The sequence below is a fragment of the Sorex araneus genome, chromosome X, assembly GCF_027595985.1.
Source record: "Sorex araneus isolate mSorAra2 chromosome X, mSorAra2.pri, whole genome shotgun sequence".
Taxonomy (NCBI): Eukaryota; Metazoa; Chordata; class Mammalia; order Eulipotyphla; family Soricidae; genus Sorex; species Sorex araneus.
The window spans coordinates 49,009,269-49,081,357 of record NC_073313.1 but is presented as its reverse complement, the minus strand read 5'-3'; the positions used below and the strand labels follow the sequence as shown (position 1 = coordinate 49,081,357).

Below are 72,089 nucleotides of genomic sequence, written 5' to 3'. Positions count from 1 at the left end.
GAAATGAAGAGAATATCAGGAAAGAATAAAATAGTTGACAAATATCTGTCAGCTACAAATGTGCAATTGTACACAAGGCAAGTATAGAATAAGACTGTTTAGATGTAAAGGCAGCATAGGTAAAAAAAATAGGTAATTGTCACTTTATACTTTATACTTACAAGGGCCTCTGCTGATTAGCTATGTGAAATACTCCCAGCTTCTTATCTTCATGTATCTATTGTGGTTTTTTACATATATAATTTTTATTTTAGTTTAGTTTTTGTTATTTTATAGCTGTCCATTGTTGAATGACATTTTTAAAATCTTTCTTTCTTTCTTTCTTTCTTTCTTTCTTTCTTTCTTTCTTTCTTTCTTTCTTTCTTTCTTTCTTTCTTTCTTTCTTTCTTTCTTTCTTTCTTTCTTTCTTTCTTTCTTTCTTTCTTTCTTTCTTTCTTTCTTTCTTTCTTTCTTTCTTTCTTTCTTTCTTTCTTTCTTTCTTTCTTTCTTTCTTTCTCTCTTTCTCTCTTTCTCACTTTCCTTTTTAATTGAATCACTGTGAGATAGACCCTTACACAGCTGTTCATGATTAGGTTTCAGTCTTATAGTATTCCAAACCCATACCTCCACCAGTATATATTTCCCAGCACCAGTGTCTCCAATTTACATACCATTACCCCACCCCACCCCAACCTGACACCATGTCAGGCACTTCTCTCTTGCTTTTTGTCTCTGTCTCTCTCTCTCTCTCCTTTCGGGCATTGTGGTTTGCAATAAAGATTTTGAAAGGTTGTCATGTTTATCCCTTTACCTACATTTAACACTCAGTTCTTGTCCAGCTTGAACATTTCCAGCTATTATTGTTATATTTGACCCTTCTCTATCTTACCTATTCATTGTACATATTGTATGTTAATGTCCCTGTCAACTTGTCAAAAATGTCAGCCGGGTGGTGGGTGAGCAGTATTATATTGAATAAGCAGCCAGCTTGGGAGACCACTGATGGCTGCCCAGGTGACCTAAAGCTTGGACAGCTGTGTATGTTTGTCTCCTTATGTGTTTGTCTTATTCTCTGTCACTGACTCCTGCTGGATAAGGGTGTTAATAAACACTAACTGGTATTAGCCAAATAATGTTTATGGTTTTGATGTACGAAGATACAGTACCTTCACCATCACCAAAGTACCCAAGACCCTTCAGCACTGTCCTTATGTCACTGCTAGTCCACATCTTTCTCCCTGACCCCCGACTTCCCACACTGCTTGGTAATCTGTTTTGTAACCCAAGAACTAGAGTTTGTCATCACTTGATGCTACCAATTCCCTTATTCTGTTTCTGTATGCCACAGATGAGTGAGATCATCTGGGGTTTGTTCTCCCCCCTGACTAATTTCACTTAACATGATACCCTCCAGTCCCATCCAGGTTGCAGGAATTGCAATATTTTATCTTTCTTTATTTCTTTATCTTTTGCAAAATTTTTATCTTTCTTTCAGGTTAGAAGTATTATGTATATAGCTTCTTCATCATGTGTTGTTCAACATTTGGGTGTTTTTCATATCCTGGTATTGTATTAAGTGCTCTAGTGAACATAGGTGTGCATATACAATTTTGAACTAATGAGATATTTTTCTTACTAATTCAAAATCTTGGTAAAATTCTAGAAAGGGCATTGCTATATTAAATGGTATTTGCCTGAGAGATAGTACAGGGGGCCAGGCATTTGCCTTCCATGCACATGACCCTGGTTTGATCTTCAGCACTGCATATGGCCTCCCTGAGCACCACCAGGAGTGACCTCTGAGAGGAGAGCCAGGAGTAGCCATGAGGCACTGCTCTGTATAGACCAAAATTAAATTATTACCTTTTAAAACTTCTTTCTTTTCTTTAAAGATCTGTAGTTTATAAAGTTACCAATAGTTGCATTTTAGGCATGTAAAATTTCAACACCAATACACTTCCAGTGTCAACTTCCTTCCACTAGTGTTCCCAAATTCCTTCCCCACCTCAACTTGCACCCCATCCCCTCCCCTCCTGCCAACTTGACAGGCACATTACAGAATTTCAGTGGTTGTAACTTATATCTCATGTTCTCAGTGTTGTTAAGTCTGTGTTTTGGATATATGGCTATACCAACTCACCCATATCACCAGTATAACTGAAGTCTTGATGCCTGCTCACCAATTTCTTCCTATTCCCTTTTACCCTTTGATTTCTTTCATTCTCTGACCTTCTCCTTTCTAACTACTGGGGTCAAGTGTGGTAGGATAACATAGCCTCAGATAGTTTAGGTTTATTGGGTTACTCCCATCACAGTGCTCCCATTCCTCTGTGTTTATTTGTAACTTCTTTCTTTGTGTTCTGTTGACTTGTAAATATTCTTTTTCTCTTCTCCTTGAGTTCTTTACATAGTTTATTCAGAGCCAAGTCCTTTTGTATGGGCACAGGAAGACTATAGCAAATCCTATGTTTTGTAACCTGGGAGTCATTTGAATCTGAATGATATTTTACTCCTGGGCATCTGTTCTCTGAACCTAAGCCTCAACTGCCCTTACTTCCTAGCACCCCCAAAAGCAGGGTCCGGAGGAGGGAAGAGATGGACCCAGAGCAAGTGGTGAGTTACGTGCTACCCTAGCATCTAGATGGGCCTGGCCAAAGTGCCTAATGCTTAACTATAAGTTAAGAGCTTGATCATGGACAAATGCTGTCATGATCCAGGAAGTAATAACTAGATTCAGACCCTGCTAGGTTTAGGAATGATTAATCTGGCCTGAGTGCTGTAGTCTGAGTCTGTGGCAAGATGTTCCCAGAAGAGCTGCCTTACTCTCTTACTTGTATCTTGGATCTCTTACTATGTGCATACAAAAATAACTAGTATTAAGATGTTGATGGAGTTTTTGGACTGAGGAAAAGAGAAAAATACCTTAAGAGGTATTTTGTCTGCTGGCAGTCAGGAAGGGCTTTGGAATGCCCTTAGGTGATGTTTCCTTTGAACCTGGCTCTTTTGTTGATTTTGCTACCAGACTACGTGTAGCCTAGAGGGCAAGGTGGAGAGAGACAAGTGTGTGTGTGTGTGTGGGGGGGGAGATGGAGAGCAAGGGAAGAAGCAGAGAGAGACAGGAGTGAATGGAATAAATGGTTACTATTCAGCAAAAAGCCTGGTCCTTGTTCTTCCTTCACCTGTCCTTGGCCAACAGCCGTCCAGATCCAGTCCACACACAGCGGCTCCAGAGCACCAAATGCGGGCAATGAGACAGCTGCCTGAAGAGCCTACGAACACACCCTTTGGCGTGCTTAGTTTCTTACAAAGGGTGATCTAGGCAGCCCCTTTTTACTACAGTATATTTTCTCATCTAGTATTCTATATACCACAGATAAATGAGACATCCTGTGTTTGTTTTTTTCTGGTTTAGTCCACTCAATATGTTATCTTCAAGTTCCAGCCACGTTGAAGTAAATTGCATGGTTTCATTGTTCCTTGCAACTGCAAGGAACAGTATTCCATTGTGTATATATACCACATCTTCATAATCCATTCATCTGTCATTGGACACTTACATTGATTTAATATCTTAGCTATTGTTCTGAGTGAAGCAATGAATAATGGTGTGCATACTTTATTGAATCACCGTGAGATAGTTACATGATGACTCTTAGTGTCTCTGTTACAAGCCATAATGCCCAAAAGTAGAGAGAAAGTGTGGGGCATATATCCTTTTGAGAGAGTGTTTTTATGTCCTGGGCAAAGGGTAGATGCTCCCGGACATAAAAAGTGGAATTGCTGGGTCTTATGGTAGTTCAATTCTAAGGTTATTGAGAACTTTCCATACTCTTCCTTAGGGGCTGCATTGAACAACATTCCCACCAGCAGTGGAAGAGAGTTCCTTCTTCACAACATCCCTGCCAGCATAGATTGCTCCTACTGCTTTTTGTATGTGCCATTCTCACTGATGTGAGATGGTATCTCATTGTCACCTTGATGTCTGCCTCAGCTTTTTTTTTTGGTCTTCTATTGACTTGCATGATTGTTTTCCATCCTTTTGTTCTAAGTCTGTATTTAATCTGATAATTTAGATGTGTTTCCTGTAGGCAGCAAATGGATGGATTTTCTTTCCTGATTCATCCAGCTACTCTATGCCTTTTGATATGGGAGTTTGGTTCATTGATACCCAGAAAAATGATTTACATAAAGGCTGTGTTTCCATTTGTGTGTGTGTATATGTGTGTGTATGTGTGTGTGTGAGTGATTCAGTTGCTTTTGCAAAACTCTATTTTTCTTTTAAGCAGCCTTGCAACAATTCTTGCAGGATTGGTTTAGCTTTTGTAAATGCTGACAGCTTTTGTTTTTTTAAAAGTTTTTTCCCCTCCCTCAAATTGAAATGATAGATTTGCTGGATAGTGGACTATAAACTGGAAGTTTTTTTTCAGTCAGAATTTTAATATGTCATTCCACTCTTTCCTGTCTTGTGAGATGTCATATGGAAGGTCTGTTGCGATCTTATGTTGTTTCCCTTATATTAGAGGGATTTCTTCTCTCTCTAAGTACCCTATCTTTTTCTTTTAGTTTTATTTTGTTTTAATTGCTATTTGCCTAGGTGTTTTTTTTTTGTTTGTTTGCGTCTATTTTGTTTGGTACTTTTTGAGCCTCTTGAATCATTGTAGGAAGCTCTCTCAAGATATCAGGAAAGGGGTTATGGTGCTACCAAAAGGTCACCCTGTACTTGTGGGGCAGGTGCACCAGCAGCCTAATGGTGCCTTCAGGCTTCCTGATACCCCCAAATTGCCACTATGCCTTTGACCAGACTCCAACAACTTGGGACCAAGTTTACCAAGAAACTAAATGGCCAAAAGTTAGTTATGTGGGAGCCATGCCCACAAATCACCTCTGGCTCAGCTATACAAGCTCATTTTTGTTTGACCTTATTTCAGAGACCCATAGATAAATCTCGAAAGAGATCAAAAACCACAGTTAATCTCAGACCCACGCATGGCTAAACAGACTGGGGTAAATCAGAGGGAGGTAGGTTGGCCCGCCCAAGCAGAGCCCCCAGCATCTGCTTGCTTCCACAATCCAAAATCGCCACCATACCCCCAGCGTGACTCCACCATCTCAGGACAGGCCTCATCAAGATATAATCTGTTGAGAATGGGAAAGGATATTTATGCAGTACCCATCGATAAAGGGTTGATAACAAGGATATACAATGCACTGGTTGAACTCCACAAGAAGAAAACTGCCAACCCGATCAAAAAATGGGGTGATGAAATGAACAGAAGCTTTCCTAAAGAAGAAATCCGAATGGCTCAGAGGCACATGAGAAAATGTTCCACATCACTAATCATCAGGGAGATGCAGATCAAAACAACCATGAGATATCATCTCACACCACAGAGACTGGCCCACATCCCAAAGAACAAAAGCAACCGGTGTTGGCGGGGATGCGGGGAGAAAGGGACTCTCCTTCACTGCTGGTGGGAATGCCGACTGGTTCAGCCCTTTTGGAAAACAATATGGACGATTCTCAAAAAATTAGAAATTGAGCTTCCATTTGACCCAGCAATACCACTCCTGGGAATATATCCCGGAGAGGCAAAACGGTATAGTAGAGATGGCATATGTATTTCTATGTTCATTGCAGCACTGTTTACAATAGCCAGAATCTGGAAAAAACCAGAGTGCCCCAAAACAGATGACTGGTTAAAGAAACTCTGGTACATCTACACAATGGAATACTATGTAGCTGTCAGAAAACATGAAGTCATGAAATTTGCATATAAATGGACCAACATGGAAAGTATCATGTTGAGTGAAATGAGTCAGAAAGAAAGAGACAGACATAGAAAGATTGCACTCATATGTGGAATATAATGTAACTGAGAAGTACAAGTTGGCAATGATGCAACTTCTGGCAGATATCTCTCTGGACTTAGTTACTAAAATACTAAATTACAGAAACCCAAAACTGAGAGGCCGCTAAGTGTGGTCACTCGACCTAATACCTCTTCATCCTCAGCAATGGAAAACAAATTATCTAATGCTTCCTTTTCAGCAGGTCTGACTTTAGGGTAGAGGCTCTCCAAACAATAATAGTGAGTTTTGTTGAAATATTGTATGCAATCAAAGTGAAAGTAAAGTGAAATTTATTAGTTACACAGGCGGGGTGGCTAAGGGTGGGGGGCTAGGGACATGGGGGGCTTAGGGGTGTGGGGGGGCGGGGTGGAGCTATACTGGGATTCTTGGTGGTGGAATATGAGCACTGGTGAAGGGATGGGTATTCGAGCATTGTATAACTGAGATTTAAACCTGAAAACTTTGTAACTTTCCACATGGTGACTCAATAAAAAATTTTTAAAAAAAGAAGATGAATATATTCAGATTTTCCCTTAATTTTTAAAAAAAATTTTAAAAAAGATATAATCTGTTGATAAGTCTGGTATGTGGGTTTTGGCACTGCAATCTCGAGGATTTCTCAGAGTTGGGAGGGGCTACCTTCTCCCATTTCCCAATACTCATGGAAGCACTGGAAGACACCCCCACGAACCAACTCCAGTGCCACCCTGTAAGCTTTACTACCAGCCTTGTTTCCAAAACCCATAAATAAATCTAGACATAGATCAAAGCTGCAGTTAAGCTTGGAGCTGCGCATGACTGAACAGACCAGAATAAATCAGAGGGGGGGTAGGTTGGCCTGTGCCTGCCCAAGCAGAGCCCCCAGCAGCCACTTGCTTCCACACCAAAATCATTGTCATATTCCTGGCCTGACTCCACTGTCTCAGGACGAACATAACCAAGATATAATCTGTTGAAAATTCTGGTATGCGGGTTTTGTGACTGAACTCTCCAGGATTTCTGGAAGTACCTCCCTGTACCTTCCTGTACTTCCAGAAGCCTCAGCAGTCACATCCACACCCCAAAGCTTCCACCCAATTGAAAAGGTCTTACCATCCCGATAAAAATACCAAATGCTCTGAACAAACACCATGATCTCTTAGCACCTGTATTACAAACCATAATGCATAAAAGGAAAAGGAGAGAGAGAGAGCAAGAAGGAAAGTGCCTTCAATAGAGGGAGGCTGGAGGTGGGGCATGGGGGATGAGGTATGGTGGTGGGAAAATGGGGGACATTGGTCATGGGAAATGTACACTGGTGGACGGATGGGTGCTGGATCATTGTATGACTAAAACTCAATTATGAACAGGTTTGTAATGGTCTATCTCATGTATATCCAATTAAATTTTTTTTAAAAAAGTAATGTGGAGTTCATTCCCAATTCAATCAGCTTAATCAATGGTTGAATAAATAGCAGTACTCCTACATTAAAAAAAAAGATATCAGGAAAGTTCTCAGTTATTATTTTGACCAGCTGTTCTTCCTCTTTACCTTTTTCTTTTCTTTCTGGTATTTCTATGATTCGAAGATTATTTCTCTTGTTATTATATATCAAGAATCTTAATTCTCTTCCAGTTGTTTATTTTTCTTTTATTTCTTTTATTTTTTCACTTTGTTATTGGTGATGGCTGGTATTTTGTCTTCAGTATCACTGTTATAGTCCTCTGCATGTTGAATTCTGCTATTGCGACTTGATATTGCAACTATTTTGAACTCTTTAAGAGTTTTATGGAATCTTTGATTCCCAGGATTAGGTCATCTTTAAGTTTTTGCATTTTTCTTCCAGTGATTGCTTTAGTTCCATTTCCAGTGTTTGGACCATTAATTTGAGTTTTTCATTGATGAGACTTGAAGGTTTATTTGACCTCCGTGATTTGCCAGGACTTCTGTTACTGTCTTCCAGAGCAGGTTAAATATTTTGTCTCACCATTGTTCTTAAAGATTCGTGGGTGCTACAAATTGAGTTTAAAATGCCAGTTATCTTGGGTCTGATCTAATTTGCTAATTGTCAGCAAACAGTGCTGTTTATATATTTAGTCTAATAATGTCAGTATCCTTAAGGTGTTACTTCATTGGTCATGCAGTTTATTGTCTAAAATATCTGTTTGTATAGAACGGTTAAAATAGACATATATGAGGAAATATATAAGGCCCACGAATTCTTGAATTTGGTGGGGATGAAGGGTCCATCATGTGGTTTTGGATTTGAGAGAGGTTTTAGAGGGGTTTCATTGATCTGGGGACCCAGAAGGGGTTGAAGATAGCTCAGAAGTCTAAAGGCAAGATAGAAGCTGGCACTCTTGATGCACCTGAATCTAAATTAATATCTTAAAGGGAATTTGCAATGTATGTTTTGATGTATATTAACCATTTGACTTCCGCACACACCTAAGTAGAGTCATTTCGTGCCAAATAGACCTACTGGAGTCTTTTGGGTGAACGATGTCTCCTAAAATTGTGACCAATTTTTTTGGGGCCAGAAAAAGAACTCATCAGGGATAGCTAATGCTTTGCCTGCTGGAGGCCTGGATTCGATCCCCTGAACCACATATGATCTGTCCCCTCACCAACACCACCAGGAGTGGCCCCGAGCACCAAGCTGGAAGTAGACCCTGAGCACCACAGGGTGTGACCCACAAACTAACAAATAATAAAAAAAATGATTAAGTAAGGCTATGGCCAACGAATCCAGAGGATAGACAGATGCGTTCTTGGTCTCTGTTAATAACTTAGGCACTTAGAAAAGTGAATTCTTGTTTGTGGGTGACAAGGTCAAACAGATCTTTGCTTTAACTTTTCCCCCACTGACTTATTATTAGTTTACAACATTGTGGAGTTTTGTTGTTTTATAAATGCCATATCATCACCAAAAAGACTCATGATCATTCCTCCTACCCCTCCTGCCCTTTCCCTCTGCTAGCCACCAAGGGATTCACCAAGTGGAGGAATTTGTTTTGTTGTTTTTCTTCAGTTATTTTGTTTCAGTTCTTTATATTATACTTATGAGTGAAGCCACTTGGTAGTAGTCTTACTTTCTTGTATCACTTAGCATAATCATATTAAGTTCAATCCATTTGTTCTAAAAGGCACAGTTTAATCATTTTAATGACAGAGTCCACTGTCCACTGTCCGCTGTCCTCCTGTTGTTCATTGATTTGTTCGAACAGGCACCAGTAACGTCTCCATTGTGAGACTTGTTGTTACTGTTTTTGGCATATCGAATACGCCACAGACGAGATACTCTCGGTAGTTTGCTGGGCTCTCCAAGAGGGACGGAGTTATTGAACCCAGGTTGCCTCCTGCAAGACAAATGCCTTACCCACTGTGCTATTGAGCCATCCAATGACAGAGCATTTAGTATTTAAATATTTATACATATCACAGGTTTTTTTGGGAGAGGGGCCTAAGGAGGAAGTGTGAGCATTGCCACATCCAGCTGTGCTCAGTGGCTACTTTTGCTTCTGGTGGTGCTAGGGGTCACCACATAGTGCCAGGGATTGAATCTAGATTGGCTGCATGCAAAGCAAACCCCTTAACCATTGTACCATGGCTCTAATCCAGCACATCTTCTTTACCCTGTCACCTGTTGGTGGGCATTTAGGTTAAGTCTACATTTTTCTCTATTGCAAATAGTGCTGCTATGAACATGAGCATGAAAGTATCTTTTTGGTATGGTGTTTCTGATCCTTTAGATGAGCACCTAGGAGTACTACTGCTAAATCATATGAAATGCCCATTTTATTTTATTTTTTGTGACTTTTGGATCTCACCCGGCAGCAAAGAGATTACTCCTAGCTCTTTGTTCAGGAGTTGATCCTGGTGGTCTTGGGGGATCATGCTGTGCCAAATTTGGAACCTGAGCTTCCTACATGCAAAACATGCACTGAATTATCTCCTTTCTGGTACCCATATAACTTTCATTTTCTTATTTTTTTAATTTTAATTTTTTTGGGGGGTCACACCTGGCAACGCACAAGGGTTACCTCCTGGCTTTGCACTCAGGAGTTATTCCTGGCAGTGCTCAGGGGACCATATGGGATGCTGGGAATCAAACCCGGGTCGGCCGCATGCAAGGCAAACACCCTACCCGCTGTGCTATTGCTCCAGCCCCAAACTTTTATTTATTTATTTTTTTAAATGACAAAGGATGACCATTTATTGATTTATTTTATCTCTACAAAACACATTAGTCATTCATCGTTTAAATATCTGACTTCATTAGAAACCGTCTTAACACTTTCTCCCTCCAGCCAGAAAAATACATTAAGTTATTTGCTTTAGGAAAAAAAAGAAAAAAAACTATGAACAGTGTTCTGGTTTCTTCTCACCCACCCATATGTACCTCAGTGATAGCCGTTTTCAAATCAGTAAGACAGTTTGCTGAAAACTGACACTCAAATGATTTTCCACTTAAAAGTGCTAATAAGCTATGAAACCTGCTTTCTCTATTTCTCTTTTCCATATTCATATCCTAATATACATACAACTGAAACCACCAATTTAAAAATCATTAGATAGTGCTGGACTGTCTACTCATTAGTTTAAATGAATGTAACTTACCTTTAGCATTATATTCAGAAAAATATTTAGACCTCAATGTCCCCAATAATTTGGAGTACTCACTAGATAACCACCCTAAAGTCACTTCTAACAGAAGTGATGCATTAATTACTTCAAAGAGGTTTCCAGAATTTGCTGTTAGAACCTAAGCATACATGGACAACACTGATATCAGTCATTGTTCACACTTTTTTACTCTTCAGGCAATCCTTTGCCCTTGGTCAGCTTTAACTAGGCCAGAGTCCAGCAGGAAAGTGCACGGTGCACCAGAATCACCCGCTCTTAAGTTGCTACCGTTTTCTCTTCTTTACTGAAAGGTTGTACTGAGCCAGGCTTTACCCAGGACAGGCCAGCAACGTGAACACTTTTACTGTGCTGCTCTTCAGGCTTCTTTTTTGGAGTCAGCATCTTTTCTCTGGCTTCATCATGTATAGAAGGATTCCATGGAGAAAAGCTCCATTTTGCAAATGCTCTCTTCACATCCAGCTCACCGGAGGTGGGATCGACTAGCGGATGAAAGACGGGAATATCAAACACCAAGCGGGGGCAGTCCCCATCTGGGTAGTTGTCAGGGATATAAACTGTAAACTTAAATACACCATCCTGGTAGAGGCCATGCCGTATGAATATGACTCCGAACCACATTAATGCAGAACGGTATGAAGGCTGCACATAGACGCCCGGTAACTTCTGCTTCACAACCAAGGTAAATTCTGCAAGCAGAGAGTACTCCAAGTAGAAGGGGCCGTAGGAAGCATGCGTGCCGTTTGTTGACTGTGCGGCTGGGGCGGGCGACGTCGGTTTAGTTATGGGCAAAGCATTTTTGGGAATAGAAGGCAGCTGTTTCTTCGGGGCAGTGCGCGGAGGGCTGGTTTTCACGTCCCCTGTTAATGTCTTCTCTTCGCCATCAGTCCTTTTGCGAACAGAGCTTGTAGACATGCTCCAGAAAGGGTTCATAACGTGTCCTCCAAAGAAATTTGGTAGTCTGTGTCATCAAACTCTTCTGTCGTCAGAATTCACTTTACCTGTTGACTTACATCCAGTAAGTTGCAACAGGGCTCTGCCAATCTGTCTTTAAAGGTGCCGATGATGCGGATGTAAATGGGCCATCAAACATGTGTGGGAGCTGTTCCTGTTTGGACCAAATGAAAACAGTGGATCCAGTGGTAGTCGCACCTGGCGGTCCTCTAAAAAGCACCTGCCAGCCGGCCTGACAGGGCACCTCCCCCGGGTGTCTTCAATGAAGGGGTCCGGGCTGCCGAGAGCGGTCGCGGCCCGACAGCATCTCCGGCCGCAGCTCCAGGACGGCCCCGGCTGCTTCCCCCAAACTTTTATTTTCTTTTTTGGGTCACACCTGGCAATGCTCAGGGGTTCCTCCTGGCTCTGCACTCAGGAGTAACTCTAAGTGTCCCAGAGTTCCTTCTCTGCACACTCTCCAATGCTTGTTTTCAGTCTTTGTGGTGTAGGCCATTCTCATGGGTGTGAGGTGATATCTTGTGATTTTGATTTGCATTTGCTAGTTTAAGTTGGGCTGGAGTGATAGCACAGAAGGTAGGGTGTTTGCCTTGCATGTGACTGACCTGAGTTTGATTCCTAGCAAGCTACCGAGAGTATCCTGCCCACACGGCGGCAGAGCCTGGCAAGTTACCCATGGCGTATTTGATATGCCAAAAGGAATAATCACAAGTCTCACAATGAAGATATTACTGGTGTACGCTCGAGCAAATCAACAAATAATGGGATGACAGTGCTACAGTGCTGGTGGGCTTGGGAGACCATATGGAATGCTGAGAAGTGAACCAGGGTTCACCGCATGCAGGGCAATCACCCTACCCACTATAATATCAATTCAGCCCCATTGTTGCTTTTTGTTTGTTTGTTTATTTGTTTTTGGGTCACATCCAGTGATGCTCATAGGTTACTCCTGGCTCTGCTTAGGGATCACTCCTGCCTGTGCTTAGGGGACAGTATGCGGTGCTGAGGACCAAACCTGGTTTGACTGTGTGTAAGGCAAGCACTCTACCGACTGTACTTTCACTCCCAGCCCCCACTCATTGCTGCTTTTTATATAATCCATTCTCACTGTATGAAATAGAAACTTATTGTAGTATTAATCTGTATTTATCCCTTATTGTTGATGCTGATCATCTTTTCTCTGACTGTTGGTCATGTGTACGTCTTTAGATAATTGTTAATTCAAACATTATTCATTTTTGATTGAGTTATTTGGTTTTTGTTGTTAGGTTGTATGAGTTCTTTATGTACCTTGGATATTACAATCAGATGTATAATGTACAAATATCTTCCCCTATTCAGTCAATTGTCTTTTCATCCTGTTTGTATCTTATTTTGCTGTACAAAGGCTTTTTAGTTTAGTATCACTCCAGTTGTTTGTCTTTACTTTTATTCCCCTTGCTATTGGGCTCTCGCTCAAAACATCACTAGTAGTAATGTCATAGATCATTTCAGTTATGCTATCTTCTGTGTACTTTATGGTTTGGAGTCATACATTAAGTTCCTTAATCCATTTTGAATTTATTCTTGTATTTGTGATTTGAGAATAACCCAGATTCATTCTTTTGCATATGGCTAACCAGTTTTCCAAACACCATTTCATTGAAGGTACTCTCCTTTCTCCATTGTATTACCTTAGTTCCTTTGTTATAAAATAAATGTTAATAAATATCTGGATTTGTTTTGGGACTTTCAATTTTATTTCTATGATGCATATGTTTATATTTTATTATAGTTTAGATAACGCAATCTTGGTAGTGTTAGCATTTATGGTACTTATATATAGAATTACTACACCACCACCACAGTGCCCAAGATTTTCCATGAACATCCTTTTATTACTTTCAGTGCTCCTTATCATTTCTCTATTTATTTTTATTACATGCCATGCAATATTAATTACTCTAAATTTGTAATGTAGTTTGTTTTTAATCAAAATAATTTTTTAAATTTTTATTTGGGGGTACGGTTTTGAATCATACCTAGTAGTGCTCAGAAGCTGCTCTTGGCTCTGTGTTCAGGAGTGATCCCTGGTCATGCCCAAGGAACCATATGTGGTATTATGGATTAAACTTGGGTTTTGTTGAAGTACCTTACCTCCTGTACTATTTCTCTGGCTACTGTAATGTAGTTTTAAGTCAGGTAAGATGTACCTCCATTGTTCTTCCTTCGAGTTTCTATAGCCATTCAAGGTCCTATATGATTCTATAGATATTTTATTGCTTTTGTCCAATTTCCTTAAGTGTCACTGGAATTTTTATTAGGGTCACATTAAATCTGATTTAGTTTTCTTAACATTAAAAATTTAACTATATTAATTCTCCCCATCCACATACATGGAATGTCTATTTTTTTTTTTTTTGCTTTTTGGGTCGCACCTGGCGATGCACAGGGATTACTCCTGGCTGTGCACTCAGGAACCACCCCTGGCAGTGCTCAGGGGACCACATGGGATGCTGGGATTCAAACCAGGGTCGGCTGTGTGCAAGGCAAACGCCCTACCCGCTGTGCTATCACTCCAGCCCCTGGAATGTCTATCTTAATGTCTTGTTAAAATGTCCTTTAACAGCATTTTGTTTTCGTTGCACAGATATTTCACCTTTTTGTTAAACTTATTCCTATTTTATTCTTTGAATGTAGTTGTAGATGGAATAGCTTCATGAATTTCTTCTACTTTTTAATTCTTTGCATATAGAAATCCAACAGTTTTTAAATATCTAAGCATTTTATTAAGAGTTTTTATAATAAGTGTGTACTGAATCTTTTCAAATGCTTTCTCCTGACCTAATGATACATGATTTTTCCCTTCCTTTTATTGATGTAGCATATTACACTGACTAATTGAATATATCCAGCCATCTTTGTGTGTCTTATAAAAAACACATTTAGTCATGATATATAATACTTTTTTTTTCTTTTTGGGTCACACCCGGCGATGCACAGGGGTTATTCCTGGCTCATGCACTCAGGAATTACTCCTGGCAGTGCTCAGGGGACCAGATGGGATGCTGGGACTTGAACCCGGGTCAGCCACCTGCAAGACAAATGCCCTACCCGCTATAATACTTTTTATGCATTGCTGAGTATGATTTGCTAATATTTTGGATCCTTTTATTTTGGTTTCAGGGAATGAACACAAGACCTCATACATGTAAAGCATGTGTTCTATCACTGAGCTTCAATCCTGAGCTTGCTGATATTTTTGGGAATATAAAAAAATTATTATTGCTGTTATGGAGACCTCATATTTAAGTTCTTGAGGGAACATGTATTTCTGGGGACTAAATTCATGAACTCACAAATTCAGGGCATGTGTTTGACCACTTAAGCCAAATTCTCAGTTATGTTGAAAATTTTGCATCTATGTTATCAGAAATATTTTTCTGTATTTTTGTATTTGTGTGTGATGTTCTTGTATCTTATGTTTTCCTTCTGTAAATTTTGTTTTAAGGCTTAGCTGTAGTTAAGATATAAAGTATAATATTTTGATTATGTAGATTGATCTTACATCAATCTTATTTATTTAAAAACGGGGGCCAGAAAGATAGTATAACAGAGAGGGCATTTTCCTTGTATGCAACTGACCTAGGCTTGTTCTCCATAATCCCATATGGTCCTCCAAGCATCGCCAGGAGTGATTTGAGAGCAGAGCCAGGAATAACCCCTAAGCATTTCTGGGTGTGGCCCAAAATCCAAAAAATGAGCAATTAAAAAGTTTTTTTTTTAAGTTTTTATATACGAGGCCGGAGTGATAGTACAGCAGGTAGGGCATTTGCCTTGCATGCGGCCGACCCAGGTTTGATCCCCGGCATCTCATATGGTCCCCCGCCAGGAGTAATTACTGAGTGCAGAGCAAGGAGTAACCCCTGAGCATAGCTGGGTGTGACCCAAAAAGCAAAAACAAAGTTTCTATGTACAAAGGTATGCATTTTAATGTGTCTTGGTATTTCTTTGGGGGATATATTTGGGGAGAGACTTATTGAACTTCTTGGTTCTGGGTCTATGCCTCCTTCCTCAAATTGAGGAAGTCCTCACTTATTATTTCTTCAACCAATAATGCTTCACCTTTCTTTACTCTCCCCCTGGAGCTCCTATGATATGAATATTCCCTCTAACGTTGTCCCATAAATCTCCTATGTTTACCTCATTTGAAGGAGATTCTTGCCTACACTCTGCAGTATTCAGGGATTACTCCTCACTCTATGCTCATAAGTTGCTTCCAATGGGTCTTTGGGGATCATATGGAATGAGGATTGAACTGCATGCAAGACAAGTGCCTTAACCCTCTGTACTCTTTCTCTGCATCTTTAGTAAAGTGGATAAGGTACTTGCCTTGCATGTGACTGACCAGTTTCAATCTCCAGCATCTCATATGTTCCTCAGGCACCTCCAGGAGTGATTCCTGAGTGCAGAGCCAGGAGTAAATCCTGAGTATTTCTGGATATGGCTCAAAACAGTAAAAACAAAAATCCCCTCTTGTTGGATAGTTTTTTTGTCTTATCCTCAAGCACCAACTTCCAACGTTCTGCTGCTGAGATTTTCTTGTGTTGTTGTTTTTTTGTTTTTTTTTGCTTTTTGGGTCACACCCAGCGATGCTCAGGGCTTACTCCTGGCTTTGCACTCAGGAATTACTCCTGGCAGTGCGTGGGGGACCATATTGGATTCCGGGGATCGAACCCGGGCTGGCCACATGCAAGGCAAACGCCCTACCCACTGTGCTATCTCTCCGGCCCCTTCTTGTGCTGTTTTAATTCAACTACTATAGTCTTAAGTTCGGTGATTTCTTATTATATTTTTTATCATATGCTGTGCTTGTTGAAGTTATATTAAATTGATTTGCTCAATCCAGTGAACATCCTTATGATTTGTTTAGTCTTCATCAGAGAGTTTAGAAAACTCTGCTGTACTTGAGGTCCATCCTGGGCTTTTGTCTTCATGCATCAATGCAGGTGAGTTCCTTCACTTCTTCACTGTGCCTGGTACTAGAACATGGTTAGGGGTAACATTCTGACTTCATGCAGACCTGGACAGTGGTCTGGAGTATATGATCACTAATTCAAAATGAAATTGTAACATTGAATTTGTGTTTCTTTGTATAAATGCTGGGCGTTTGCAATAATAAATGTGTTACAGCAACTACAATGCCAAATTCTAGTAGACCTGGACTGAGTCTCAGATCACAACCATTGGTGCCTAACAGGGTCTATTGTGTTTAACAGGTCTGGGCAGCAACATTAATGCCCAATACAAGTATAGCATAAAGCAATTTTGCATAGCTACCAGGGTATTAACATTTGTCAATGCCTGGTTGCAGCTATTAGTGCCAGGCTCAAGCAGACCATAGAAGTGTGCTATGGTTCAACATTGCAGTGCTTGACAAGTCCTGTGAGATATAGTTTGAGCAGGTCTGGGTTACAACCACATGTTAAAAATCATGGGTATAAAGGGCCAGTGAGATAGAGCAGAAGGTAAGGTGCTTGCCTTTCATTGTAGCCAAAATGGGTTCAATCCCTGGCACCACATATGAGTCCCTGAGTCCACTGGAAATGATAACTGAGCACAGAGCCAAGAGAAAGTCCTGAGCACAGTCAAGTATGATCCCCTCAAAAAAATCCTAGCTGGGTCTGGAGAGATATCACAGTGGGTAGAGCATTAGCTATGCACACGGCTGACCTGGGTTCAATCACTCACATCTCACATGGTCCCCCAAGCACTGCCAGGAATAATTCCCAAGTGAAGAGCCAGGAAGGAGTAAGCCATAAGTTTCATGAGTTGTGATCCTAAAACCAAAAGTGCATGGGATGTGTCAGATCACCAGTACCAGTTTTACTGTTATCATAAAGAACTGTAGTTGGTTTTAGAAACCTATTGGGAGGGGTCAGGCTTAAGAAAACTCTGGTATCTCAGTCACAGAGCTTGTCCTTTGGGACTAAATGGGGCCACAGCATGTGGTGAGAGACCTGGAAAGTACAATTTCTGACTTGAGACATTCATTCCGAGTGCCTGCTGTCGGTCAGGTGTGGGCTTACCAGAACTAGATTTCTTTAGCTAGATGCATGCCAAAGTCATTCAGTCCCCACTTGCTCCACGCTTAGTATAGAATAGAGAAGCCCAACCTCAGGAAATTGCATTCAGCATGGTTTTTGTTCAAAGAGGGATCTAAGGTACGCCTGAAGTGCAGTTTACCATTGGTTTAGTCCTCTGAATATTTTGTTTGGTATATTCTCTTGCCTCATGTTTCATTGTTGTAAGAATAGGATTATAAAGTTGGGATCTAAAGATACAAGGTTTTCAGCTTAACTCTCCTTTGCCAGGGCAAAATTTATCAACTGTCTCATAGCAAGGTTGCATTCTTCAGCTTTTGCTTGCCAATGCTGCACATTTTCCACAGTGGAGTCCCTCTTCTTGGGATTTCGGGGCTCCAGTGTTCTTTCTGGTGGGGACTCATGTAGGACTCTGCATTTAGTTCCTTGTATTTAATTTTTGGCATAGGTTTTGCAGTGATAACAGGAAAATGCATATTCTTCCTGTTCAGCCATTTGACTGTCGATTTCCTTTTTTTTTTTTTTTCATTTCATGGGCCACAGTTTTACTCTTCTCCTGTTTTGTTACCAGTGTATCATTTTAGTGTTTTGCTTCCTGTAGTAATCCTTGGGATTACTTTTTGTTTAGAGACACTTTGGCATTTCTAACAGAGCCAAACATTTTGAGCCAAACTTCCTGTAGTTGGGATAACTTTTTGTTTAGAGACACTTTGGCATTTCTAACAGAGCCAAACATTTCTAACAGTTTGATGGCGATGGACTGCATGTCACTTATCATCCTGTTGTTTTTCCATTTGCTCGAGCGGGTGCCAGTAACGTCTCCATTTGTCCCTGTCCCATGCTAGTGTAGCCCAATGATACCTGCTTGCTCCAGGAACAGGAAGAGCCTCAAACCGTTCATTCAGGGTTTTGACTAAGAAGTCTGACCATCTCGTTTGTGGGCTGTCACGCAGTCTTTTGACATCCCGTGGAATCCAGTCGGTAACAGCTCTAGTCCAGTGGTCATCTCTGAATCGCATTATGTGTCGGGCCCATCTGATTTTTGACGCCTTGGCAAATGAGACAGCATCCCTGATTCTTATTTATTTATTTATTTATATCAGTGAATCACCGTGAGACAAAGTTACAGACTTACAGGTTTTCATGCATATGTTTCAGTCATATAATGATTGAGTATCCATCCCTCCACCAGTGCCCATTTTCCACCACCAATGGTCCCAGCATCCCTCCCACCACCCCCACCCCATCCTCTCCACCCCAACTCACCTCTGTGGCGGGGCATTTCCATCTGCTCTCTCTCTCTTTTTGGGTGTTGTGGTTTACTACAGAGATATTAAGTAGGCATCATGTTCAGTCTATAGTCTATTTTCAGCCTTATCTCCCATCCCTAGTGGGCCTGCCTATCACCCTTTGCTTGGTGATCCCTTCTCTATCAGAGCTGCTTCTTCACTTAGCATGTGAGGTCAGCTTCCAAGCTGTGGAGTACTCTTCTTGGTACTTATCTCTACTATTTTTGGGTGTTAGTCTCCCATTCTGTTACTTTATATTCCACAAATGAGTGCAATGTTTTTATGTCTGTCCCTCTCTTTCTTTTTTTTTCTTTTTCAGGTTACTCCTGGCTCTGCACTCAGAATTTACCCCTGACAGTGCTCAGGGGACCATATGGGATGCTGGGAATTGAACCTGGGTTGGCCGTGTGCAAGGCAAACTCCCTACCCGCTGTACCATCTCTCCAGCCCCTGTCCCTCTCTTTCTAACTCATTTCACTTAACATGATACTCTACAATTTGATCCACCTATATGCAAATTTCATGACTTCATCTTTTCTAACAGCTGCATAGTATTCCATTGTGTAGATGTACCAAAGTTTCTTTAACTAGTCATCTGTTCTTGGGCACTTGGGTTTTTTTCAGATTCTGGCTATTGTGAACAGTGCTGCAATGAACAAACATATAGGTGCAGATGTCACTTTTATTTTACTTTTTTGCATCTCCAGGATATATTCCCAGAAGTGGTACTGCTGGGTCAAATGGGAGCTCAATTTCTAATTTTTTGAGAAGCGTCCATACTGTTTTCCAAAAGGGCTGAACCAGCTGGCATTCCCACCAGCAGTGAAGGAGAGTTCCTTTCTCCCCACATCTGCACCAACACCGGTCGCTTTTGTTCTTTTGGATGTGTGCCAGTCTCTGTGGTGTGAGATAGTATCTCATTGTTGTTTTGATCTGCATCTCCCTGATGATTAGTGATGAGGAGCACTTTTTCCTGATTCTTGTCCGTTGAAGGAGGTCAGAACTCCGGATTCCTTATCTCACTTGAGTGAAACGTGATACTCCAAGTATAGCTCTTTCGATTCCTCTTTGGGATACCCGAATAGCGTTCTTGTCCTGTTTTCGTAGGACCCATGTCTCTGAGGCATATGTTAGTGCAGGAAGAGCGGTGGAGTAGAAAAGATGTGCCCAGAGCCAGAGATTCTTTGTCCTCTTAACCACTTCTTCAACGCTCTTGAAGGCGTTCCACACTGCTCTCTTCTTACTGCGCAGTTCTGGCACCAAGTCGTTCCTCATGTTGAGTTCTTGACCCAGGTACATATAGCACTGCATTTGGAGATGTTTGTTCCATTGAGAGAAAATGCAATGTCAGGGACTAGTTCATTTTTCATGAACATTGTTTTGCTGAGATTCAGCTGCAGTCTGACCTTTCCACACTCATGGTGGAAGTCGCCCAGCATTTATGCCACTTTACTAATGTTTAGAGTTATTAGAACAATGTCATCAGCTAAATGGAGGTGGTGTAGTTGCTGACCGACTATCTTCACTTCCATTCCTTCCCATTCCAGTCGTTGCATGACATTCTCAAGGGTGGCACTGAAGAGTTTCGGTGAAATGGTATCATCCTGCCGAACCCCTCTTTTTACCTCAATTACCTTGTAGAATGGTGAGATCCTGGTGGTGAATCTGTAATACAGCTTGAGGAGGATCTTGATGTACTGAGTTTGAATGCCCTGTTTGGCTAGGGTTTAGATGACTTCTTCAGTCTCAACAGAATCAAAGGCCTTCTTTAAATCGATGAATGTTAGAACAACGTCTTGAACTCTCGGAAACTTCAATGAGCTTGGTCACTGTGTGGATATGGTCGATCATACTGAATCCTTTTTGGAACCCGTCTTGCTTTCATGGTTGTCCTTCCTCTAGTGTTCTGCCTATTATATTCAGGATGACTCGAGTGAACAACTTGTAGACGACGGACAACAGGCAGATTGGGCAATAGTTGCCGATGTCGTGGATGTCTCCCTTCTTGTACAACAGAATGGTTCTGCTGGTTTTCCAGTGTGAAGAGCCGAGCCAGTGTATTGAAGAGTACTGGCGGCAGATTCTTCAGGTGTTCGGGTCTGACCTTGTTGGACCGGGTGTTGTGCGCATCTTTACCAACAAAATGGCATGTTGGACTTCAGAAGAAAGGACGTTGGGAATGACATATCCATCCTGTGGAATTTGGTATGTGGGCAGGTGGACGTGGCTGTCAAAGAGATCCGAGTACAAGTCGTGGATAATACTCTGGACTGCATAATCTTATTTATCTCAAAAACTTTATCTTTTCTTCTATCCAAAAAGAATATTCTCTGTTAAAATTCCTTCCTTTCAGAATTTGGGTATTTTGTGCTATTCTCTTCTGTTTTGTATGGTTTCTCTAGAAAAGTCTGGATAATTTTATGGGAGTTCCCTTATATGTGATTCATTTTTTTCTTGCTACTTTTAGTATTGTCTTCAATAATATGACTCGGGTGTGTCTGCATCCATTTCATTTGGAATTTTTTGAGCTTCTTGTATTTGGATGAGTAGTTCCTTTCCCAAAGTAGAAAAGTTCTTGACTATTCATCAAATATGTTTGCTGCAATGCCTCTGTTTCCTTTTTTGGGCTCCTAGGTTTCAGATATTTTTAGTCTTGTGGTAATCCTATTAGGACCTCACACTATTTTCATATTTTAATTTCTTTTTCTATTTACTATTCTTTTGAGGTTTATATCACTGTTATTATGAAAGTGGATTCTACTGTTCTGGTGGGATTTTGAGAATTGTATAAAATATTTGAATCAAACCCAGAAGATTGAGAGTTAGAATTTATTGTACAGTAAATGGGTCTGGGTTCCCGAATGCTGAGACCTCTCCTTTTGTCTATGTATGACATCCCTCATCTTGTCCCTTGCCATCTTCTTGCCTCTAGTGTACAATAGCCTTGTCTTATCCCTAAACCATTCTCTATCTAGTATACGCTTTCCAAGTCTGAACTCTTATTACTGACTCTCAGACTGTACGTAAGTTACAGTCTTAATTTTGCTTAGTCTCTGGCCATGTCCATCTGCAAATGGGCAAGATCTCTGTACTCTGTCCCTGTCACTGAGATTTTGTTAGATTATACCCTAGAGTTCCCTGTTCTTTTAGTTTTACCTAGCTTCTAGCCAAAGCCACATGCATGTGGGTGCTATCTGGGTGTTTGAGCCCTACCTGATTCTGCAGTTTGTCTGGGTGTAGATGAGTATAGAGGGAAGAGGAGAGAGGTAGAAGGAAGGGGAGAGAAAGAGACTTGCTGGGGACTTCCTTTTCGTGTTTGGGGGCTATACCCAGTGGTTTTCAGGGCATACTCCTGGCTCTGTGCTCAAGGATCACTTCTGGAAGGCTTGGGGGACCATATGTGGTGCCGGAGGTGGAACCTGGTTTGCCACGTAAAAGGCAAGCACCCTAGTCATTGCATTATAGCTCCGGCCCCAACCTCCCTGTTTTCTTGGCTGCTTCTGCAATGCATATGTTCGCAGTCACTTTAAGTCATCACTTATACCTCTTCTATGGTCTAGTTCAGACCTGTGTGTTCTGCTTCCCAACTCTTCCAGAAGAGCCTGAGGATGTGGGTCAGTGGTAGGGCAACTGCCTTACATGTGTGAAGTCCTTGGTTTGATCCCTGGCACTGTTGACAAAAACCAAACCAAACCAACAGGCCAAAAATCTACTTCAGAGGGGGTGCAGAAAAGGAGAGAACAATATGGGAATTGCAGGTTTGGATAGTGGGCAAGTCACAGGCTCAGTAGTAGTCACAGACAGATCTATAAGTGTCATCCAAAAAATTTTAAATTAAAAATAGCCTTCAGGTTTGGAAAAATAGGTCAAGTTTAGAGTACTTACTTCGTATGTACAAGGCCTTGAGTTTGATTCTTAGTACGTTCATGTAAACACCTTTAGTTCAGGTTACGCTATGAGTGATCACACCTTAACAGATGTTTGCAGGCTCTTTGGGAAGCTTTCTCTCTCTCGATGCCCATGTTCAGTGCTGTTGAGCCGCTTTCCCACCGAAGACGGCTGTTGCCATGGGCAGACGAAGGAGAAACGAGGGCCAAGCTGATTTGTGATCAGTTGCTATTTATTATGTCTCTCATTTCTCCCAAACTCTTTCCACAACTCTCACAACTCTCTTCCCAACTCACCCTCAACTCTCTCCAACTCTCTGCCCACAACTCTGTCTTCCTCTTTCCCCGCAGCCACCACCTCAACCACCTCAACCCCCTCTTCTCTAACCACGCCTCACACCATGCCCCCCAAGCACAATCAACATGTTTATCAAGCCTTCCTGACCACCTGCAGTCCACGAGGGTAAAACAATACTTAAGGTGTGTTTCTCCTCTCAGTAGACCAATAACTTATTTAAGATCTTAATTCTACTTCCTAATATTTGCCATTCTGTATGGACACAGTAATAGACACAATTAGACTTGTAGGGCGACTCTTTTGGAGACATCTTGCCACAGATTCAGACTACAGTGCTCAGGCCGGATTAATCATCCCTAAACCCAGCAGGGTCTGAATCTAGTTATTACTTTTTGGATCATGACAGAATTTGCCCATGACCGTGCTCTTAACTTATAGTTAAGTATTATGGCACTTTGGCCTGGCCCATTTTGATGCTAGGGTAACTCACAGCTTGCTCTGGGTCCATCCAGTCCCTTGTTAGGATGCTGCTTTGGGGATCTAGGAAGTAAAGGCAGCTGAGGCTTAAGTTGAGAGAGTAAATGTCCAGGAGGCATTATCTGGAGTCAATTAACTCCCAAGTTACAGGCTTGTCTTTTGGGGGGGGGTCACACCTGGCAATGCACAGGGGTTACTCCTGGCTCTGAACTCAGAAGTTACTCCTGGCGGTGCTCAGGAAACCATATGAGATGCTGGGGATCGAACCCGGGTCGACCGCGTGCAAGGCAAACGCCCTACCCGCTGTGCTATTGCTCCAGACCCACAGACTTGTCTTTTTAACAGTTTTCCTGTGTTCATAAAAAAATTAATTGCTCCGAAGAAGTAACCATGCAAAGGACATTAAGGAGAAGAGAAAAACAATCTTTACAAGTCAGCAGAGTGTGATCATGAGATAAAGGTAATTGACAGGTCGGGGGAGCAATCAACAAACCCAAGCTCCTTGCGGCCAGGGAGGAAGGGCAAACCGATGTTATTCTACACTTCCAGGGGTGGTTTTGGTCCTCCATAGCAGGACCAGGCTGAGAATCACTGGGCGTGTCCCCTACTTAAAAGCTGCCTTCCTTAAAAATTGCCTTCCATTTAGATGGTTTAGGCTCTGAATCCAGATAAGAAACTGGAGGAAAGTCCCAGCTGCTAAATTCAATCCCAGTTTTATCAGATAGAATTGTTGGCCCTAGGTATGAATTGAACAGGTGCTCTACCTGGATACCCAAAGCCAGGTGTAGAGGGGACCTGAGACAATGAAGAGGACATAGGTGAACTCATGAAATCCTTAACAAGTTCCACAAACCACACCCACACTCTTGCCCAAACTCCAATTCTGTGTACCTGCTGCGTGTGTTTTGTTGTCAGACTATGTTGTCAGTCCCCACCATGGACTCAGCTGCATCATTCTCAGTTGTTTCCAATAGGGAGCAGAGCATCTACCCTTTGCCAGGCTCTTTGGCTTTTACTTGCTGGCTGCTCACCATCATTACTGGAGTCTTTCTGCTCTCCTAGGCCTTAGCTGTGGAAATCTGGTCCTCAGTAACTAGAGGAATGCCTCATCTATATCCTCTGACTATAACCTAAGTCACAGCCTCTACCTCTCACAAGTCATCATGTCCTGAGGTATCCCAATAATCTTAGATATCCCTAATCCCTCTGCTGCATCCTGCTGCCTCTCCCTGTGAAAGCATTGCCCCTTATGAATCTGAACCCTTATCTTTTTAGAAGAAAATTGGATTTTTAAATTTTATTTTTTGTTGATTTATGTATCTTTTAACTGAACATAGTGAGATACACAGTAACAAGATTCATGTTTGAGTTTCAGTCACACAATGTTCCAACACCTGTCCCTTCACCAGTCCACACTTCCCACCAGCAATGCCCCTAGTTTCCCTCCCCCTTCCCCACCACCTTCCTCTGTGGCTGTGACTTTTCTTCTCTGTATCTCTCTCTTTTGGCATTATGGCTTGCAATACAGATACTGAAAGGTTCTCATGCATAACCCTTTACCTAGTTTCAGCACTCAGTTCTTACCAGAGTGATCATTTCCAACTATTATTGTCATAGTGATCCCTTCTCAATCCTAACTGCCCTCTGCCCTCCACATACTTGTGGCAAGCTTCTAACCATGGACCAGTCCTCCTAGCCCTTTATTACTGTCCTTGGATACTAATCTCATGCTATGTTTTTTTATATTCCACAAATGAGTGCAGTCATTCTATGTCTGACCCTCTCCGTCTAAATAATTTCACTCAGCATGAACCTCTCCGTGTCTAACTATTTATAAGTGATTTCATAAGTTCATTTCACCCCACCCCTTTCTGGCTGCGTAGTATTCCATTGAGTAGATGTACCATAGTTTCTTTGCCCAGTTTTTTGTTCTTGGGCACTCAGGTTGTTTCCAGATTCTGACTATTGTGATTAATGCTGCAATGAACATAGATGTGCAGATGGCATTTCTGTTGTATGTTTTTGGGCTCCCAGGGTATATTCCCAGAAGTGGTATTTCTGAATCAAATGAGATCTCAATTTCTATTTTTTTTGAGAAATACCCATATTGTTTTTCAAAAAGGCTGGACAAGTTGGCATTTGCACCAACAATGAATGAGGTCCCTTTCTCCCCACATCCAAACCAGCACGGGTTGTTCTTGTTCTTTTTGATGTGCACAAATCTCTGTGTTGTGAGACAATATCTCATTGTTGTGCTGATTTGCATTTTCTGATTCGTAGTGATGTAGAGCACTCTTTCGAGTGCCTTTGGTTATTTGAATTTCTTCTTTAAGAAAGTTTCTGTTAATTTCCTTTTCCCAATTTTTGATAGATTTGGATGTCTTATTTTTGTGAAATTCTGCCAGTACCTTATATATCTTTAATATTAACCTTTTATCAGATGGGTATTGGGTAAATAGTCTTTCCCGTTCTGTGGGCTGCCTATGTATCTTGGTCACCATTTATTTTGAGGTGCAAGATCTTCTGAGTTTCATGTAGTCTCAATGTGCTTATCTTTGCTTCCACTTGCTTGGTCAGTGGTGTTTTGTCTTTGAAGAAGCCTGTAGCTTCTACGTCAGGGATGGTTCTGCCTATGTTTTCCTCCATGTACCTTATGGTTTCATATCTGATATTAAGGTCTTTCATCCATTTTGATCTGACTTTTGTGCCGCGCATTAGAAGTGGTATGAGTTTATTTCTTTGCATGTAGTTGCTGAGTTTCCCCAGCAACACTTGTTGAAGAGGCTTTCCTTGCTTCACTGCATATTTGTTGCCCCTTTATCAAAGATTAAGTGACCATATATTTAAAGATCTGTGTCAGGATATTCAACTCTATTCCATTGATGTGAGGGCCTGTATTTATTCCAGTACCATACTGTTTAAATTACTACCGCTTTGTAGTACAGTTTAAAGTATCTTCTTTTCCCCAAGAATTGCTTTAGCTGTTCGTGAGGGTTTATTTTTCCATATGAATTTCAGGAGTGTTTGATCTATTCTTTTTTTTCTTTTTTTGCTTTTTGGGTCACACCCGGCGATGCACAGGGATTACTCCTGGCTCTGCACTCAGGAATCACTCCTGGCAGTGCTCAACGGACTATATGGGATGCTGGGAATCGAACCTGGGTCAGCAGCGTGCAAGGCAAACGCCCTTCCCACTGTGCTATCACTCCAGCCCCATTTGATCTATTTCTTTGAAAAATGTCATGGGTGTCCTTATACTGAATCTGTATAATGCTTTGGGGAATATTGCCATTTTGACAATGTAATTCCTTCTAATACTTGAGCAGGGCATGTGTTTCCATTTCCTTGTGTCCTCTTTTATTTTATTTCTTGAAGTAAAAATAATGTTTTGTAGTTTTTGTTGTATAGGTCCTTTTCTTCTTAAACTGATTCTGAGATACTTGATTTTCTGAGGCATAATTATGAATGTAATTAAAAAAAATTTTTCTCTTTCATTATTGGCATATAGGAAAGCTATGGACTTTTGGATATTGATTTTGTAACCTGCCACTTTCCTACACAAATCTATTGTTTCTAGGAGATTCTTTTTTGTGGAGTCTTTAGCTTTCTAAGTAAATTATCATGAGTCTGAGCCTTTTTCAAAAAGGGCTCTATTTCACTTCATTAACCAGTTAGCTGAAAAGTTCTGGAGGAGGTGGGTCTTGAGTATTCAGTTGTCATATGCACTTGAAAAAGATGCGTATTCTGTTCTTGCTAGATGCAGTAGTCTATCAAGGGCAATTAGGTAAAAACTGATTGATAGGGCTTTTCACATATTCTATATCAGCACTTTTCAACCACTTTACACTTGTGGGCTGCCATATGCCCTTCATAGTTGACATATCTATTGCTGAGAAAAGTGAAAAATATGCAACTCTAATTGTGGCACTATTTCTTTTTCAAATCTGTCTGTTTTGTACCTCATGACTTTTGATATGCTGTTGTTACTAAATATTGACCTTTCCTCCTCTGATTTTTGGGTCACATTCAGCAGTGCTTAGGGAGTTCTCTCTCAGTGCTCAGGAGACCATGAGTTTCTAGGGGTCGAACTTTGGACTTTTGCATGCAAAGCCTGTATGCCAGCCCTTTGAGTCCTTTCTCTGGTCTGGTACATATACTTTCATTTTCATTTATAAAATGTAATCATTGTTAAATTACAAAGTTATTTATTATTGGGTTTCAGGCATATACAGTGTTTCAACACTGATCCCTTCACCAGTGTCCACTTCCCTCGACCAGTGCCCCTTCACCCCCATTTACCTCTCACCCATCAGTTTGCTTCCATTAAAAATGCTATTTTTAAAAAAACATAAGTTTTTGCCCTGCCAGGCTGTCTTCACTGGGGCACCTTGAAGGGGGGGTGGGTTTATTTTCCCTCCCTGCTCCACGCAGAAACCCGGCAACCAAAAACCTCCAAAACCCAACCATCGCCATGCTCAAGGCCACTCTTCACACGCTCAGATGAGCCTCACCCAAGAGGGGGATGAACCTCACCCAAGAGAGGATGAACCTCACCCAACAGGGGACCAACAGAAAAACCCAGATAAGTGGGAACCTGTGAGTGTAATCTCTAAGCCCACTCAGATCAGGACTGGGCCTCCTACCCCCAGTTCCCCAGTTTTCCAGTAATTTGTCAGTCATACCCACAAACCACCCCCCTCCCGTGCCATGTAATTTCATCAAAGGCCAAGACCCAAAGACTATAAACTAAAGCTCCTGGAAAAGAACGAAGCAGAATTTCCTGGAGATTATACCTCTTATAGTCTATCTCACTTACTTATCAAAAGTAGCACACATTTGTTCAGTATTAACATACTTGCTTGTATTCTTTTATCTATGGGCTTAAATGGCTCCAGAATGAAATACAACAATCTTCATACATTTCCCTTTTATTGTGGTGGGAAGGTGCTCGGTGTTGGGATTGGTGTTTGAATATTGTCTGTATTGAACAATTGTGAAGTACTTTTATGAAAATAAAATATATATAAAATAAAATAGAAAATATTTTATATTTTAATATACTGCACTGTGGCTTACAGTATTGTTGCTATAGGGTTCATACATAACACTTTACCACTTTCAGCACCACCTCCTCCTTTCAGTTGACCGCTTCCCTCCACCATAGTCATTGTCCCTTTCCTGTTCTATTCCTCAAGTGGCATATTTTTTCTTTGTTTCCATTGTACATATACTTTTAAGATTATTCTGCCATTTGCAAGAATTGATCACTCTTATCATTTTATAATGTCCTACGTAGTGCCAGAAAATCTTCCTCTGAGTTGTTCAAAATTAACGTAGTGATCCAGCTTTTTTTTTTTTTGGTTAGTGTATTTTTTTTTGCTTTTTGTGTCACACCCGACAATGTACAGAGGTTACTCCTGGCTCTGCACTCAAGAATTACTCCTGGTGGTTCTCAGGGGACCATATGGGATGCTGGGAATCGAATAAAATAAAATAAAATAGGTTGGCCTATTTTATTTGGGTTGGCCATGTGCAAGGCAAATGTTCTACCCGCTGTGGTTAGTACAATTTTTTGTGGTTATTTTTTGGGTTTTTTTTTGGTATATATTTTTTGGTATTTTTTGTGGTTATATTGTGGTTAGTATATATTTTGTGGTTAGTATATATTTTTTTCTCCAGCCCCAGCTAGTATATATTTTTTTTTTTTTTTTTTTTTTTTGGTTTTTTTTGGGTCACACCCGACGATGCACAGGGGTTATTCCTGGCTCTTCACTCAGGAATTACCCCTGGCGGTGCTCAGGGGACCCGACGATGCACAGGGGTTATTCCTGGCTCTTCACTCAGGAATTACCCCTGGCGGTGCTCAGGGGACCATATGGGATGCTGGGATCAGAACCCGGGTCGGCCGCGTGCAAGGCAAACGCCCTACCCGCTGTGCTATCGCTCCAGCCCCCCAGCTAGTATATATTTTTAAAGCAAGAAGTTTTTATTGAATAAAACTTACTTACTTACTTAGAAAGATGTGAGGGGAGAGAAAGAGAGAAAGTATGTGTTCAAGAGAGAACACGGATTTCTCCAGAATGGAAAAAGCAAAGAAAGATATAAATATTTATATAATATGCTATTAATATAAATATATGAATATAAATAAAGTATTTATATGAATAACACATAATTATATATTATATAAATATAATTATATAAGTATATAGAGATATCGAGACATAGTTATAGTGATATGTGTTCAAGGGAAAACATGAGCTTAAAGAGCAAGTTTTTCTTGGTTAGTATTTTATGATTTTAATTATTTTTATGGACTTAATGCTTTATAGAGTGGGTTTTTTTCAGGCTCATTGGTGCGTTTTATTATGTGATGGGGAAGTCTGGTAAAAAACTAGAAAATAACCATGGTGTAACAACGAAATTTAAAATGAAGTCAGATTTGTAACTTACATACGTGAATACAGGAACAAATTGACACAAAATATTAAACATTGTTCCCAACTCTGTTAATATAAGATTATCCTAATTTGGCTTACTAAGAAAATGAGAGTGTATGGTTAGGCTAATTTCTTAATAAAACTGAGGGACATCATGTTACTAGTCACACAGTGAATTTTAAAATGTAAGAGTTTTATATTAAAAACTGGATAAAGGTAAAATGACTTGATTGTAGTTGTAAAACTAGTTCATTTCCATTTAAATTCTGTTCTACAGTAGCAGCAAGAATAAATGTTAGCATAATACTGTTAAATCAAATCTCAATGCAAGAGAATCAACTGCATCTCTACTTTAAATCTTATCAACTCTCCAAATTTTCATACTAAAATATATTATTATATTAATAAAGTGATACAATATTATGCACTATACTGTGTAATAAATTAAAATATATGAATATTTATTTATATAAATATAAAGATATATAAGATACATTTATTTATATCACTGCATCACTGTCATTCCTTTGTTCATCAATTTGCTCGAGTAGGCGCTGGTAATGTCTCCATTCATCCCTGTTGTGTGCTAGTGTAGCCTGATGGCATATTGGGGCCTCTTTCAGGGTCAGGGGAATGAGGACCATCATTGTAACTGTTTTTGGCATATCGAGTACGCCACGGGTAGCTTGCCAGGCTCTGCCGTGTGGGAGGGATACTCTTGGTAGCTTGCCAGGCTTTCCGAGAGGGATGGAGGCTTTTGGAGTGGCCTCTTGTCGCCTTTACAGGTGTTCCCAGTCAGGCATATACATATATTTCGCTCTATGATTTGTTGCCTACTGTCTGAACCCCATCAAATATGGTGTGGTAATTATGGGAAATGAGTAGGGATTGTCCTATTATGTGTATAAATATAAAGAAATATTTAACACATAAACATAAGAGTTTTATAAAACTAAAAGTACATATGTCGATAAGAAGGGTTTTAATACTGGCAGGTTTGAAGATGTACAGTACAAAAATGTTCTACACAGATTTATAAACTAAAAGAAATAAAATAATACTATTAGGTAAAATCAGCTGCTGTTCTTAATAAACTGGGTCCATAGCAACTAACATTCGGAAACAAGGTGTGAGCCAAACAATAATGGCATGCCCATGTCAAAAATGCAATTACATTGATAAAGCAGACTAGAAAATGTTTCTTTCATTTCTGTACAGAAATTTTGAAACTCAATTAATGCAAAATTAATACTGAGGAATTAAAGGTGAAATGTTAGTGTTTCAGTTTCTCTGACAGAGTCAGTGGTTTCAAGAATTTTGGAATTTTGATATAAAAAATAAAATCAAAAACTTCTTATTATAGTAGGCCACATACTGAACATGTGGTTTTATATATTATTGTATTTGCATTTTCATTCATTTTATGAAGAGATTTTATTTTCACTTGAAGCTTAAGATTTATTAAAAATTGATCAAAATTTTCCTTATACTACTCCTCCTTCCATTTCTTATATTGTTAAAATGTTAGTGTGATACAGTTGTCACAATGCATTATTTTTAACCAAAGTCTATTGTTTTCATGAAGTTTCATTCTATGTTGTACAGTTCTATGGGTTTTGACAAAACATAAAAATCAAGCAGTACTACATATCATACAGAATTTTTTCACCACCCTCAAAATTCCTTGTCAGTCAAGAATAACATTAGAATAAAAAAATATTTTGGAAACAAAAGGGGACATATAGATGAAAAAGCTGTGGCTTTTTTCTCCCCATGCGAGAATGCAATAAAAGATTATTCTTTTAATTTCCAAACAAAACAAAAAACAGGATGCCGAGAAAGTCCTTCTCATCTCTGGCAGAGAAGCAGTGTGGCTCTGTTTTATGAATGACAGCTAATTAAGTTAAAATAATATAAAAGAAATTTGAAATTGGATTAGGAACTGTACCTTTTTCTGCTTTCCAGAACATAGGGTTGTATTCATTTTGGCTTTGAAATTCAGTGAACTCCACTTATGTGCGTATATTAATGGTAATGTATGGATAATCTATGCTATGTGGTTATCCCCCCAAAAAAACTTCTCACCTCTCACCTAGTTTTTCTAATAATTAGAAAGCTGATAAAAATTTTAAATGTTTTTAAAATACTAGGAACATTTAGCTTGTAAAGAATTAGAATATCAAATGTAATATTTCCTGTCATTTTTTGAGTGAAGCCAGTCAAGAGAATACAGAATGATTTTTTTCAGGTGGGCCTAAAGATGCACAGCAAGGTAGCAATAAAGGCCCAACATAATGTGGGCACTCATTCACACAATTGAGTTGGAGGAGGAATTAGAGGGAGTGAGAGGAAGGGGTGTTAGTGATCTTTGCGAGACTGAGATGGGTACACTGGTGTGGAGTGTGATGTTGGAATTATGTGCATGAGAAACTTATTTATAGTATTAGAAATCAGGAAATCTTAATAAAAATTTAAAATATAGTGTAAAAATTACATAGTAATACAAATTGAGCATTAAATAATTTAATATAGTTTAATTCACTTAATACATAAAATATAGGATTACTATATATGTAAACATTTATATCTTACCTGTCCTAGAGTACCATCCTTTTGGGGTGGCTTAGTTTTTATATTTAATGCGATATTCTACACATCCCTTTACTATTTTTTTATAACCCAAATTCTAAACATTCACTTTTACTAGTAATTATGTGGCTTCTGTTTTTGAAGACTTAAAAAATACCCAGAATTAAGTCCACTTCAATGTCCACTGATTTTTTAAAAATGACATGTGTGTGATGCTGGCAAGTCATATTGAAGCTCTATGATAATGTCTATCTTGATTTTACACTCTGCAGCTTCCTTTTGAATATGCTCTCTAGTTAAAGATTTGTGTAAAGAATATACTACATTTTTTTGCCATTTCCAAAGCAGTCTACAGAAAAACCCTATCAGTTCTTTTATTATTCTTGTTTCCAAAGGGAAGATTCATAATTACTGTATCAGATGAATTAGACATTCTTTTAGATAATGAGCACGTGTCACATTGAGTCATGTTAACTCAAACGCTTCCATATTCCTACTAAATATTTCCAGTATATCTTCATCTATGTAAAATCCAACATATAAACCCGCTTCTAACATTGCAGCTCAGATGCTAAGCACTCTACAACCACATCCTAGATCTGCAATCATCTTGTTTTCAATGTCCTCGAATGTATTCTGGATTGTATGGGACTGCAATCTGCAGTCGGGTAGGATGCTGTTCTATAAGTAGCTTGGGCTCTTTAGAATCCATCTACTTGTTGCAGGCGACTCCTCTAGCTCCTTAGGTTTTAATTTCTTCCTTTTTTCCTTCTAAGTGTGGCTTCGCTGGGCTCAGCGGTACTGGATCTGCAGAGAAATCTATTGAAAAGGCGTTTGCTCCCCGTCTTTCCTTTTACAGCGCCGCTGGCCGAGGGTAGGAGAGGGAATGCAAGAGACACAGCGGACTGAATCCTTCGCCAGCGGCGGGCGGCCGGGCGGGCTGAGTCTTTGGTGCCGAGATAAGCCGCGCGGTGCTTCCGAGCGGGGATATTCTGTGCGGAGCCCGGTGCCCGCGCGGAGTTCACGGCCGCGGTGCTCGGCTCTACACATCACGTTAGTCATGCACGTAAATACCCCTCTTGCTTTTTTTTACAGCTGGACAGTAATTTGTTCTGCTAATATGCAACTACTTATTCATCATAATACTGAAAAATGTTTGTCATTTCTAATCCATGGGTTTCATTATTTTTGCAATCAGTAGCCTTGATATTATGTTATTATGTGGCTTTGTATTTTTGTCAATTAATGTTTTAAAATTATTTGTATCTAACGGTATTTTGCGCCCATGAAAGCTACTACTATAAAAAGATAAAAGGTATGTTTCAAGAAATATTATCTAGCCTTTTTCCCTTAGAGGATATGGCTCTTGATAAATTGGTTTTCTGAGTTCCAGAGGAAAAAAATCTTTTTGAAGCAAGAATAAGTGTCTTTTGATTTGGTCAAAAACACAATGAGGGCTTTCTGTCATTCAAAATGTGAAGGGTAGGGGGGATGGAGAAATTACAGCGGGTAAGGAGTTTTTCTTTGCGCACAGCTGACCCGGGTTCCATGCCAGCATTCCATATAGTCCCTGAGCACAGACAGGAATAATTCTGAGTGCAGAGCCAGGACCATTGAGCACCCCGGGGCATGGCCCCCAAACAAACAAAACTCCAGGCAAACAAAATGTGAAGGGTACATCTGTAAGAGGGGCTGTTTGTTGTCCGCAGTTTCAACCAAACACAACATGAAGTGTGCTCGGCAACATGTCTCCCCCAGCAGAGGGCACTTTAAATATTCTGCTGCACTGCTCAGGGAGTAAACACAGAAGATAAAACAATGTTAACCCGGAATCAGGAGGGACCTTGCAGATTTCATTTTGAAAGTCACAAGAATATGCAGAAAGTTTTGGCTATACCGCAGGGTTTCATTTGAAAGTTATCTTAGTGTGTGACGTCAAAGGAAGGGGCCTTCGCCTCTGTCATACTGCTCTCCAGCTCCTTTCCTTCTTCCCACTTTGAGAAAGGTTCTGGTCTAAACCTTCTCAGAGCCCATACAGAATCCGTTTTCAAATCAGTTCGTAGAGTTTTCGTCTTCTGTTTTGTATTTGCCCTTTTGTTCGAAAGCCTGACAACTTAATTCAGAGGATCGCTTCCATCCTGCTCATTAAAGAGCAGAAATTAGCGAAGCTCTCAGATGTGTACTGGGAAGGAACTGGCCCTTAGAAACTGTATTGTTTCCGTCCTCCCGGGAGAAGTCTTGTAAATAGTGTGCCCCTCTTGGTTTTGGCAGGCTCGGTGCTTGAGGCTGTGCTGTGAAAGTAAACAAAGAAGCTTTCTCTTAGCTTTCTCCTACCTTTCTCTTAAATGAAGTTGTGCACATCTGTTTTCTTCAGAGAGGATAATCGCTGCATCTATTCTCATGCAGATCACAACTGCTAACTTCTTTAAGAGACTTCAGTTTGTTTTTTATTTAAATTTTAAAAACTTTGTTAAATTTTTATTTTAGTCACTGTGATTTACAACGTTCCAACTCCACATCATCCACCACTATTTCCTTCTACTATTGTCTCAAGGTCCATTCCCCTCCCCACCAAAAGCTCCTCCCAAACCCTATTAAGGTAAGTTCAGTTTTGTAGATAAGTTCACAAATTCTGTTGCTTTGAGCCATTTGTTATTCCCTTACTATTCTTTATATCCTACACATGAGAGGTATCAGTCTGCCCAGAATTTGCAGACAGGTCTAGCTAAAAAAAAAACAACTCACTACAAACTGACTTTCAAATGTCTACATTTTGGTTTTCAAAATGTAGACAACATAAACACTAATTCAAAAAGCACCAAATATACTGTTGTGCTAAGTCACTAGAGAACTAGTGGTCTACTCAGTTCAGACTTGGTCTGTTTTTTCATTAACTGCTGACCTCCAAAGATAAAGACAATATATAGAACAGAAAACAGGGATGATTTCTTCCATTTTTTCCTCCATCCACTGGATAGTTTCCTTTTCAGACCGCTTTTCAAATTCATATTCTGGTAAGGTCAACACTGACATGTTCATTGGGAAAGATCTCTTGAGTCGCTACGTGCTCTGTATACAAAATAGAATTATTTCCAGGGCTCTCTTGTCTGCTCCCCCTATCCACCTGTCTCTCTCTTCTCGCTGTGACTCTCTCCCCACCTCTCAGATATATCTAGGGCTGAGCAGTGCCTCTGTAAAGCAATTAAATCTTCGAGAAGATATAACAATCCTAGAAGTTTATGTGTCAAATAACAACAACTTGACAATCCCTTTTGGTAACTCCTGACATTTTAATTATCTCTCTCTTACTGTTTTGGATTTTCAAAAATATCATAGTTTTAATTATGCTTTATGTACCTTTTTCAATCAAGCTTTCAAATGTTATTTTTTTCTATGTGTTGTCACAGCTTAATAGCTCATTTTTATTGCTGAATAATTCTAGTGTAGTTTTACTCATTTGTTTATCCACTTACTTAATAACGCTTATCCGTCTATTAACAAGGGCATCTGTGCAGCTTCCAGTAAAGACCACTTTGAATAAAGCTTCTCTGAACATCTAAGTGCAGGTTTTTCTGTGGACATGAGCTTTCAATTCATTATGGTTCATTTCCTTTTGAGAATTGTTATTTTTTTTCTATGAACTCCTTTTCAGCGAGAGCTTGTTTCCATGGAAATTTCAAGTACTCTAAGTTATAGAGACATTGGAGAGTGCCACTGCTGGGACCCAGTGGTTTTACGAATGCACGGACAATTTCAGGTGAATTTTTTGACTGTTGGGTCTTATTTTATTCTTTAAATATCCACTTAAAATACTCATATATGCACATCTACATGTATAAGGTGTGGTTTCTAATTTTTGTATGTATCTAATCTTTATTAATTCTTTAATTAACCATTGGGGAACATTTTCATAGTTCTTTTTTATATATAATCAAGGATATCCTTTGTTACTTCCAAATTAAAATAGTTAGCTTATTTCTTCTCTGTAAATTTAAGATTGAAAATTCACTCTACATTCATGAACCAGAACTTCCCCCCACTAACAAATCCAGTTATCTGTAAATTATTTTTCTTCATTGTAAATCTCCTTTATTTTATAACATAGTAAATCTTTGCTGACCTTTATATTGACTGTGTATTAAATTATTTTTATTAAATATAGACCAATATTTCTCAGTATTTACAGTAGTGGTGGCACATGGGGCAGATTCATCCACATCAGCTCTTAATTGATAAGTTCACAGAAGTAAATGATAAATAAATTTTAATACAGTACTATAAAAGCATTAATATTTATAAATTTGGTGATTCACTTAATTTGTTTTTTCCCTGATATTCTATCAAGTTGATGACCAGATAGAGAACCACAAGGAAAAGCAAAACAAATCTTTGTGGCCAGCTGCATTCATAGAGAAGGAAACAATGAAGGATGAAAGTGGCCAAGAATTCCGAACATGTGAAAAAATCATTTTCTAAGCATGGATTTTATTCCTATAAGGGAAAGACTACTGAAATATTGACAGGGAAAATATTCAAAACCTTATGAATGCTATAAATGTGCACAAGCCAACCCTCATTGCTTACCAGAGTACTCACACAGGCAAGAAACCATATGAATGTTGCGGATGTGGGAAAACCTTTATCCAAAAAGCCCCATTGATAACACATCAGAGAATTCACACAGGAGAGAGTATTTATGAATGCAGTGACAGTGGGAAAGCATTTAGCAGAAAGTCAACTCTCATTAAACATCAAAGAATCCATACAGGAAAAAAAAACTTATGAAAGTAATGAATGTGGAAAAGCCTTCGGTGAGAAATCAACTCTCATTCGGGAGATAGCCCTACAAATACGGGAACTGTAGCAAAGCTTCAGTGGGAAATTTTATCATTAAATACCAGATATATGCAGGAGATAAAATCTAAGAAGAAATTTAGATATGAGTAACTTTGTTCATTAATTATGTATCGCTAAACTAAGCATCAGTGAATTTAAGAGTAGCCAAGTAAATCTAATGAGATAATATCTTTAGCCTTTATTAGATTTTTTTTAAAAAACTCAGATTTCAAGGCTAGAAAGACAGTCTAATGGGTAAGGCACTTGCTTTACTCTGCAGGAGAGATTCCTGAGCACAGAGCCAGGGATGAGCCCTGAGCACTGCCACATGTGGTATCAAAACCAAACCAAACCAACCAACCAACAAACAAAAATACCCCAAACAAAAATTCATATTTACAATATTTAATACAAGCAGTATCACTGTCACTGTCATCCCGTTGTTCATATATTTGCTCAAGCAGGCAGCAGCAACATCTCCATTGTGAGACTTGTTACTGTTTTTGGCATATCGAATACACCACGGGGAGCTTGCCATGCTCTGCCATGTGGGCGGGATACTCTCGGCAGCTAATGGGCTCTCTGAGAGGGATGGAGGAATCGAACCCGGGTCGGCTCTGTGAAAAGCAAACACCCTGCCCACTGTACAAGCAGTATACACAATAAAAAAATTTTACTCAGAAATACATTGTACATAAGAGAATGTCTGAATGTTTTAGATGAATACAAGGATCATGTTTATTATTAAACTTGAAAAGTCTTTGAAAGAACTTAAATGTCATTTACATCAGAGAACTTAGGTTTAGGAGACTATCGTTTTAAGAAGTTGGAGAATTCCACTTTTCTAGAAATTACATTATGAGAGAAATCTTATTCTAGATGTCATATTTTATAAAAAAGATTAAGCACTCAATTTAAAATAGTACACATATTTGCTAAGGAGTAAAGCATAAAATTTTTGGACGTATAAAATGTGTCAAATAATCAGTAGAATAAAGGAAAACTAAACTTTCATCATCCAAACTATCAGATTGATCTTAAATAATAATATTATATCTTATATCATATATTAGATAATATAAAGAGTAATATGAATCCATGAATAGATAATCCCTACACAAATTAGTGTGAGAAAAGATGAGATAGCAGAATCTCTAAAAGACCCAAGCAGAAGACCTCAAACAATTTTATCTGTCATATTCGCTGAAGAATCAGTAATAGCAATGGACAATTGGAGGTTTAGGATTTCCAGGAATGAGTAATAATGGTGGGAACTCAGAGGTTTAGGATTTCCAGGAAATATTCTATAATAGTATCAATTGAAATAATAAATGGAAGCAACTTGAATATCTAATTATAGGAGCTTGAGCACAGACACACCTTGGAGATACTGTGGGTTTGGTTGCAGACCACCACAGAATATCACAATAAACTGATTCAGGGATATTTTTCACAAGTGCTCATAAGTTATGTTTGCACTATACCAGTCCTAATGTTTGATAGCATTGTGATAAAAAATATATGTTTTAATTTTGAAATATTCCTAAAAGTACTAACCTCAGAACCTTGAGCAAGTTGTGATCTTTTTGCTGGTGGAAGGTTGCAGTAGTAATACCAAAGATCACTAATCACAGATATGAAAGCAGTTAAGATAAATATAACAGATTATAATGGAAAAGTTTGTAATATTACAAATAACCAAAATGTGAGAGACATGAAGTGAACATGTACCACTGGGAAAATGGCATCAATAAACTTTCATGATGCAGAGTTGCCACACACTGTCAACTTGTTTATAAAAAGCAGAAAAGCACACAAAATATCTGTAAAGCACAATAAAATGCAGTCAAATGAGGTAAACCTCTTTCTATACATTCATATGATGGGACGATATGCTAACATAAATTCTGTTGAGACTCTAAGACTGTATCATTTCTGTGTGATAAAGTGACATATAAAAAGGGTATGCACCATTATGATTTGAAATATTTTTATTTTGTGTGTGTTTGTTTTTGTTCCATATTTGGCAGTGCTCAGGGGCTCCTCCTGATAGTACTCAAGGGAACCATATGGTGCTAGTGAAAAAACCCAAGTCTCCCACAGGCAAAGCATGTTTGTAGCAGTAGGTTGATTCTATCGCTCCTCAGATTTCAACATGGTTATGGGAATTAGTATAATTCTGAAAATACCAATAGAAAGCAATTTTATTATTAAACATTAAAAACATGTGGCACCAGGGGTAGTATAGTGGTTAACGTGCTTGCCTTGCATGTGGATGACCCAGGTTTGATTCCTGACACTCTATATAGTTCCCTGAGCATCACTCAAAGTGATCTGTGAACATAAAGCAAGGAGAATATCCAGAATACTGCTAGGCATGACACAAAAACTACACATATACGTACACAATGAGTTTGTGTATATCCATTTTATGAATAATATGTCTATTTTATGTGTGAAGACACCGAGAAATGCAGAAAGATAATACATCCTATGATTTTTACTGGTTATAATGAAACTTTAGAATTGTTGACTTTTTAATTTCCTAATTTCAGTTTCAAGTTTATAGAAATTACCAGCAAGAATTATGTAAAGCATCTTTAACTACTCTGCTGACCAATTTTTTTCTATTCAGCCTTCCTGTTTTCAGTATATAATGCTACTGTGATAGTTTTTTGTTCTGCATAGATCACACCCTCTAGACGGACCTACACATATTTACTCTATTAATTTTTATGACTTTATCTGATGTCAATGTTAGAATGTATTGCATATCTTTGAGAATAAATTTCTTATTTTGGGGTGTGTTGCACACCACCTTATGAGGATCAGAGCTTACTCCTGGTGCTGTATGCTCAGAGATCTCTCCTGGTGGTCTTTGGGGACCAGGTGTGTTGCTGGGGATCAAATTGGTGGCCTTTGTTGACCAGTTGTGGTGCTGGGGATCAAATTGGGGTCATCTGTATACAAGACACCTTAACCCCTATACCATTTTACTGGCCTCTTTAACCTCATGTTAAGCACCTTAACCCCTGTACTATCTCACTGGGTGCTGAGAATAAGTTTCTTGTTTAAACTTGTGTAGTCATTATCCTGATGGAAATTAAAATATTATTATAGATCCTTTTGTACTTCATTTGCACCAAATCCTGTAACTGAATTTATAAAGCTACCAAATTTAATAGATGAAAAACATTACATCAATTCATCAAGTCTCACAAATAATAACAAAATTCAGACTCAAATCTGAACCAAATGAAAGGAAATCAGCTTGTGATTGTTATTAAGTAGCATTTTTGCATTTTCCTGTACTGCTTACCACCAGTTTCCAAAATTCACTGTGGTTATGTTTTAATATTGACTTTTACAGTAAAATTTTATTTTATAAAATAATTTCTGGGCCATGGAGAGATCTCAAAGGGCTAGGACACATGCCTTATGTAGGGAGCCTCTGGGTCAGTCCCCAAATTGTTTGGTCCCCCAAGCATGACTGGGAGTACTGAGCTGAGAACTAGCCCATGAACACTGGCAGGTGTAGCCATCAGTAGGAGGATGAAGGCTCTACCTCTGTATTTTACAGATGAAGAAACAATAGCTTACTCTAACTCACATTCCATGGCTTCGTGAAGCTATTTGTGTGCTTTACCACAATGTCCCTCATCCCTGCAGATCTCACCCAGTGGAGGAGAGGAAGGAATGACTAATGTAGTTATCTAATATCATGTATTTTTTAAAATTTGGGACCACACCTTGAGAAGCTCTACACTCAGGAATTAATCCTGGTGCTACTCAGCGTACCATATCATATACTGGGGATAGAACCTTGGTAAGATTCATACAAGGCAAGCACCCTAACTGCTATACTGTCTCTCCAGCCCAAATATCATATAGCTTTTATCTTCAATTTAAATGTTTATTAGCAATTAATAAGCAGGGACTGAGAAGTGTGTTCAAAGGGCTGGAGGAATTGCTAGATTGGAGAAAGTGAGTTTGGTTTCTGGTATTGCATGCCCCCACTAAGCTCCACTATGTATGCATAGTGACTCCCAGTAGTACTGGGCTTGAATATACCTGTATTCTTGGGCCAGAGCTCTATAGAATCAGACCTGTACAACTAGACAGAATTCCCCGGCATGGCTATGGACCCATTGAGTACTGTTGGAAATCCCCTCCCACACACCCACACACATCTCATTTGCAAAGCAAAGAGCAGATTTGTGTTGATCTCTTGCACTACATGGAACCCCAAACACTACTGGGATAAATCCTGAACACCAAGCAAGCAGTAGCCCTAAAGCTTCACCCAAAAGCAAAACCCATAAATTTTAGAACGCCGTTTTTCTATGTGAGCAGAAAACAATTGTTCTCATTTGCTGATTCTGTGTATGAGTTGAGGAAGGGGCTTGTTCCACGATGGTAGACTACAAGAAGAAAAAAATCCAGAAGAACTTTTGGAAGTTACAGAGGGCTTGGAAATTTGCACCTTGCTGGCTTTGTCCATAGGATATTTGATGACTTTGTGATGGTATGAAAGGTTAGATGGATGGGAAAGAACAGCAAAGTGAAATTTCTTGCAGTTTCTGTGTGCTTTGGAAACTTCCAATAGAAAAGAGAGCCTGCATAATCATGGCAAGGAAGCTTAAGAGCTCAACTCAATAAATATGAAAAGAAGAACTAAATCTCAATTAGTCTTTCAGACCTGCAGATAGAGAAATACCAAGATTCAGGCAAAAGTGCAGCAGGAATACATCTAAAGAACAGTGGTGACTGATAATGGATATTCTTCAACACTACTAACCAGCCTTCATTGATTTGAGATGATAAATCCCTGGCCAGGTACATTGAGCGTAAGGATGTTACTACAACAATCTAGAAAGCATATGTCTGTTCTGATCCCTTCACATGGAACCTAAGATCTTTTGTTTGGGTGACTAAACATTGAGGAAAGATTACCCAAATGTTCTTAGGGTTTTAAACAATTTTCTGAGTTGATATTAATATCTAGACATTCAAAAGCATCATCATGACTACATACCTACCCACTGGCATACACATTAGAGTCAAGGCTTACTGGGTTCAGGTTAAAAATGAAGTCTGATTCATTTCACTCAGCATGATACTTTCCATGTTGATCCACTTATATGCAAATTTCATGACTTCATGTTTTCTGACAGCTACGTAGTATTCCATTGTGTAGATATACCAGAGTTTCTTTAACCAATCATCTGTATTCGGGCACTCTGATTTTTTCCATATTGTGGCTATTGTAAAAAGTGCAGCAATGAACATGGAGATGCAGATGTCATCTCTTCTATACCTTTTTGCCTCTCTGGGATATATTCCCAGGAGTGGTATTGCTGGGTCAAATGGGAGCTCAATTTCTAACTTTTTGAGAATTGTCCATATTGTTTTCCAAGAGGGTTGAACCAGTCGGCATTCCCACCAGCAGTGAAGGAGAGTCCCTTTCTCCCCATCTTGACCTCATATCTCTTCATTCTCAGCAATGGAAAACAAATTATCAAATGCTTTCTTTTCAGCAGGTCGACTTTAAGGGGGAGAAACTCCAAATCAATAATAGTGAATTTTTTGTTGAAATACTGAATGTAATCAAAGTAAAGTGAAAGTAAAGTGAAATTTACCAGTTACACATGCAGGGTGGGGGGCTAGGGAGGTGGGGGGGAGGGGGAGAGGTATACTGTGATTCTTGGTGGTGGAATATGTGCACTGGTGAACGGATGGGTGTTCGAGCATTGTATAACTGAGACTTAAACCTGAAAGCTTTGTAATTTTCCACATGGTGATTCAATAAAAGAATAAAATAAAAGAAACAAACAAACAAAAAAAGAGATCAACATTGATCTATTATAAGATTAAAAAAATAAAATATGTGAATTCAAAAAAAATGAAGTCTGGTGTGGCTGGAGAGATTGTAAAGAAGTTAAGTTGCTTCCCTTGCACACGACTAACCTGGGTTTCATATCTGGCTCGCTGTATGATTCCCTGAGCTTGCCAGGAGTAATCTCTGAGTGCAGTACCTGGAGTAAGCCCTAAACACTGCTGGGGCTGACACAAAAACAAAAACATGAAGTTCAGGCTTAAATCAATTCACAGCTCAATGCACTGAGCATCAGTCCTACCCATTGATCATTTCCCCTATCTCCAACATTTAGAATTCATATACTTACTACTTGGACTAGTCTTCACAATGAGTCTTTGATATTTCTGGGCAGATTTTCTGTTTTGGGAAAAATCAAATGGAGTTCTCTTCCTTTAACTAATCTTCACTAACCAAGAAGGCAAGTGGAAAACAATATTGCCCCCTAGAGGTAATGGAGTTTAGAGTCACCAGTAAAGACAAAGGATAGAGGGTTTTTTTTTTTTTTAATTTTGTTTTTGTTTTCTCTCACAGGGGACCCTAGAAAGTGAAGCTCTCAGGATCACACTAATGCATATGCCACATACATCATGGATTAAGACCAGGCTCTCACACTTGCTGCAGGCACTTTCTAAGTTACTGAAATATCTTTCAGGCTCTTTCTCAATGTGAATGCTAAAAGCTGGACTGTCAGGATTGCCAGGTGCATGGGAGTGGCATCAGGATTTGAACTCACAAACTTGGGCTTGTTGGGCAAGTGATTTTATTTGTTTAGTTCTAATTTATTAGAGAAGAAGAAGAAGAGAAGAGGAAGAAGAAGAAGGAGAAGGAGAAGAAGAAGAAGAAGGAGAAGGAGAAGGAGAAGGAGAAGGAGGAGGAGGAGGAGGAGAAGAAGAATAAAGAAGAAGAAGGAGAAGGAGAAGGAGAAGGAGAAGGAGAAGGAGGAGGAAAAGAAGAAAAAGGAAAAGGAGGAGGAGGAGAAGGAAGAGGGGGGAGGAGGAGAAATAAAAGAAGAAGAAAGAAAAAGAGAAAGAAAGGAAGAAAGGAAGGAAGGAAGAAAGGAAGGAAAAAGGAAAGAGATAAAGAAAGAAAGAAAGAAAGAAAAAGAAAGAAAGAAAAGGAAAGAGAGAAGGAAAGAAAGAAAGAGAGAAAGAAAGAAAGAAGGAAAGAGAAAGAAATGGAAAGAGAGAAAGAAAGAAAGCGGCACATGCCAACTACAGTGCAAACAACTAATTTGTCTTCCATTTCTCACCTTTACAATCACCCTTGGCTATTGCTCAACAAATGAAGTATTACCTTGTAAATTTATATCTATTACATGTAACTCTTCTATCTAGTTAATACAGTAGGTAGTTAAGGTAGCCTTTGGTAGCTTCATATTTGCATTATATTTGTATGATTTTATTATCCTTGCTTGGAATTCTCAGAATGTCTTACTTATTTTTGTTTTAGGGACCACACTGGGCTCTGTGCTCAGGGATTACTCCTGAGAGTCTATTCGAACTATATGGGCTACCAGGGATCAAACTTGGGTCAGTCACATGCAGGGCAAGTGCCATACCTTCTGTGCTATCCGGTCCCTCTCAGTGCCTTGCCTTTGTTTATTATAATTATAATCTAACCTTATAGAATTGAAGGCATCAGTGGAGAAAAAGTCTCAGAGTGAGAATCAGATTCCTGAGATTTTGCAGTATGAATATGAGCTATGCAATCAACTATAATTGGCACATGACTTATCAACTTCAAGTGTATAATGTACTGACTTAATTTGGAAACATTGAAAATTGGAAGGGGCTGTGGAGATCAAGATAAGGTGTTTGCCTTGCACGTGGCTGACCTAGGTTAGATCTCTGGCACTGTTTATGGTCCCCTGAGCACCACTGGGAGTATTACCTTAACACAGAACCAGAAGTAAACCTTGAGCACTACGAACTATAGCCCCCAATCCCACTCCACACACAAAGGAACCTGAAACAGATAATTACACTAGTTTTGGGAAATCTCTACTAACTAGTTACTAAACCCTGTTAATGAACCTCATTTTATCATGCTGCTTCTATCTTTTTGTTGAATAGCTCACACTACTCCTTTAAGTTATCACCATGCATACTGTCCCTTTCACTATATGACTTCACAGTATATCATCAAGCGCTTGGGGTCTGTGGTAGAATTAATATATGGTATCATTGCTTGTCTTTTTTCTGTGCCCAGGGTCTCACACACATAATCTTTGTTTGCCATTTAGAGGACAAATCAGGAGTCTCATATAGGTGAGGTACATGCTATAACATGAAGCCACATACATCCCTGGTCCCTATGGAATATTTAGAAGTCCCTGCATTTGAGACACAGTACAGTCTATGAGGGTTTGAGAGCATAGCAATACATCTTCTGCAAATAATTATTCTTTGGATAAAAAATGTTTAGCTTGCTATTGACACTGTCAGTTCTTTCTGAATGCTCTTCCTCAAACATAATAACTATCTTTAATTCTAATGCAAGAGATGAGAATTCCATGTGGTTGATGTCATGTTTGTCGTTTTGGGGCAATATGAAGAGAAAAAAATGAAGGGAATCAGAAACTCTAGGGAAAAAACTAAGTAAAAAGTAAATAATTATATGAAATAATTAGCACTTATTAATTTTATTTTACATTTTCCATCCATATTATTCAGTTAAAGATAATGGCTTTATTTCACTTATTCCTTGATGGTTTGGGGTTTAGGCTACACCTGGTCATACTCAGACACTACTCTGACTCTACGCTCAGGGGTCATTCTGGCTGTTCCAAGGTTCAAACTGGGATTGGCTGTGTGCAAAGGTAAGTACCTTAACTCCCTGTGCTCTGGCTCTGACACTGAAGATCATAACTGCAAAAGGTTGCAACTCATTTATTTGTGGGCCTGCGTCTATTTTATTAATTTTATTAATTTTATGCAACATACTTGAAATTTATTCTGGATAAGAAATTTTAGTTCTATATGAGATTTCGTTTCTAACAGGCATTTATAGGAGAACCAAATTACCTTCAGTTAACTACTGAACTAATTCAAAGGTGGGGTACCAACCTTCTTAAAATATGATCTATATTTACTTTCCCCGATTTCCTAAAGCCTTTTAGTGGATTCCAGTAAAAGTCTAATAAGGGCTCATAAGTTATTTGTAACATCTGAAATTCAAATTGATCTTAGCACACAATTGTTCTGACTACTGTTTTGTACCTTACACATCTGGCTGCAGTGTGCCTCACTGGGCTAATTTCTCTTAGTTCTTCTTATCTCCAATATCTTGCCACTCAAGCCTCAATATGCTCAAGGTTCCTTCAAGTCACATATAGATAACAGCCACAGTTTCTTAGCACAAGTATTTTCTCAAAGTTGTTTACTTGAAGTCAATCAGAACATTTTCTAGTTTTTCTAGTCTAAGATGGAGTCATATAGCATAGTAATGGAATTGACAAATCTTCACCTTTGTCATAAATCTACTGGCTGTCTCAGTGGTCAAGTCTCAGTTCTGCCAGCTCTCTGGGAGTGGGAGGTAGAGGAATGTATGAAGGATAAATCACGTAGGTCACCTAGGGAGTATTGAATATAAGTGCTGACAAGAGGACAAGGAGTGGAAATATGAACATTTAGTAACACTCACAAATATGGCAGTGAATAGCTTATATTTGGGGTCAGAATTCAGTTTTGTCTTGTCTCTTGACCTGTAAAATTTGTTAACTGACCAGTTGTGTCAGGATTTGATATTTATGGAATAAAAACTATGGAGAGCATTTTTACTTTTGTCAGAAAAATCACATGATAACTAAAAATCACAGAATAGTTATGCTCAAAATGCAAAAGATATATGCATAATCAGACTCAGTCACATAGAAAATGCTATGTATTTGTGAAAATAGGGTCATCATAAGAGAATGATGTTACATATTTAAAAAATTAAGCTAAATGGGAAAATACATAGAAGACAATCAAATATGCACAGCTAATTAAATGATTAATTTTATTAGTATTTTCTGAAGACTACATTAAAATATTAAAAACCAATAATCCCAACAGCTAAGTGATAATTTGCTTAATAGTTTCTTCTTTTTTGGATTTTTGTTCTTTTTTTTTTAAATATATTTTTTAATGATTCACCGTGAGGTCTGATTTTGAGGTCTTTAATCCAGTTTGATCTGATTTTTGTACATGGTGTTAGGTAGAGATCTGAGCCCTTTTTCACATGTAGCTGTCCAGTTTTGCCAGCACCATTTGTTAAAGAGGTTTTCCTTGCTCCACTTCACATTTATTGCTCCCTTATCAAAGATTAGATGATCACATATTTAAGGGTGTTGGTAAGGATATTCAACCCTGTTCCACTGGTCTGTAGCTCTGCCTTTGTTTCAGTACCAAGTTGTTTTCTACTATCACTTTGTAGTAGAGTTTGAGGTTGGGGAAACTGATGCCTCCCATCTTCTTTTTCCCAAGAGTTGCTTTAGCTATTCGTGGGGTTTTGTTGTTCCATATGGATTTCAGGAGTGTATGATCCATTTATTTGAAGAATTTCGTGAGTATACTTATAGGGATCACATTGAATCTGTACAATGCTTTGGGTAGCATTGCCATTTGGACAATGTAAGTTCTCCCAATCCATGAACAGGGAATATATTACCACTTCCTCATGTCCTCTTTTATTTCGTGAAGTAACATTTTGTAGTTTTCTTTGTACAGGTCCTTTACCTCCTTAGTTAAGCTGATTCAGAGGTATTTGATTTTCTGAAGCATGATTGTGAACAGGATTTCTTTTTCAATGTCATTTTCTTCTCTCTCATCATTTGCGTATAGGAAAACCATGGACTTCTGGGTATTGATTTTATAACCTGCAATTTTAATATACAAGACTATTGTTTCTAGGAGTTTCTTGGTAGAGGCTTTAGGGTTCTCTAAATATAGCATAAAATCACCTTCGAATAGTGAGAGCTTGATTTCTTACTTTCCTATCTGGATGCCCTTAATATTTCTTTCTTTCCTAACCGCTAATGCAAGTACTTCCATATTATATTGAACAGAAGTGGAAAGAGTGGGAATCCTTGTCTCGTCCTTGATCTTAGATGGAAGGCTCTTAGTTTTTTCCCATTGAGGATAATGCTTGCCATAAGCTTGTGATAGATGGCTTTGACTTTATTGAGGGAAGTTCCTTCAATACGAGAGTTTTCATCATAAATGGGTGCTGGATCTTGTCAAATCCTTTCTCTGCATTTATTGATATGATCATATAGTTTTTATCTTTTCTTTTGTTGAGATGATGGATTATGTTGATTGATTTCCGTATGTTAAACTATCCTTGCATCCCCGAGATGAATCCCACTTGGTCGTGGTGTATAATCTTTTTGATGAGTTGTTGAATTCTATTTGCTAATATTACATTGAGGATCTTTGCATCCGTGTATCAGGGATATTGGCCTGTAGTTTTCTTTCTTTGTGGTGTCTTTGTTTGCTTTTGGTATTAGGGAGATATGAGCATCATAGAAACTGTTTGGGAGAGTTTCTTTTTCTTTAATTTCCTGAAAAAGCTTGAGATGAACTGGCAATAAGTCCTCTTTGAGTGTTTGGAAAAATTCGCTAGGAATCCATCTGGAACTGAGATTTTGTTTTTGGGAAGACTTTGATTACAGTTTCAATTTCCTTGATAGTAATACGTCTATTAAGATATTCCAGATCTTCTTGGTTCAGCCTTGGGAGATTATAGGAATTCAGGAATTTATCCATTTCTTCTAGGTTCTCTTGTTTTGTGGCATACAGACTTTCAAAGTAGTCTCTGATGATCTTTTGAATTTCTTTGGTTTCTGTTGTCATGTCCCCCTTTTCATTTCTGATTCAGATTATTAGGGTTCTCTCTCTCTACCTTTGTGAGTCTTGCTAGTCATTTATCAATCTTGATTATTTTCTCAAAGGACCAGCTCTTGGTTTCATTGATCTTTCAGATTGGTTTTTGGGTTTCCATGTCATTGATTTCTGCTCTAAGTTTTATTATTTCTTTCCTTCTGCCTGGTTTGGGTTCCTTTTATTGGTCCTTTTCTAAGATCTTGAACTGTGAAGTCAAGTTATTTATGTGGGCCCTTTCTTCCTTCCTGAGAAATGCTTGCAGAGCTATAAATTTTCCCCTTAACATGACTTTAGCTGCGTCCATTAGGTTCTGGTAACTCGTGTCTTCATTCTCATTTGTTTCCAGGTACCTTTTTATTTCTTTCTTAATTTCCTTCCTGACACACTCATTGTTCAACATTGAGTTGTTTAATTTCCAGGTGTTTGATTTGGTTATCTGCATCTCTGTGTGATTAACTTGTATCCTCAGTGCATCATAGTCTGAAAAGATATTTGACACAATGTCTCTCTTCCTGATTATGTTGAAATATGTTTTGTGGCCCAGCACTTGGTCTATTCTGGAAAATGTTCCGTGTGCACTGGAAAAGAATGTGTATTATTTTTTTGGGGGATCTAAAGTCTTGTATAGACCTATTAGCCCTCTCTCTTCTATTTCTTCCTCAAAGTCAATGTTTCCTTGCTGGGTTTTAATCTTTTTGATCTATCCAGAGATATAAGACAGTAGTTGAACTCTCCAACTACTATTGTGTTGCTAGCAATGTCCTCCTTAAATTCTGTTAGCAGTAGTTTTAAGTATTTATCTGGTCCCTCATTGGATGTGTATATGTTTAGTAGTGTGATTTCTTCCTGCTGTACATATTGCTTGGTTAATAAAAAATGGCCTTTTCTGTCCCTTCTAATCCTTTTCAACCTGAAATTTATGTTGTTGGATATTAGTAAGGCCATCCCAGCTTTTTTGAGGGAGTTGTTTGCTTGCAGGATTGTTATCTATACTTTGGCTTTGAATCTGTGTTTGCTCTGACTGTTCAGATGTGTTTCTTGTAGTAGCAGAATGTTGGGTTCAGTTTCTGAGTCAATTTTGCCACTCTGCCTCTTGATTGGTGCATTTAGACCATTGACTTCGAGAGAGATTATTCTCATGGGGTTTTGTGCCATCATTCTGTAGAGATTTGTTGTGCTTGTAAGGATTTTTCTTGTCTTATGGTAGCCACTTTAGTTCTTCTTTTAAATTTGCTTTTGAGTATATGAAGTTCCTGACCTGTTGTTTATCCATAAAATAGTGTATTGTTCCTTCAAGTCTGAGTGAGAGTTTAGCCAGATAAAGTATTCTTGGTGAAGCGTTAATTTTGTTGAGTTTTTTCACTATATCCCACCATTGTCTTTGGGTTTGGAGGTTTTCCTCTGATAGGTCTTCTGTAAATCAAAGGGGTGTTCCTTTGTATGTTATTTCCAACTTTGACCTTGCTGCTTGCAGTATCATGTCTTTATCAGTGGCATCCATCATTCTGACTATGATATGTCTTGGAGTCTTTTTATTAGGGTCTGTTTTAGGTGCACCCTTGGATCTGGATGCTTGCATTCTCTAGCTCTGGGAGCTTTTCAGCAATGATATCTTTTACTGTGGCTTTTTCATTGGGGTTACCTCCCTGTCCTTCTGGTACTCTGATGATTTTAATGTTGTTTTTCTTGGATTCATCCCCTAGGTCTCTGATTCGTCCTAGAGCTATTTTGAGGTCTTTCCCTGTTGTTTGTTATTGCCTGTAAACTTCCTGCAGCTCATTTTCAAGCTCACTGATTCTTTCTTTGGCTATAGCCATTCTACTGTTGAGGGCACCCACTGAGCTTTTTATTTCATTTATCGAATCCTTTATTTGTGACACTTCTGTTTGTAGCTTTCTAATTTCTGCTCTCATTTCTTCCTATGGTTTCTTGGCTGTCTGTTCCACTGTTTCTTTCATGTCCTCCTTTAATTTACTGGATGCCTGTTCCACCGTTTCTTTGAGTTCACTGAAAATCTTCAACATATCATCTCTGAATTCTTATCAGAGAGATCATATTTGTGGGCAACGCCTGTTGAGGCTTCTGGACACTTTTCTTCATTCTCTCCTCATGATGGGGATTTGCACTGTTTCTTCATGTTGTGGTGGTAGTATGGAGGATACCCACTGCTGCAGAGGCCTTGCCGCTTCTGTGAAGGCCACACTCCTCTGTCACTCTGTAGGTGGTGTGCCGGCTGGGGTTCACCCACCTGGGACAGTGAACATACCTCAGGCTTGCTGGAGGATGGTGTAGGGGCGGGCAGGATCTGGATCTTTGTTCTATGTGTCTACTCTGCTATCCTAAAATGTATCTGATACAAATATATGTGTATAAATATACATGTATTTATAATGCTCATCATAAAATTGCTAAATTTTCCACCACTTGGAATCACTGAGTTATATAGTATTACTCTGTATTTCATAATGTAAATTATATGGTACATTGTTTATGTTTTACACTTAAGAGGTTACCAGAAATAATAAAGATAAATTTTAATCAGAATATATTATTTTTATCATATTGATGTGTTAATTTTTAATCAAATGTTTATTAATAGATAATTTGATTTCATCTTGACACTTTAAATATTGATATTATGTACTCTGAAAATTAAAAATATTTTGTTTTACTATAAAATTACTCACTTAAGTGAAAAACAATATTTAGTTGTAAGCACTGTTTCTAGTAAGCACTGTTTCTATCTTATTCTTTGCTTTTTCTGTAAGAGGCTTGTATTTTTTATTTTCACTGAAGTTACTGGTGATAAGAAATGCAAGATTTTTGTTAGTACTCCTTTTTCTTAGAGATCCTGATGATCCATGCTTTCTCTATTTAAGAAAACAAATTTTCTATCAAGTAACATAGGAATTTACCCCTGAGAGGACTAATATTTCATGTGGTCCCCAAATGGGGCAGGACTTAGGGAACCTGGATCACTCCTGGTGATATTAGGTCCATAATGAACGCCTGATGGTTGGACTGTTGGACCTGGTGGTGCAGTACTTCCTCAGCCCAGCATTGCTCTTGGACCTCCAGAATAATGTTTGGGGACCATTTAGTGCTGAGAATCAAACTCAGTGCCACACAAATGTGAAGCAGGTGCTCTACTTCTTTGATGCTTCTTAGCATAATTTTATAACTGGGTACATGTTTGCAATCTCTGCACCTCTGTACCTTTCAAAATGTTTGGCATAGAAGCACTGAAGCACTGTAGTACTGTTGTCCTGTTGTTCATCGATTTGCTTGAGCAGGCACCAGTAACATCTCCATTGTGAGACTTGTTACTGTTTTTGGCATATCAAATATGCCACGGGTAGCTTTCCAGGCTTTGCCATGCTGGAGGGATACTCTCAGTAGCTTGCCGGGCTCTCCGAGAGGGATGGAGGAATTGAACCCAGGTCAGCCACGTGCAGGGCAAATGTCCTGCCCACTGTGCTATCGCTCCCGCCTGGCATAGAAGATGAAAGGTATTTTTCATAAGTTTTGAAAATTTTTCTCTAAACTCATTAAGATCTTATTTTTTCCCAACATGGATACTCTGATATGGGCAATGATGTTTACATTTTTTTTAAAGGCCCTACTCACATCATACATTCCAGTTTTATTTTTTTTAATTCTGGGCCACTTCTGACTATGCTCAGGGTTTACTCCTGCCTCTGCACTCAGGTATCACTTGTAGGTAATACATGGGATTGTGAGGATCATATCTGGTTTGTCTGCATGCAAGGTAAGTGCTTTACTCACTGTGTTATTGTTCTGTCCCCATAAACATACGTTTTGTGGAGTATTTTGCACCCATTTGAGGATGAGTGTCACACCTGGTGGTGCTGGGAATCTACCCATAACTCTGTACTTAGGGGTCACTACTGGCAATGTTTGAGGGACCACATGTTTCCAGGGATTAAAGCAGTGTTGGAGGGGTGCAACGCAAACATATTAGCCCTGGTAAGAATCTCTCAAGCCCATTTTGCTACTTTATATTTATTTGATGTATAATTTATTTGGATAAAAATTCTGCATGAAAATAGATTACATAAATGAACATTAAATAATATATGAAGAGTTTCTGACATACATGAGATTATTCATCAGGATCAATTAATATACAATGCTGTATAATTTTATCACACTCAGCATTTTAATGGGTTTTCTCTCTTATATGATTTCTTTAGTGTGTATAGTTAATTTCCCAATGAGAGCTCTGACACTATTCCGGCATTCATAGGGTTCTCTTCTATATGAGTTCTATGGTATACAATGAGAGCTAATTTCATGCTAAAGGTTTTCCAACAGTCACTACAATCATATGGTTTTTCTCCTGTATAAATTCTTTGATGCTTGATGAGAGTTGACTTCCTAATGAACTCTTTCACACAGTCACTGCATTGGTAGAGCCATGTGCAAAAAACTAAAGCACGCCGAGGGGCGTGTGCAATCGCGGGCTCTCCGGGCAGTTCTGCGTCACTGCCCGCTTTCGGTGCTGTTGGCCAAGGGCAGGCGAAGGAAGAACGAGGACCAAGCTGGTTGCTGATTAGTTACCGTTTATTCAATCTTCCATCTTTCCCATCTCCTGTACTCCCAGCTCCGTTCTTCCTCTGGATCTACTGCCACCTCTCAATTCTCTAGTCTCTCTCCTCTCTTTTTCCTCTCTCGCCCTTGCCCCCAGGTTACACACTGCTAGGTAGCAAAATCATCATAAGGAAGCCCTTCCTGAGGGCCAGGCATTCCAAAGTCCTTCCTGACTCTTAAGGTGTTTTTATCCTTTCATTAGTTCAAACACTCATTAACATCTTAATACTAGTTATTTCTGTATGGACATAGCAGGAGATACATTGCAGCTCTTCTGGGAACATCTTGCCAGACTCTACAGCACTCAGGCCAGATTAATCATTCCTCACCCTAGCAGGGTCCAAATCTAGTTATCACTGTTTGAATCATGACAACATTTGTCCATGATCAAGCTCTTAACTTATAGTTAAGCATTAGGCACTTTGGCCAGGCCCATCTCGATGCCAGGGTAGCACACAACTCACCGCTTGCCCTGGGTCCGTCTCGTCCCTCGTTGGGCCCTGCTTTTGGGGGTGCTAGGAAGTAAGGGCAGCTGAGGCTTAGGTCGAGAGAACAGATACCCAGGAGGAAAATATCATTCAGAGTTAAATGACTCCCAGGTTACAAAAGCATAGCATTTGCTAGGTCTTCCTGTGTCCATACAAAAAGGACATTGCTCTGAATAAACTATGCAAAGGACTCAAGGAGAAGAGAAAAACAATATTTACAAGTCAAAAGAACACTAAGAAAGAAGCTACAAGTGAACAAAGAGGAATGGGAGCACTGTAATGGGAGTAACCCAATAAACCTAAACTACCTGAGGCTATATAATCTTACAGCCATGTATGGATTTTCTGATGTTTTATCAATGGAGAATTTTCATGGCAGACTTTCCCACGTCTTCTGCATTCATAGTTTCTCTCCAGTATAAGTTTTATGATGGACATAAAGGCATAATTTCTCACTGCAAGTCATTCCACATATGCTGCACTCATATGGTTTCTCTGTTGTGTGAATTCCCTAACAAACAGAAGTGTGTGACTTTCCCTTGAAACATTTTCCACATTTACTGTTTCCAAAAGCTTTATCTTTTGAGTAATATCTCTGGTGTTTAGTAGAGATTGGCTTCTCATCAAAGGCTTTTCTTTGTTTACTGCAACGTGATGCATAATCACATTTGATGCTTATATAAAATGCTTTTCTAATGTGATTTTTCATGTGTAATAAGGTGGTAGGAACTCTTGAAGGTTTTAGCACATTTATCATATACAAATGTTTTCTCTCCTGTATGAGTTTACTGATGTTTTATTATAGTTGACTTTAGGATAAGTTTCCTTACATTTGCAGCATTCATAGGGTTTCTAACCCATTTGACTTTTCTTGTGAACAATGGGGATTGATATTTGATTGACAGCTTTTGTGCACTTACAGCATCCCTAAGTTTTTTTTTCTTTGCCTTTTCCGTTTTTGGGGAGGGCTGCACTCAGTGCTTCTCAAGGCTTACTCCTGGTTCTGTTGTCAGGGAATACAACTGATGGGGCTTGGGGAAACATATGGGGCGTTGAAGATCAAACTCAGGTCAGCTTCAAAAGGTTTCTCTCCAGTGTGAATTGTTTGATGTACAATAAGGTTTATTTTTGGATAAACACTTTTCCACTTTCAGAACTTTCATAGTTTCTCCCCAGTTTGAATTATCTTATTTTATTAAGGGCTGCTGTGGATGTTTAAGCTGATGTGTATGAACTGATTCCAAGCCCCACTGCTATCACTTTCCAAAGCACAAATACAGAGACATGCTAGCCCATACTTGGAAAAACCAATTTTATTCAGAATCAAAGTGAAGACCAAGACAGAAAACTTATTATTGATCTAAAATGATGCGGAAATTTCAAGTGATAGGGAAAATGAGAAAATGAGACCTAAATATTTTTAGTGTATTCAAGACCATAAGGCACAAATATTGAGGAAACCATTAAAATATTTCTACCTAAAACTTTCAAAAGGGATCTATATGCTTACTAAAGATGACCAAGAAAGACCTGCATTGGTCAAGGAAATTTAAAGAAGGCTATTATATACAAAACTAAAAGCTTAGTTCTGTAACTCAATAAAAATGATTGTAAGTATAGGATAAAGAACACAAGCTGGAAAACTAACATAAGAACTCACCTTGTTACTAGCAGGTTCCTAGTAGTAACAAACTTTTCATAGTATATAGTCATATTTTTATAGCTTAGGACTCAGAACTTTGAAGATTCATAGTAAAAAAATCATAAGGAATTGAACTACCATGAAAAAAATCAGAAAATAAAGCTAAAGATGTTATTATTTCTACAACTTTAGCTAATAGTCATTTAGCTAATGACTGGAGTGATAGCATAGCCGGTAGGTCGTTTGTCTTGCATGCGGCCGACCTGGGTTCGATTCCTCCTTCCCTCTCGGAGAATCCGGCAAGCTACCGAGAGTATCTCGTCGGCATGGCAGAGCCTGACAAGCTACCCATGGCATAACAGATATGCCAAAAACAGTAACAACAAATCTCACAATGGAGACGTTACTGGTACCCGCTCAAGCAAATCGATGAGCAATGGGATGACAGTGATACAGTGACACAGTGATGATAAATATATTTCAGATATTAAGAGAAATAAGACAAGAATTAAACTATAGAAAAAAACAGGAAAGTTTGAAATGACAATCACTCTATGTGGGGAAGTTGAACAGTAGACTAATCACAGGAAGATGTATATTGAATGAGTTTAGATGAAAGATCATGAGAAATAATTCATAATGTAACAGAAAGCTTAGCAAAATATATGGTAATAAAAATAGAGTAATATAAACATAGGTTTAGTAGAATGTTCAAGTGGAAAGAATAGAAGAATGGGAGAGAAGCAACATGCCAAGAAATGGGTAAATAAAGTAGACATGTGACTGCCTGTCTTAAAATGTCAGCTTGCAGAGTTGGCACTTGGTTTATACATGAGCACTTGGAGTTTAGTAATATCCTCGGATTGATTAGTCTGATTGTATCAAAAGTGTGATTTGTTTTGTTTGTCAGCTTTTGGTGTTTGGGAGACCATATGTGGTGCTGGAGAATCACATGTGAGTTGGCTGCATATAAGGCAAGTGCCTTGCCCACTGTCCTACTTCTCCACCCAAATAATGTGATTTGTATTAAATGTTTCCTTTTCTTCTGGGAGTCTGAAATATATTTTGGCCTCCAAAGCTGTGCCGGGGTTCCCCTGGTTATTCTTTGTCCAAGGTCAGCAGTTTAATATGAAGGACTGAATATGTGGTGACGGTCAAGCCCTGTCTTGTTAAAAATTACTTAGGCTACCCTGGTGGTGATTTTCCAATCCCAGACCTGTACTCTGTGGTGCTTGGGGACTATGTGCCACCAGGAATCAAATATTATGTATTTAAGCAAATTAACCCTTATATTATTCTCTCCCGCCTCCACCTTCCGGAAGTTTTGGTGTGTGCTAGACAGTTTGAATATGTGACCAGCCTTTAATTAGAGAGATGAGTGCTGAGTCTCTAATGAGCTTCCCATATATATGTATATGTGTATATATATATGCATATACATACACACAAACACACATGTGTATCTCTGTGTTTGCGTTTTCACTGCTAGGAGATTGGAATATCCTATAGACAAAAGGAAAGGGACATAAAAAAAGCTTTGCATGCCACTTGGACTTGAAATGAAGCAACCTATCCATGTATCATCTTGGCTTTTCATGAGAGAAACTGCTCTTGCAGGGGTTGGGGTCAAATGCTCAGAAATGCTGACAATAATGACTCCATTATTGGCACACAGAGAATTTCAGAGTACAAGATAAAAGGGAAAATATAAGCTTTTGTACAAATAAAAGTGATACTAGGTATTGAAAATCAGAACAGCTTCAGATATCTCAGAAGGAACACTGGAAAATCTGAAGTGAATTATACTTCAAAAGTCTGAGAGAGTCAGAGCAGGTAGCTCAAGTTGGATAGCACGTGTCTAGAATATGTGAGACCCAACTTCCACCCCCATCATTACATAACACACAAACACTGCTGGTTGTGGCCCTGATGACCTCTAGGCATCACCAAGTATGACCCTGGGGTCCCCAAGCACTGCTGGCCCAAGAACTGGCCTTGGGATCCTCATTACCACTGGGTGTGGTCCTTATAAAAAAGTATGAGAGGAAGGAATGCTCATTCTAGAACTTCATCCCAAGCTAAACCCTTTGTCTAGAATGAGGAAATGTCAAAAACACACAGAGACGTATGTCAGCGTGTGTATGTGTGTGTATATGTGTGTGTGTCTGTGTGTACGTGTCTGTGTCCCATGGAGCCATATTCTTTCTTTTAAAAAGTATTGGAAGAATTTGATGTAGTGAAATGTAGAAGCCCTGGCATAAAGCAAATAGAGGGGGCCCAGGATAGCTTAAATATTTTCCTATCAGTAAAGGAAGCTGTACCTACCAAGACAGGTTGAATGCTTGCTGTGCAGGAATGAAGCAAAGTGTTGGATCTCTGGCACCACTCCAAGGCCCAGTGTAATCCAGGAGGACACTGAAACTAAGTGTGCAAACCTTGCAGGCACCACAAAGTGGGCAACCCTTGGCAGACACCAAATATGTGCAACTTCTGTTCATCACAGAAATAGCAACAAAGGGGAAAGGAAAGGTGGAATAAGACAAACATGCAATCCAACAATGCAGAGAGTTCAGGAAATTCACAATCTATGGAGAAAAGTGATGTTTTTAGTGCTGGCTATGCAAGCAGAAGGACAAGTAGTCTTCTATAGGGCAGATAAAAGGGCTCAATACAAACTTAGAGGTTACATGGATGCAGCACCTTATAGCTCTGGGACCATCCAAAGTCACTTTAGACAGATGGTTAAGGAGTATTCAAGTTGAACTGGCAACATTGAAAGACGTAAATGAAAGAAATAAAACTAATTATTGATCAAAGAAAATAAAATGTTATGAGGAAAGGTAAATAATTATAGGTTATTACATGGCTCACCTGTTTAAGTTTACATAAACATGTCGCAAACAATGACATTGTTTGTAAGTAAAGTTATGGTATGATCATGTTAGGAACACAAGGAACAAGGTGAGTGTGATAAAGAAAGTAGTAGTGATGTAAGCTGAATCTTCTATAGCAGAAAATTGTAAATGATTTTTTAAAGTTGCATGCAAATTATAAAAATTAATACAAAAATATTTTCATAACTACTACTTATTTAAAAATAATTTTCAGTAACTGCACATCAAAATTATAGGCCTCATCTTGGCGCACACAGCAGCGATGAGTCCCGGAGGGCGCCACAGCACCGGAGATTTCTCTGAGCCCGAGATCGAGCCGATTTCACCCGGGCATGCCAGATGGAGTAGGTGCAGTCTCCCCATCTCCTCAAGATGGAATCCTGGAGACCATGAGCTTACACAAGCAAGGCTCCGGTATGTGGGTTTCAGGACTAAATCTCCAAACCACATGGCGGCAGTGGAACTTGGCAGTCTCAGCCAGGCTTCCTGCTCACTCGTGATGCTGGAAGTCATGCCGACAACCCGTCCCCGAGTGCCATCTTGGTGCACCAACAGCCCGGGCCCAGAAACTCCCAATTGAATCCCAAAATGGAATCACTCCCTACAGAGATATCTCTGGAACCCAACCATTCATAATCTTAGAATTTCAGAAGCATTTGACTGTATGAGCGGCCACACGACCTTTCATGATATGCAAAATGAGCAATAGAAAATAAATGATCTAGCATCTGCCCCTAGAAGGCAGGCTTGAATGGTGGTGGGAAAATTTGAGCAAACTATAATGTCCCAAAATAGAGAAAAAATATCTAAGCAATTGTCTGCAATAGAGACAGGTGGAGGGGGGGTAGATAATGGGGACATTGGTGATGGAAAGTTTGCACTGGTGGAGGGATGGGTGCTCAATCATTGTATGGCTGAATCTCAACCATGAAATCTTTGTAACTGTATCTCACAGTGGTTCAATAAAAAAAGCAAAATAATAATACCAATAGTTGAAGAAATAAAAAACACCAAAATTATAGGCCTTAATACTATTGTAAATGTTGCAGAAAGTACCAGACAGTGAAAGTATGATAAGGAAAAGTAAATAAAAATAAATCAGCATCTTCTGAAATACTGGTGGTGGGTGTGGTGTAGCAACATTATAATCCTGAAACATAAATATTTACAGTATTCTAAAGCATGGTGTGTTAATAAAAATAAAGGACCATATAGATGTACAATAAAGTAAAAATTTGCTATAAATTATATATAATAATAAAATATTCATATTTATCCAAAGGACAAATACACTATTCACTTAAGAATTAATTGAATTTATTTCAGTATATTACTCTTCTTTTTTGGTTTCAGAACTACATCTTGAGGTGCTCAGAGCTTACTCCTGGGTCTATACTCAGGGATCATTCCTGCTGAACTCAGGGGACCATATATGGTGCCAGGAATTGCAAGGCAAGTGCCTTGCCACTGTACTATCTGGTCCTGGTAAAATGTCTCTTCTAGGGAAGAAGCTGAGGTTGTCAGGTGATTTCTATGTCTGTTTTCCCTTGGGCTTAAAAATTTTTTTCCTTGATGCCTTAAGAAATATTTGTGTCCCTGAGCAGAATCCCATTGTGTACATAAAGAAATATCCTAGGGGAATATCAAATGTCCAATGACAGTAGAAGCGAAGAGCAGAACTGGTCTTCAATAAAAAGCCTGGCATTGGGACTGTGGTGGGGAGATAAGTTAGGGAAAGAACAATAAGACAATGGGGAGAGGGGAAAAGTGATTGCTAAAGAGGCAGGCTGAGGGACAGGAGGGAAACTGGGGACATTGGGAGAGGGTAGTTGGCAGTGGTGAAGGGATTGGAGTTGGAAAAATATATGCCTGAAATTTGCTTATAAATATCTTTGTAACTTTATAATTCAGAGTGATTCCAAAATTTAAAATAACTTAAAAAAGCATTATATTTTACAGGGGAAATAAATGATAGTAGTGTGACTAAGATCTGTGTGTTATCAATTCCCGCATTTGTCAGTTGCACTCAATCATTTAACAGATTTATCTTCATGTGAAAACTGTGCTGTTTTTCACAAATAAATCAAGTAACTAAGACTTCATATTCCTTCTTCCTGTTCTTACTGCTATTCTTATTTTTATTATGAATTAAAATATTTGTACTTCTTGTATTTATTAATGGACTGGAGCGATAGCACAGAGGGTAGGGCGTTTGCCTTGCACGCGGTCGACCCGGGTTCAATTCCTCCATCCCTCTCGGAGAGCCTGGCAAGCTACCAAGAGGATCTCGCCCTCATGCAATGCCTGGCAAGATATCCGTGGCGTATTCGATATGCCAAAAACAGTAACAATAAGTCTCACAATGAAGACGTTACTGGTGCCCGCTTGAGCAAATCGATGAACAATGGGATGACAGTGCTACAGTATTTATTAATATAAATTAAAAAGCATGAGAATAAAAAAGAAATAATATGTATGTGTAGCAAGCTATCACTCTGAAAATGTGCAGTCAATGGTATATATAAATAAAATTTATTAAGTTTACTGCTAAAATCAATAAAGAACAACATTTTAAAAATTAAAAATCAATACTTTTGAAATTCTGAAAAAATTAAAACAATCAATACTTTTGAAATTCCTCTTAGGTCTCATAGGGAAGGGAAGGGGAGGTGAGAGGGTAAGGAGGGAAGGGAATACTACCTGAAGACTGGACTGATAGTATGGTCGGTAGGGTGCCTGTCTTACATATGGCTTATCCAAGTTCAATTCCTAGCACTTCATATGGTAGCTGAACCCCACCCCAACAGGAGTGATCCCTGAAGGCAGAGTGAGGAATAAACACTGAGTACAGCAGGGCGTTACCCCAAAACCAAAGAAAGAGTGAGAGAAAGAAAAAGAGAATTCTGTAAGTAAATCTGAAATTTGAGATGAAACTTGATTGCTATAAAAATAACCAGAATATACAGAAAGCAAATAAATTAGCAATTATATATATGATTATTAGATAATTCACTCTGCAATCAAAAGTCTTGCCCTGAGTCAGGAGATGCAGCTCAGTAAGAGCCCAGATCTGACATGTTTGAGGTTCTGAGTTTTTTTTCTGCTTTTTTGGGTCACATCTGGCGATGTACAGGGGTTATTCCTGGCTCATGCATTCAGGAATTACTCCTGGAAGTGCTCAGGGGACTATATGTGATGCTGGAAATAGAAACCTGGTCGGCCGTGTGCAGGGCAAATGCCCTACCCACTGTGCTATTGCTCCAGCCTAGAGGCTCTGAGTTTGATTCCTGGCATCACCCTTTCCACCACCAAAGTCTTGCCTTAAAAAAGATCATTCTATCTAGATATTTCTGTAGGTGATTACTGTCAAGCGCTCAAGGATAGGTAACTTCAATCAATACAACTTCAGAAACTAGAAAAAAATGGTAAAAGACACACTCTATCTTATGTATATAGCATACCAAAATAAGAGAACTCTACTGTAAAAAATACAAATGCGCGCACTGAAGGGGTGATGTGTCTGTGTTGTTCGAGGGCTCTCAGGGCGGCTTTCCCTCTCGCCACTCATGTTTGGTGCTCTTGAACCATTGTGTATGTATCGGATTGGGATGGCTCCTCCTTTGTGGTCCACTTCTGTGTGTGCCGCTGTGCTCTCTTCTGCTGTGTCTTTCTATCTCTGTCTCTGTCTCTGTAGTCTCTCCTCTGGTCTCTTCCGACCTCTCTCTGTCTCTGCTTCTGTGTCTTCTCTCTCACTTTTGTGTCTTCCCTCTTGCTTCTGTGTCTTCTCCGCTTGTCTTCTCCCTCTGCTCCTGTGTCTTCTCCCTCTTCTGTGTCTTCCCTTTCTGTGTCTTCCCCTACAGTTTTAGTTTATATATCAGTCACATAGGGTGGTGACACAAAGGTGGGTTGAACATTAACAAATCAACAAAGAGGGGTAAGACCACTCCTCCAGATTAACAAAATCTCATCTAAAGAGATTACTCCAGATAACTAGGAGACCCTATTAAGGTCAGGATCCCATCCAGGGTGTGTCACTTTCTTCTTTCCTCAGCTAGTAATCCACTTAGTTGTAGTAAATCTACTTCTAATATTTCTAGCAATGTCATTCTGTGTGAGCACAGTAAGAGATATATCAAAATTAAAGTTTGGTTCTTCCTGAGCACATCTCACTACATATTCCAGACCACAGTCCTCAGGTCAGGTTAGTCTTCTTAACCCCAGCAGGGTCCTATTCTCATCGTTACTTTTGGATCATGACAGCATTTGTCTATGACCATGCTCTCAACTTATAATTGAATATTGTGGCGCTTTTGCCTGGCCCATTTCGATGCCAGGGTAGCTCACAGCTTGCCCTGGGTCCATTCAGTCGCTCGTCGGGACCCTGCTTTTGGGGTGCTAGGAAATAAGGGCAACTGAGTTGAGAAAGCAGATGCCCAGGAGTAAATATTATTGGAGTCAATCAGCTCCCAAGTTACAAAGCATAATATTAACTGTCTTCCTGTGTCCATACAGAAAGGACATTGCTTTAAGGTAAACTAAGTTCCCTGTGGCAAGGCTAAAAGGACAAACCCAATGTTATCCTACACTGTACAAGGAATCAGAATCTAAGATTTGTCATGACATTAATGAAAACTGAAAAACTCAGAGTTAGGTATTGAGTTAATTTAAAATGTTTCTCTACCTTGTAGAATTTAGTGCAGGGATGCAAGAATAGTTCAAGATTAGAAAATCTATTAATATAACCCACCACATTCATAGTTAAATTATCATCTTATGGATGCAGAAAAAATGAAGAAAATAAACATTTAGGCATGGTTTTAAGTCTTTTATTGTTTGATTGTTTTAAGGCCACACCCCACAGTGCTCAGGGGTTACACCTGGTTCTGTGTTCTGAGATTACTCCCAGTGGGCTCTGGAGACCATATGCGTAGTGAGGATCAAATCTGGTTCAGCTGCTTGCAAGAAAAGTGCCCTCCTCACTTTTTAAAAAGTCTTGGCAAACTGACAAAATAAAAGGAACATCTGATGAAAGGATATTTCAAAAGAACACAGTAAATATGCTTAGTTATGAACATTTTACAAGTGGCACCACAAACTGCTTCTCTGTGCCTTGGTTTTCTCAAGCATAAGATGAAGATAATAACCAAGTTAGTTTACGGGGTCATTGCACTCTATTTTCTTGATCCCTGTTGCATCATTGTTATTGTTGTTGATGTTTCGATAACCAAGGATTCTGCAAACGCCTGGCTCAGGTGCTCACCAGTGAACACAGATCTGTTTGTAGTGCTTACATACTTGAGAAGTAAACTCTTTTCTAAAAGTTCTTATATAACTGTTTATTTCACTGTCCTTTAACTTCTTCCAAATTAAAACTATAGATTCTGAAACTATACCTACAAAGACATTGACGTGGCATAACTCTTTGATTTCTTAGAAAATTTTATTAATTTTACATTAAAGAACCATTATTTTCTTTTTTTTTTTTTAAAGAAATATTTTATTGAACCACCGTGAAAACAAAAAAAATACAAAGCTTTCAGGTTTAAGTCACAGTCAAATACTGATTAAACCACCATCCCTTCACCAGTGCACCCGTTCCACCACCAAGAACCCCGATACACCCCCCTCCCACCCCTCCCCCCATCTAAGTAGCTGATGATATTCCCATTATTCTCTCTATATATTGAGTACATTTCATATTTCCATACAGAACTCACTATTGTTGATTGGAAATTTTCCCCCAACAATCAGGCCTGCTGAATAAGCATCATCTAATAATTTCTCTTCCTTGGTAAAGGTGAAGACTTTGAGTCCGCGCGGCCGCAATAGCGGCCGCGCGGTTTTGGGTTTCTAATATTTAGGCTCAGTTCGCAGTCAAAATGCATGGCTGCAAGAATCTGCTCTGGTGCCAAAATGGGTTAGGAGACCTCAGGATCACAGTCAGTAGGCGGGAGGCTCTGCTTCTCGTGCCGCGGCTCTTGGTTCATCTCTGGGCGGAAGGCGCGCCGGGAACACCTCCCCTCCCAGGATCACCTACAGGCTACGTCACTAAAGAAAGTCCTACCTCCTGGTGGAGGGGTCTTAGAGGGTGGCTCTCACCGCGTGGCTGCTGCCGCTGCCGCCATTTTCACTCAGAAAAATGGGGTGGAGAGGGAAAAAAATCCCTTCCCGGGCTGCACGAGGTTGTAGTTCAGTTCGCAGTCAAAATGCATGGCTGCAAGAATCTGCTCTGGTGCCAAAATGGGTTAGGAGACCTCAGGATCACAGTCAGTAGGCGGGAGGCTCTCAAGAACCATTATTTTCAAAGTTATTGATAGTTGAGTTTTAGGCATATAATATTTCTACACCAATCCCACCACCACTGTCAACTTTCCTCCACCAGGGTTCCCATACTCCATCACCTCCACATTGGTTCCCACAACTGTCATTTTGACAAGCACCTTATAAAGTTCAGTGGTTGCATCTTAGACTTCATTTTTACAGTGTTGTTGAGCCTGTGGTATAGATATATAATTATACTGCTCTCCCACATCATCAGTATAACTAAAACTTTGAGCCCTGTTCCCCATTATTTCCTTTTCTCATGTTTTTCTTCCCCCCCTTGATTTCTTTCCTTCTCTGTCCTTCTTCCTAATCTGTAGGTAGGGTCAAGATTGATCTGTGAATCCTCCTTTTACTACAATACATTTAATTATCTATTTGTCATCATCATTTATTTAATCATCATCAGCTATTTATTTCAGGATGGTTTCAATACAGATTTTATAAATAGATGCACCAAGAAAGAAGAGGAAATAGAAAAGAGATTGAGGAAAAAAGAAATAGAACATAGGAGAAATTAGAGATACTATCAAGAGGAACAACTTCAGAATTACAGGAATCCCAGAAGTAGAAAGAAGAAAAAGAGAAGGCTAGTGAAGAGAAGGTAATCTCTTTAAATATGTATAATACCAGGCTGTTATGAATAATAGAGCAGGTAAGGCAATTGCATTGCATGCTGCCAACACTGGTTCAATCTTTGGCATCACATCTGATCCCCAGAGCTCTGCCAGAAGTGATCCCTGAGCACAGAGCCAGGAGGAACCCCTTAGTACCATTGGTTTGTCCTCAAAACCCAAATCAACCACCAACCAACCAACCAACAAACCAAATAAACAAACAAACAAACAAACAGAAAAGGACTAAAGATGCTAAGGACAAAAATTTCTTCAGAGCAAGCTACTGAAATGCTGCGGCATTTTATTTCTCCAACAATGGGAGATTGGTGGCATTTTATTTCTCTAAAAATTCTTGAGAATAGGGTAAGGAGAAGTATATTTGCTTCATGGATAATCTACTAAGGAGGATTTCAAGGAGACGACCTGCGTGATCGATGTCCACTGGAGGACTTGGCACCTGATTTGCATCTGAGAAAAGCTATAGGTAACAGGTGAGTGGAAGTGTGGCATCCAAAAAAGTCTGCACTGGAGTGAAAAGATTAAGGTTCAGGTCCCATCTCCCAACATAACACATTCGCATAATCCACAAGGCAGATATGGACCCTTTGGCTATGAAAGGACTGGGTTACTTTGGGAAGATGCCTTTCTGCTAGCAGCAAGATGACCTCAGCAAAGGAAGACTACACAGAAGTGTAATATGGGGCCAGATTGGGGAAGTGTGTAGGGAGCATGGAAATATGTAAATTACTTGAAAAAGAAGCACTGCTTATTTGGAGAGAATTGTGGCATGGGGTACTGCCAGTGGCATCTCCATGGAAACCATGAAAGTGTTAAAGACAGAAAAAATCAATATTTCAATCTGCCACATACAGAGGTCACTAATATCCAAATATATCTTTATCAATTCAATTGTTTTGCTCTTTGTACCTTCTTCCTTCTGCACTTTGTCAAAGAAGCCAGATATGGCCTAGTTGTTGACTAGGGACAAGGACTAGTTAGGAGAGTTAAAAGAGAGAACAAACCTTATGTAAGGATAATCTTGCTGTGACATCTATCACCCCATTGATCACCAGAGTAAATTGGCTGTTCTGGCTAGCTAGATGTCCCCCTTCTCTCTCACGGCTTCCATATGCATCATTCCTGTTTGTAACTTCATGCTGCATGGGAGACGACAGTCTTCTATATTAAACTCAAGTTATTAATTTCTACACAAAAGTCTTGAAGTTTATCTATGGGCCCAGGGATCACTCTTGATGGGGCTCTGGGGATCATATGCATTGCCACGTAATGAAACGGGGGTGGCCGCACACAAAGCAAGTGTCTTACCCACTGTACTCTTTTTCTAGTACTGCTTTATGTACATTTAAAGGACACAAATAATAGACTACATGAGAAGCTGCACTCCCCTGGTAGAATCTCCAAACAAGCCCTGAACATAGGAAAGCTTGAGACTGCTACCTCTGCCACTAAAATCTGCTAGCTTGAAGGACTACAGCAGGCATTATATGGTGAAAAAGATTCCTCTTTAAATAAAATTCAGTTTTCAAAACCACATGTTTCTGACTTTGTTTCTGCAAAACAGAGAGTTCCGCCCAGGGTCTCTTATGTTGAAAGCATGTGCTCTACCACTGAGTTATATCCCTGGTCTAGAACTGTTGTTTTTAAAGACTACAAGAGATAATCATAAATTAAAAAGAAAATATGGGAATATTAACAAAGTTATGACAATATATTTGACAACTTAAATGTATCACTGTTATCCCGTTATTCATCTATTTTCTTGAGTGGGCACCAGTAACATCTCCATTCGTCCCAGCTCTGAGATGTTAGCAGCCTCTCCTTACTTGTCTTTCCCAACGATTGGAGGCTCTTTCAAGGTGAGGGGAATGAGACCTGTTATTGTTAGTGTATTTGACATATCAAATACGCCATGAGGAGCTTGCCAGGCTCTTCCGTGCGGGTGGGATACTCTCAGTAGCTTGCCGGGCTCTCCAAGAGGGACAGAGAATGTATATCAGAAAATACAATCAAGTATGTCAAAACCAAACACATGTATGCTGCTTTAGGCACATCAGTGGGATAGACTATAAGAGGTAGTCTTTAGTAAATACAGACATGTAAACCTCTTTTCACTTTCAGACTCCAGGGCTAGACCACCAGGAAAACATGCCTCCTGCAAATAAGCAGAAGTACATTTAAGTATTTTTAAAAATTACAGTCGATGTCAAATGGAAGTCAAAACTGTTTATGTAAGAATGTAAGAATCAGAAGGTTATGTGTTCAAGTAACGTCGGGCTCAAGCAAGGGTAGTGTTTTGGGAGGAAAAATATTATATCCTGAGAATGAGTGAAAAACACTTCACTAGTTGAAGGAAAGTTGAAGGGTACTATTTGCTCTCCACAGTCCTCCAAGTACACCCCCTAGTGCTCTTTGTATTCTGGTTGCCACTCTGCCTACAGCAACTTATGGGACAACTTAAATGAGACCAAAAATTTTCTTGAAAGATAAAAGTTACTAATACTCATTCAAGAAGAAACAGTTTAAATAATCCTTAGCTGTCAAATGCAGTAGCTCTTAAGAAAATTAAAACCGTAGCTTCCCTCTCTCACAAAAACTTCAGGTCAAAATGACCTCATTAGGATATCTATCAAACATTCAAAGAGGCAATAATACCAATTCCAAAACAATTATTTCAAAGAGCTGAAGAGAAAGGGGACTATTTCTCAACTCATTCAATGATTAAATTTTCTTGATTGTGGCAATGGATTCTTAGGTATGAATATATGTCAGTGTTTGTTAAACTTTACAGTATAAATACATGCAATTCCTTGTATGTCAATTAAATCATAATACATGTGTTAAAACACCTAGATCAGTACTTGTGACATTCATACCATTCCTAACATTTATATTAGAAAAGGAAGCTCTTAGACTATAGATTGAATACGATAGCCACCCAGTACCTCCATTGCAAACCACAACACCCAAAAGGAGAAAGAGAACAAAAGGAATTCCTTGTCACAGGGGCAGGGTAGGGTGGGGGGGACAAAATGAGGGGGTGGGAGGAACCCTGGGGCCATTGGTGGCGGAGAATGGACACTGGTGGAGGGATGGGTACTCGAGTAATGTATGACTATAACACAAGCACAAAACTCTGTAGCTGTAGCCTCACGGTGACTCATTAATAAAAAATAGTACTAATTTGAAAAGTAAAAAGAAAAGAAAAAAGAAAAGGAAGCTCTTAAATAAATGACCTAAGCTTCCTTTTTCTTTCCCTTTTTTTTGTTTTTGTTCTGAAGTCATAACTCATGGTGTTCAGGTGTTACTGTTGGTTAATTCTATGCTCAGATATCACTCCTGGAGGCACTCATAGGACCAGATGCAGTGCCAGTATCAACCCTGTATAGGTGGCATGCAAGGTAAGTGACTTAACTACTGTACTATCTCGCTGGGTCTAAACTTTCTGTAAAAAATTTTTTTTACAACATTAGCTATCAAACTCAATAGAGGTAGATGCACTACTATTTGACCACTTCTTCTGCCCCTAAACTTTTCTTATAAGACTAGGGAAATAAATTCAAATTAGAAGTAGTACAAAATTATAAAAATAAAATGAAGAGCAGGTAAAATTAAAATTTATTTTTCTAACCACAAGGACGTTAAGGAAAGAAGATAAAGGGCCCTATGTACCCTAAGGGTTAAAATAAAATTCTAAGCAGAACGTGAAAAGTAAAGTACATATATACTAATACCTGCAGAAACCATTACATTGAAAATAGATAATCAAAACAAGGAGATACTGACAAAAAGTAAATGGAAAAAAAGTAGTATGTTTATAGTAAGTGCAATTGAATATTTAAATTGAAACTGCACTCCCTATGTAGGACCTTGCATTAAAAGCTACAAAATATTACTGAGATGAATTTAAATGACCTAAATATACTACAAGATATGCCATATTCATGACTCAATGTTGTTGATATTTTGACGTCCACAGATTCAATATACTCTCAAACATAATCTCTGAAGACATTTGTGTAGAAATTAACAAGTTGAGTCCAATATGTATGTGAAAACACAAAGGATACAGAACAGCTAAAAATCATTAAAAGGAAAAGCTTTAGAAGACCTATACTAATTTAAACACTAAAATTATACTATAGCAGTTAAGACCATATGATATTGATATATATCAAAGCATTTGCAATTCAAATTTTTTGACTAGAATGTCAACATAAGCCAGTGGAAAAAAGATAGTATTTGCCTCCCAAAATACTCTCGGGGCAAATAAATAAGCATATGATAAAAAAAAGTAACACTGACCTTTACCTCATAACAGGTAAAATACTTATCATTGGTTATAGGCCTAAATATAGATGCCTAAATTAAAATTGTAATAGACCAGAGCTATAGAGATAGTACAGTGCATAAGGTGCAATTGCATTGCAAGTGGACAATCAGGGTTTAATTCCCAGTACTGCCCTACGGTACTCCAAGCACCACTAAGAGTAAGCCTTCAGCAAGGCAACACATGGCCCCAAACAACAAAAACAAAAATTATTATGGGCTTAAGAGAGTGCTCAGCCTGTAGTGATCATATTTAGCATGTTTGAGGTCCTAAATTTGATCCCTGTTTGATCCCTAAATTTGATCACTGCCTGCTCCTGTCTCATTGGAGAAGGTGAATCATGAGCACATAATTTTCAGGGCCACACCATCAAGCTAAGAATGACCAGGAGTGGCCTCTGGAGCTCCTCTCTAGCAGTGACTGGGTGACCTTTATTTCTTAAAGAATTTTTGTATATATAGGGTACGAAAAGCATGAAACATTCAATTTTTCTAAATAAAAACTGCCTGTTTTTTTGGAAGGACACTGTTAAGATAAAAATAAGCCAAAGGGTGGAGTAAATATTTGAAGAACACATAAGTAAATATTTTAAGAATGTATTAAGAATATAAAAAATGTGTATGATTTAGTAATAACAACAAAAATGACATATCTGTACCAAATATAAATGGAAAATAAGTGCATGAAAAGATGCTCAATATAAGTTGTGGGAGAAGATGCAAATAAAAGTCATGCTAAAACGCTCCTATAAACCTTCACTAAAAAGACTAATCAATTTGAAAGACACAAAGTTCTGGCCAGGATATAAACAAAACTATCATGCTAGTGGATAATAGAGTTACAGTGGAAAACAATGTGGTTGTGTCTTTTGAAATTGAACTTATCATCTGACCATGAAATACCATGTTAGATATTTACCCAAGAAATTAGAAAACATATGTCCACAAAAGACTTGAACATAAATGTTCATACTATATTAATTGATAATAACTAAAAGTTTAAAAAAATCAAATCAAATGTACACAGACTTATTTATTGGCAAACAAATTGAACATTATTTAACTATAAAAATAACAATCTGGGCGCAGGAGAGATAGTACAGAAGGTAAAATGCTTGCTTTCATGCGACCCATCTGGATTCAATTCCTGGTATCCTAAGCCCACCAGGTGATCGCTAAGCACAAGGCCAGGAGTAAGCCCTGGGCACAACAGGATATGGCACAAAAACAAAACAAACATTTTCTGATATATGTCACAATACAGATGAACCTAAAGAGCATTAAAGTAAACAAAAGAAGCAAGGCACATAAGGTAACATACTGCAAAAGTCATTAATATGGCATTCTAAAAAGAACAAAACTAGAAGCATAAAAATAAAATCAGATATAAGGATGGGGAAGAAGTTTAAATCTAAATGGCACAAGAATACATTTTGAGGGGCTGGAGTGATAGTAGGGTAGGATGTTTGCCTTGCATATAGCTGACATGGGTTCGATTTCCTGAATCCCATATGGTCCTCCAAGCACCATTAGGAGTGATTCCTGAGTGTAGATCCAGGAGTAACCCCTGAGTATCACTGGGTTGACCCCCAGAGCCCCCCAAAAGAATAAACAAGAAAACAATAGACAAGGCATAATATGACAAAAAAATTGTGGTAGAAACTAGGTGGTATTACATGGATGCTTAAATTATAATTCTTCCATTTTTTCAGTATGGAAGTTTTCTTAATTAAATACTAGGGGGAAGAGAATCTAGATAAAGAAATGAAAAGAAATCCCAAAGTAAATCAGGTAAAGGAAACAAAAGGAAAATACGTGAACAAAAATGGAAAACAAAAGCAAAGTGAAATTAATAAAGGCAAAAATTCTTTCTGTCAAGTGAAAACCTCATCAAACTTTAAATAAAGTTCAGAATCTACTTGACAGTTTTTATTAACACAATGGGGTTATTCTTGAGACTAACAATTCTTAGAAAATTATGATTAACTTAGGACAATCAGAATTTATGGAAACTGTAAAGATTTTATTCAGGGAAAAAGTGATGTACCATCCTTAAGGTAACTTAAAGTACAGAGGATGGCGGAAGAGAATCAATTGTCAAGCAATGGACCTTGGACTACTATC

General features: G+C 39.0%; 1 protein-coding gene and 1 pseudogene across 1 annotated transcript; both read right to left on the bottom strand.

The window, feature by feature from the left end:
- Positions 1–10,017: 10,017 nt before the first annotated feature.
- On the bottom strand, positions 10,018–11,753 carry LOC101559327 (AKT-interacting protein). The gene is made up of 2 exons (XM_012933708.2): positions 11,632–11,753; positions 10,018–11,454 (listed from the first exon to the last, which is right to left on the bottom strand). The coding sequence occupies exon 2, from the start codon at positions 11,384–11,386 to the stop codon at positions 10,712–10,714; it is 675 nt and encodes a 224-aa protein (XP_012789162.1). The 5' UTR covers positions 11,387–11,454; positions 11,632–11,753; the 3' UTR covers positions 10,018–10,711.
- A 20,860-nt stretch (positions 11,754–32,613) lies between these two features.
- LOC101547600 (rRNA N6-adenosine-methyltransferase METTL5-like) lies at positions 32,614–59,193 on the bottom strand (annotated as a pseudogene).
- Between the last annotated feature and the right edge of the window lie 12,896 nt (positions 59,194–72,089).

Excerpts from the sequence above, each read along its gene's own strand:
- LOC101559327 (XM_012933708.2), bottom strand. The coding sequence starts at position 11,386 with ATGAACCCTTTCTGGAGCATGTCTACAAGCTCTGTTCGCAAAAGGACT.